Source organism: Oncorhynchus masou, chromosome 12 (assembly GCF_036934945.1).
Source record: "Oncorhynchus masou masou isolate Uvic2021 chromosome 12, UVic_Omas_1.1, whole genome shotgun sequence".
Classification (NCBI taxonomy): domain Eukaryota; kingdom Metazoa; phylum Chordata; class Actinopteri; order Salmoniformes; family Salmonidae; genus Oncorhynchus; species Oncorhynchus masou.
The window spans coordinates 16,172,766-16,244,854 of NC_088223.1; the positions used below are offsets into that span (position 1 = coordinate 16,172,766).

Genomic DNA, 72,089 nt, shown 5'->3' on the forward strand with positions numbered 1-72,089 from the left:
TAGGGCAATAACCTAAAATACAATACCAAATCTAAACTGGAGTTGCTTACCAAGAAGGCAGTGCACGTTCCTGAGTGGCCGAGTTACAGTTTTGCCTTAAATCTATATGAAAATCTATGGCAAGATCTGAAAGTGGTTGTATAGCAATGATCTGCTACCAGTTTGAGAGAGCTTGAAGAATTTTGAAAAGAATAATGGGAAAATGTTGCACATTACAGGTGTATAAATCTCTTATAGACTTACCCAGAAAGACTCACAGCTGTAATCGGCGCCGAAGGTGCTTCTACAAAGTGTTGACTGAGGGGTGTGAATACTTACGTAAATGAGATATTTCATTTTTTTAAATTAGGAAAACGTTATGTTTGGCATAAAAGCAACACAGCTCATCACCCTGACCACACCATCCCCGCTGTCAAACATGGTGGTGGCAGCATCATGGTTTGGGCCTGCTTTTCTTCAGCAGGGACAGGGAAGATGGTTCAAATTGATGGGAAGATGGATGGAGCCAAATACAGGACCATTCTGGAAGAAAACCTGATGGAGTCTGTAAAAGACCTGAGACTGGGACGGAGATTTGTCTTCCAACAAGACAATGATCCAAAACATAAAGCAAAATCTACAATGGAATGGTTCAAAAATAAACATATCCAGGTGTTAGAATGGCCAAGTCAAAGTCCAGACCTGAATCCAATCGAGAATCTGTGGAAAGAACTGAAAACTGCTGTTCACAAATGCTCTCCATCCAACCTCACTGAGCTCGAGCTGTTTTGCAAGGAGGAATGGGAAAAAATGTCAGTCTCTCGATGTGCAAAACTGATAGAGACATACCCCAAGCGACTTACAGCTGTAATCGCAGCAAAAGGTGGCGCTACAAAGTATTAACTTAAGGGGGCTGAATAATTTTGCACGCCCAATTTTTCAGTTTTTGATTTGTTAAAAAAGTTTGAAATATCCAATAAATGTCGTTCCACTTCATGATTGTGTCCCACTTGTTGTTGATTCTTCACAAAAAAATACAGTTTTATATCTTTATGTTTGAAGCCTGAAATGTGGCAAAAGGTCGCAAAGTTCAAGGGGGCCGAATACTTTCGCAAGGTACTCTACTTCCAATGTCTGATTTCCATAGAATGTTCCATTAACCACCAGCAGGGGGTGTATAGGAGCCATATTTGACCAAAAGGAGCCTACTGCTTTTTTTCTGAATCATTATCATGATCACCAGTACCACCATCCATCACCACCACCACATACCTCACACCCCACCACAGCGGATAGTTGGCCTTTGTTTCATTGATAACTTATAACAAGCCTATGTCTAATCATACAAACAACTTTTTGTCCCAAGTCCTATATGGTTACAGAGTAGGTTATAGAGTAGACCTACATTGCATGTGAAATTAAATAAAAGTGCACATTACAACTCACCGATTCATCATGATTTGAATGGTGCTCTCTGGTCCAATACTGTAGTAAAGATTCCCTTCCTTATTGTGCTCCTTTACACCCATGAATTTAAAAGTATTTGGGGGGTTGAACTATCGTTACTCCTAGTGGGAGTAAGTGTTGCCTGACACTGTTCTCTCCATCTGTGGTCATGGAGGAATGGAAAGGAAGTCAGTTATATGTTCTGTGACACAAACATAGCCGGATAAATACTACATTAATCCTTTACAACATTTACAGAATATGGTCATCGTTTTGCTGAAGTGGCATTTGTATAACGCTCTTTGTTTCAACTATGCCTCTAGGGGGCGTTATGGTTTCCCAAAAGATCACAGAACATGCATCGCCATTTGATCATCTGCTGTCAGTGTCTGGCTGGCCAAGCAAGAGAGGATGGCAGTTTTTTTACCTTCAAATCAAACATTTGATAATTCTACTTAGTTAGGGCCACTAGCTCTACCTCTACTAAAGAAAGTGTCATGCACTTGTTCAACATTTTATAGAAGTCTAACCATTTGTGTCTTTACATTTTTATTTTTCTAGGCATCAATATTTTTTATCGTATGAGAGAAAATACAAAACAAATGTAGTAATATATGTCATTATTGAGGGTGGGAGAAGGAGATGAAGGACTGTGTTCTGTCATGGAACACAATCTCCAGACAGGCAATAGGTTGGCAACAGCAGCACTATCTCGTGGACGCCTTATGTTTCATATAGGTAAGAAGAGGATTAAGTAACTATCATTCATAACTAAAGTCTTTATTGAAACATGTTTGAATTAATTGCTGAGTTCCCAAGAACAACACGACCTGTTGGTACATGGTTGTGAACATATGGTGTAGTGTTGAAAGCAGGTCAGTGGGCCAAACGTCATAAAGAAAATGTCACCGGAAGTACTGTCGAGGTCCCGCCCCTGACACTAAAGGGCAAAGTAGCATTCCAAAATAACGGTAATGTTCTTGTGATACACATTGTAAACCGTTTCAGACATTGCTAGATTAAATAAAAAATACTTTCAATCACATTGCTAAGTATAAATGTATGTTCATAAGGCTGTGTGTCTTGTTTGGGCCAGAAATCCAACGAGGGGGCGTAATTTTTTATTTAACTAAGAGCGGTGGGATGCTACAATTGGCTCACTACATGACAGAATACATTTTGAGCCAATCGGAGCCTGTTACGATGAGTTATGGGCCTAGTTGTGTAAATTATGCAAATCCTTCCCCAAGACTCCTCCACGCGGCCGGTAGGGAGTGAGAGAGCCATACACATTAAACCCAGGAGGGAACCGATCCGGAATATGTATTTTATATTATAATTAGATTAAAACAAGGCAGACAAATAAACAAGGGAGATTCCAGTGAATTATAGTTTCATCTATGATTAAGTTGTTAATTATATGTGATCGTGGTACAGTTGTTCGTTTAAGAGCATGTTTCTGTCAGGAAGTTATCAGAAGCCGGTAGTGCAGTAGCTAGCTAACGTTTTCGCCGGGGACGGGCGGACCTCTTTGTCTGACAGGGGAAAGGAACTCGTGCTCTTTTGTTTTGCATTGTCTTTGTTTAGTGGGCTAAAAGGAACTCTGGGACCAGCGTTTCTCTTTATTGACGTTCTCCCCCCCCAAAATAAAAAGATGCAAACCGTGAAGAAATACTTCACAGAGGGACTAATCCAGTTTACGATCTTACTCAGTATGATCGGAGTTCGCGTGGATGTCGACAGCTATTGGAACGGCTACTACTCACCGCTAGAGATTAACGATGGTCCCAACTCAGCCTTTATCCAGACACCGTTTCATAGTTTGAGGGACAATTGGGACGGGTACAGCGTGCACCCCAAATGTCCGGAGTTGGACTATTTCTTCGCCAGCCGTCGGCTTCTGGACGAGGTGAGGGCGCTTGGGTCGCCCGCCCTGTTCCCTACGCAGTTGAGCGCATGGCTCGTGCACCAAGTACCTGACAGATCGGAATTCGGAGAGCCACCGAACAGCACGAGTAGCAATAATGGTAACGCGGGGCTGTCGTCAGACAGCACCGGGGAAGAGACCAACGACTCTGACCTTCTCGCCGAGGACGAGAGCTGTTCTACTGTTAGCGATAGGTTGAGAGGCCGGCAGGAGGAGTGCCAGACTGCCACCCAACTAAGCACTGAGCCGGGGCCTTATCCCAGCACCGGAGCCTGCGAGATACCCAAAGAGGCGAGTACTGCAGCCAGCTAGCTAACTTTATCTGGTTTCAAACTTCATCTACCCTAACTAATGTGTCGCCCATGAAGTTATTGTGATGCAATGCGAACTAGGCCTTTAGTTGGAGCTGACAATGGGAATGACAAGTGTGATAGCCAGCTAAACAGCTAACGTCAGGCCAATAACGTTGCTAACTTGCTGTTATGACACCAACTGATAAGGTTCTATGCACATGGCATGCTGAACTTTTACATTCACTTTCACTTTGAACGTTATTTTTTTAAAGCTAGATTACCTTTAGATTGGTATCTCCTGACTAAGCACAACGTAATAAATAATCGACAGAGGTCTCCTCTCCAATAGGTCGATAGCGAGCTACCAGCGCAGCCCACCAAGCAATTGGGAAAGTACATGCAATTTAAGTGTTCCACCGCAAACAGCCACGAACAAATTTCACAAGTATCAGACACCGCAAGCTACTATCTAATCAACATTGACATTATCACACCCCTGATTAGCCACGATTGGCTTACATAGTCAAACCCATCTGCAAATTAATTTCCAATTACTTTTTTCCAATTTTCGTCTTTCTCTGGTGTTCATCTATCACTCCCTTGTGTGGCCAGTAATCATCTTGTGGGTTGACAGAAATACTTTCCCCAAACCCTTGTCAATTAAATGTTAACAGCAAAGTAGGCTAACCTGACATAAGTATATATTTGTTATTTTCAAACATTGACATGGAAATGAGCAGCAGCGCAGAACCATTGCTGGACTGGCACATTCATCACGTGCTAGATGCGCAATTAAAGGGCCAGGGCCCTGTTGCATAAAACAACAAGTTAATTTCCCCCTTATCTTTTCTTAACTTTAACGTTATGACATTTTTTCGGGAATAATTTGGTGAAGGACCCAAATGTTTGAGAAAGCCTGTTTCCAATCACTACAAATTAATCTCCAGGGTTGCAAGTTTTTATGGTTGAGGAGGAGTGAGACAGAACGGCTGCTGGATCAATGGATGTGATTCCCTGAGGCCAGTTAGTTGTTGAATCTGTTATTTCTTCGCACTTTACCCTTGTTCACCAGCTGTGGGCGAGGAGAATATGCAGAGAAGTAAGGGCCTTGTACCTACCCCCTCTTTGTAAAAGCATTTGTCCTCAAATACAGCAGGCCCAAGGCAACTCTCCTTTCCATGATTTGGATGACATCAATTTACTTAGATTTTCTTTTGTCTGGGAGTTTAATTTACTACTAACCTTGCTTTAGGTTTCACGTTTTCTGTTCAGAAGATCATGCACTCATACTTTCCAAAGAAGGTGCAGGAAGTTCTACATTCTTACAACAATGACAGTTGGATTTAGGCTACAGAACTTTGTTTCTTATAGTTAAAGAAGTTCTACTTTCACAATCTACAAGTCCAGACAGAGGTAGTCAGAAGAGGACTGGGATTCAGTTCAATGTTAGTCATCCCCTTTGCCTCTGACATTAACATATATGCAAACGCTCTACTCTTGCTGTATTCTCATCCAGCCCTGTGGTAAAACATGATGATCCCTGTTATGTCATTTGTGGGTTTGAATGACTTATTCTCTCCACCCATAGGGTTACACACTCTTTGGGCCTTGGGTGTGTGTTTTTGTAGGGACAAAGGCCCACACTCACTGTAGTGAAAAACCCTGCTGTGGCTTGGGAGTGTCCAATGTCATCTTCTCCCCCACAACTTCACTTGCAGCTGTTGGGAGATTTGTATTGTGTAACCTCGGGCTGTGGTGGTCATGACATTTTGTCAGCCGGTTGTTGTGATGCAAAAGCATGCTGATGTCACGGTAATTGACTGTTAATTAACATAAGCGTGTTTAGCATTTCCATGCATACAAGCTACTGATGCCCGCCTTCGGAACATTTACATTTAAAAAGTATAAATCCATTTAATATACTGTACATCACAATAAGTCCATAATTTATTTGAGTCGAGTCCTAAGAACAGAATGAGTTGGCCTGGCTATGCTACATGTCATAGGCTGGTTCATTTAGAAGACCAGATATGCATTAAGTCCCATTCCATTATTTTATATGATTTTACAGTATGAAGAATATAATTTAACCTTTGAATATAATTGACTAAAATAGAAAGGATATTTTTTCCCTTTCCAGAGCGAGTGTGCCTAGTGAAGTTGCCACGTTGAGTGTTAAAGTGATCATTTGAAACAGGTCCTATATGCTAGATTTAGAGTTGTTTGGCAACTTTAGTTGTGAATGATACAAACCTTAATGTCTTAGAAATGAAAACATATTCGGGCTGCATGTTGTGACTGTAGCCTATTGATGTGAGAAAGTAGTAAAAAAAGCTTGTTTAAATGTTCCTTCCCTCAGGCTGCGCAGCTGTTCTCTCAGCAAGTATTTTCCCACATCAGACTATTCAAAATTAAATCTTGTCTTTATATGTAAAATTAGTTTCAGTTTAAATGGACCATTATCCAATGGGCAGGAATAGCGAATGGGGGCAGCACACTTTCTTGCCAGTCCATTTTTCAACGATGCCTGGTAGACCACTTCATTTTTACAGCGGAGCTGTACTTAATATGAGCAGCTGAGAAATAAGCATAAGAACTTACGGTTGAAGTCAGAAGTTTACATACACCTTAGCCAAATACATACCAGTGGGTCAGAAGTTTACATACACCTTAGCCAAATACATACCAGTGGGTCAGAAGTTTACATACACCTTAGCCAAATACATACCAGTGGGTCAGAAGTTTACATACACCTTAGCCAAATACATACCAGTGGGTCAGAAGTTTACATACACCTTAGCCAAATACATACCAGTGGGTCAGAAGTTTACATACACCTTAGCCAAATACATACCAGTGGGTCAGAAGTTTACATACACCTTAGCCAAATACATACCAGTGGGTCAGAGGTTTACATACAGTGGGGCAAAAAAGTATTGAGTCAGCCACCAATTGTGCAAGTTCTCCCACTTAAAAAGATGAGGCCTGTAATTTTTATCATAGGTACACTTCAACTATGACAGACAAAATGAGGAGAAAAAAAATCCAGAAAATCACACTAGGATTTTAAATGTATTTATGGTGGAAAATAAGTATTTGGTCACCTACAAACAAGCAAGATTTCTGGCTCTCACAGACCTGTAACTTCTTCTTTAAGAGGCTCCTCTGTCCTCCACTCGTTACCTGTATTAATGGCACCTGTTTGAACTTGTTATCAGTATAAAACACACCTGTCCACAACCTCAAACAGTCACACTCCAAACTCCACTATGGCCAAGACCAAAGAGCTGTCAAAGGACACCAGAAACAAAATTGTAGACATGCACCAGGCTGGGAAGACTGAATCTGCAATAGGTAAGCAGCTTGGTTTGAAGAAATCAACCGTGGGAGCAATTATTAGTAAATGGAAGACATACAAGACCACTGATAATCTCCCTTGATCTGGGGCTCCACGCAAGATCTCACCCCGTGGGGTCAAAATGATCACAAGAACGGTGAGCAAAAATCCCAGAACCACACGGGGGGACCTAGTGAATGACCTGCAGAGAGCTGGGACCAAAGTAACAAAGCCTACCATTAGTGACACACTACGCCGCCAGGGACTCAAATCCTGCAGTGCCAGACGTGTCCCCCTGCTTAAGCCAGTACATGTCCAGGCCTGTCTGAAGTTTGCTAGAGAGCATTTGGATGATCCAGAAGAAGATTGGGAGAATGTCATATGGTCAGATGAAACCAAAATATAACTTTTTGGTAAAAACTCAACTCGTCGTGTTTGGAGGACAGAATGCTGAGTTGCATCCAAAGAAGACCATTACCCACTGTGAAGCATGGGGGTGGAAACATCATGCTTTGGGGCTGTTTTTCTGCAAAGGGACCAGGACGACTGATCCGTGTAAAGGAAAGAATGAATGGGTCCATGTATCGTGAGATTTTGAGTGAAAACCTCCTTCCATCAGCAAGGGCTTTGAAGATGAAACGTGGCTGGGTCTTTCAGCATGACAATGATCCCAAACACACCGCCCGGGCAACGAAGGAGTGGCTTTTCAAGGTACTGGAGTGGCCTAGCCAGTCTCCAGATCTCAACCACATAGAACATCTTTGGAGGGAGTTGAAAGTCCGTGTTGGCCAGCAACAGCCCCAAAACATCACTGCTCTAGAGGAGATCTGCATGGAGGAATGGGCCAAAATACCAGCAACAGTGTGTGTGAATCTTGTGAAGACTTACAGAAAACGTTTGACCTCTGTCATTGCCAACAAAGGGTATATAACAAAGTATTGAGATAAACTTTTGCTATTGACCAAATACTTATATTCCACCATAATTTGCAAATAAATTCATTAAAAATCTTACAATGTGATTTTATTTAATTTTTGTCTGTCATAGTTGAAGTGTACCTGTGATTAAAATTACAGGCCTCACTCATCAGAACTTGCACAATTTGTGGCTGACTAAATACTTTTTTGCCCCACTGTATACTCAATTAGTATTTGCTAGCATTGCCTTTAAATTGTTTAACTTGGGTCAAACTTTTCAGGTAGCCTTCCACAAGCTTCCCACAATAAGTTGGGTGAATTTTGGACCATTCCTCCTGACATAGCTGGAGTAACTGAGTCAGGTTTGTAGGCCTCCTTGCTCACACATGATTTTTCAGTTCTGCCCACACAATTTCTATGGGATTGAGGTCAGGGCTTTGATAGCCACTCCAATACCTTTACTTTGTTGTTCTTAAGCCTTTGCTACAGCATTGGAAGTATGCTTGGGGTCATTGTCCATTTGGAAGACCCATTTGCAACTAATCTTTAACTTCCTGACTGATGTCTGTTTCAATATATCCATATAATTTTCCTCCGTCATGATGCCATCTATTTTGTGAAGTGCACCAGTCCCTCCTGTAGCAAAGCACCCACAAAACATGATTCTGCCACCCTCGTACTTCAAGGTTGGGATGGTGTTCTTCGGTTTGCAAGCATCCCCCTTTTTTCCTCCAAACATAGCGATGGTCATTATGGCCAAACAGTTTATTTTTTTGTTTCATCAGACCAGAGGACATTTCTCCAAAAAGTACGATCTCTGTCCCCATGTGCAGTTGCAAACCGTAGTCTGGCTTTTTTTGGTTGTTTTGGAGCAGGGGCTTCTTCTTTGCTGCGCAGTCTTTCAGGTTGTGTCGCTATAGGACTCGTTTTACTGTGAATATAGATACTTTTGTACCTGTTTCCTCCAGCATCTTCACAAGGTCCTTTACTGTTGTTCTGGGATTGATTTGCACTTTCCGCAGCAATGTACGTTCATCTCTAGGAGACAAAACGATGAACCAGACTTGTGGAGGTCTACACATTTCTTTCTGAGGTCTTGGCTCATTTCTTTTACTACAGTATCAACCACTATTTGAGCCGCATGCTCTCGCTGCGTGACAGGTGATATTCTCCCCAAACTCTATATGCCATGGGCTCTTCAACCCTGTTCATCTGCTTTTTCCCCGTGCTTATTTTGGGAAAACAAGTGAAATCTGGTCAGTAACATTGATAGTAACATGTTTTCGCAACAAAACATATTTCACTAAACTGTTGACAGCCCCTCTGCATGCTGGAGAAGGTCATAAAGGAGAGGCAGCAGGAGATATTCTCTATAGCTAAAGGTAATGTGTCACCAATTAATTATGAAAATATAAACAATTCCCTGTTACTAGGCTATTCAAAATCAAATACAAATGTACTATAATTGTAGGCTACCTGTAAACCACCCTGCACAATCAATGAACCAAATGGTGTTTTCAATGAATCATCACCTTCGAAAGCGCTGTCCATTTGGCTGTGTTAGGCTTTGAAACAACATCCACAGCGACCATGTTTTACACTGTTTAGACCTGCTGTTGAACTTCCTTCAAATTGATCATCACAGTGAGGTGAGTTTTGAAATCAGGATACTGTTTTGATAAGTGTTCTTTGGATTGCATTTGCACTGTCAGTGGTTAGAGGGACAATGGAGCCCTGAGTACCAGGCTATTAGGACCTGATCATCAATAGCATGTTTACTGCGGTCATGACTCATGATGGCCAGTGTGGCTGTAATACGGTCACCTCAACAGCCCTAGTAACACCCCAGTTTTATATAGACCTATGCATAGGCTACATAACACACAGCGAGCGTTGTAACAAAAGTTCATGTTTGAGGAGCATGACAGGGATATTCCACTCAATCATCACCTTAGAAAGCACTATCCATTTACATTTTTCCCCCTCATCAATCTATGCATAATACCCCATAATGACAAAGCAAAAACAGGTTTTTAGAATTTTTTGCAAATGTATTTACATAACTATTCAGACCTTTGCTGTGAGACTCGAAATTGAGCTCAGGTGCATCCTGTTTCCATTGATCATCTTTGACATGTTTCAACAACTTGGAGTCCACCTGTGGTAAATTCAATTGATTGCACATGTTTTGGAAAGGCACACACCTGTCTGTATAAGGTCCTACAGTTGACAGTGCATGTCAGAGCGCGTGTGTGTTACCAAGCAAGGACCAATTGCGCTCTGAGATGGCTGATGTTGGTGGGATTTGGAGTATGATGGAGGCAACAGGGGGAAAGAAACTCAGATCCACAAAGTCCCTTCCACCAGGTGGCTGATGAGATATGTTGGCACAACTGCCATATTGCATCTCCATCCCAAAGCCCTTGCTTGGAAGTGTACTTTTCCAGACTGCCAAGAACCTTGCCCTCATCCAGGCCAAGGTGGAGAGACATAGTGGTGACGACACCATAGGCCTGGTTGATCTCTGCATCTGACAGGATGCTCTTGTCCAGCATATTTGGGGTCCAACATGTACGCTGCGGTGTGTTTGGGCTTCAGGCAGAAGTCTTTGCGCTTTTTGATGTATTTCAGAACTGTAGTTTCTTCTGCTTGGAGTAACAGTGAAGTGGGCAGGGCAGTACGGTTATCTTCTCTTACTTCTGCAAGCAGAGTCTGAACATCAGACAGGATGGCATTATTACCACCAATCCGTGCAATGGCTACTACTATTGGTTTCAGGCTGCTTACTACTCTCTCCCAAAATACATCATCTTGGAGGATCCTCTTGGTGGGGGCTGTGATATGGCCATTTTTTTGAGACTCCTTCCCCTCCAGGAGACTGTCAAACATGATGACAACACCACCCCAGCGGGTGTTGCTGGGCAGCTTCAATGTGGTGTTCTTATTCTTCAGACTTTGCTTGGTGAGGTAGATTGCTGCTATAACTTGATGACCCTTCACATACCTTACCATTTCCTTGACTCTCTCTTGTAGAGTGTATCCATTGTTTTCAGTGACATGATGTCCTTGAGCAGATTCAATGCATGAGCAGCACAGCCAATGGGGCTCCTCCACTTTAGACCAAGCAGCCTTCATGTTCGCAGCATTGTCTGCCACCAGTGCAAATACCTTCTGTGGTCCAAGGTCATTGATGACTGCCATCAGCGTATTTGCAATATAGAGACCGGTGTGTCTGTTGCCCATTGTGTCTGTGCGCTTGTAGAATACTGGTTGGGGGGTGGATATGATGCAGTTAATAATTCCTTGCCCACAAACATTCAACCACCCATCAGAGATGATTGCAATCATCTGCTTTCTCTGATTTGCTTGACCTTCAACTCTGCATCCAGCAAATGAGTAGATAAAGCATGTCTGGTGTAAGGGGTGTATGCTGGGCGAAGTACATTCAGAAATCTCTTCCAATACACATTGCCTGTGAGCATCAGAGGTGAACCAGTTGCATACACGCTCGAGCAAGACATTCATAAGCATTTCTCTGACTACGTTCCACCATTGAGTCAAAACAAACTTCTGATTCCAGGAGGACCATGAGCTGTTGCTATCGATAAGGTGTCTGGTTCATCATTTTCACCTCAAATAGAAGTAGAAGGACTTCTGTCAGAGTTTGCTTGTTGTGAGTGTTGAGGGAACTTTGTGCACTTGGCCAGATGATTCTGCATCTTTGTTGAATTCTTCACATATGATTTGGCACAGTATTTGCAAATGTACACAGCTTTTCCTTCTACATTAGCTGCAGTGAAATGTCTCCACACATCACATAGTGTATGTGGCATTTTCCTGTAAAGATTAGGGGGGGAACAAGTACTGTTAACCAGTTGGATATAGGGGGTGCTATTTTAATTTTTGGATGAAAAACGTTCCCGTTTTAAACAAGATATTTTGTTACGAAAAGATGCTCGACTATGCATATAATTGACAGCTTTGGAAAGAAAACACCTTCTCACGTTTCCAAAACTGTGAGCCTGTGAGTGCCACAGAACTGATGTTACAGGCGAAACCCAGATAAAAATCCAATCAGGAAGTGCCGCATTTTTTGAAACCGCCTCATGCCAATGACTCCTTTATATGGCTGTGAATGAGCTACGAATGAGCTAACGTTTTCCACGCATTCCCCAAGGTGTCTACAGCATTGTGACATCTTTTTAGGCATTTCCATTGGAGAATAGCTGTAAGGGACCATATTTGGCGAGTGGTCACATGGTGTCTCCCGGAGAAAATCTCACGTCAAATACTGAGGTAGCCATTTTTCCAATCACTTATTATGAGAAAACGATTGCCTCGACGGATATATTATATATTTATTAATTAAATATATGTATTTATTTATTTATTAAATATATATATTAAATATATATATTAAATATACATTTATTTATTAAATATATATTAAATATATATGTATTTATTAAATATTAAATATTTATTATATATATATTTTATATATATATATATATATATATATATATATATTTAATATAATTAAAAACACCTTGAGGGTGGATCCTAAACAACGTTTGCTGTGTTTCTGTCGATATTATGGAGCAACCTTTGAAAAAGTTTGCTGTTATAGTTGAAGTATTTTTCGGTCGATTTCTCAGCCAAAACTGATGAACAAACAGGACCTTTTTCACCTACAAAAATATTTTTTCGAAAAAAGGAACATTTGCTATCTAACTGGGAGTCTCCTGAGTGAAAACATCTGAAGTTCTTCAAAGGTAAATTATTTAATTTGGTTGCTTTTCTTATTTTCGTGAAAATGTTTCCTGCTGCCAGCAGAGCCTAGCATTGCATTATTCCATGATAAACTTACACAAATGCTTGTCTAGCGTTGGCTCTAACTCATATTTTGAAAATCTGAGATTACAGTGTTGTTAACAAAAGGCTAAGCTTGTGTGTGTATATATTTATTTCATTTCATTTGGAAAAGTTGCGTTATGGTAATGCACTTGAGGCTATGATTACGCTCCCGTAATCATAGGGATTGCTAGTCGCAAGAAGTTAAGCAGTTAGATTAAACAACTCCGTTTGTAAGATAAATGTTTTTAAATTAAACATGTATGGAAACAGGTGAATTAACACTCAGTTAGCAGGCTGAAGCAAGCTAAAACTAACTAGCAGAAATTGTTATCAAATTACAAATGATTTAAACACACTTTGCTGTAGGCTACTATTTACTAGTTAACAAAAAATCATGTATGTCATAAAATATATTCACCCCAACCAGTATTGTAATCAAATCTTACCGGAAAGCATGTAGTCCTTGGCTCAGACAGTGACTTTAGAGTTGTGTGCTCAATAGCATCTCATTAGTGTGCAAGATCTTGAGAATCAACTGTACATGTGATGGAAGAATGCACTGTGCATGCAGAGGGTTGCAATTCCATTGAATTTGGTTTAGTTTAATCAAAATATGCCACAATCTAGAATTGCCTTATGTGTATCCCACAAAAAAAGGTTCACTGTTATAAGCAAATGTTTTTTATGATTTTAAGCAAAATTCGCAAAATAAATTTTACGGAAAGTTTCTGACCCTAGTTGGTATAGAGGAAAAGATGAATGGAGGGAAGTACAGAGAGATCCTTGATGAAAACCTGCTCCAGAATGCTCCGGACCTCAGGCTGGGGCGGAGGTTCACCTTCCAACAGGACAAGGACACTAAACACACAGCCAAGACAACTCAGGAGTGGCTTCGGGACAAGTCTCAATGTCCTTGAGTGGCCCAGCTAGACACCCCCATCCAACCTGACAGAGCTTGAGAGGATCTGCAGAGAAGAATGGGAGAAACTCCCCAAATATTGATATGCCACGCTTGTAGCGTCATACCCAAGAAGACACTAGGTTGTAATCGCTGCCAAAGGTGCTTCAAAAAAGTACTGAGTAAAGGGTCTGAATACTTTTGTAAATGTGATATTTCTATACCAGTTTTTGTTTTGTCATTATGGGGTATTGTGTGTAGATTGAGGGGGGGGGGACAATTTCATCCATTTTAGAATAAGGTTGTAATGTAACAAAATGTGGGAGAAGTCAAGTTTCCCGACTGCATTGTCGGTAGGAGCTACCAAATGTCATATCCAAGCGAATGTGAACAAGAGACATTGTTCAAATTAACAAAAATTTGACACATGCTTGTCTGAAGGAAGAACGGTACTGGCTCTGAAGCAGAGTATGTGAGTAGAGCTGGAGCGGAGCGTGCCCAATTTGACTGGCGCGTGGAGCAAGTTTCCCAACGGCTGGAGCTCCAGTACCAATCTCGTACATTATAGTCTACTTCTGTACTGCCATAGCCACTTGATCTAGCTGTCATAGAGTTCAGTAAATATTTTCATAAGGAAAATGATAAAACACACAGGTGCAAAATCAAGGTGACTTACAAAGATGAGGACCAAGAGCAAGAGAGGGAGTGCTGTGATGTAGTGTCCACAACTAATGAATCATTGTGGACTCTGAAAAGACGCCTATCCTGAAAGCATGATGGTGTACTTACTACATCCTAAAAGAAAGGAACGAATAGATAATAACTAAGTGTGTCTTTGTAGCAAAGTATTTATAAACCAAAAAAATCTGTTCTCTTAAATGTTTCGTTCATTTTTGTTCTATTATCTATAATCGAGATCGACCGATTAATCGGAATGGCCGATTTTAATTAGGGCCGATTTCAAGTTTTCGTAACAATCGGAAATCGGTATTTTTGGACACCGATTTGGCCGATTTAAGAAGAAAAAAAACAAACATTTATTATAATAATAATTGTAAAAACCTTTTTTTAAATCATATTTTTTTTACACCTTTTTATTTAACTGGGCAAGTCAGAACACATTCTTATTTTCAATGACGGCCTAGGAACAGTGGGTTGACTGCCTTGTTCAGGGGCATAACGACAGTTTTGTACCTTGTCAGCTCGGGGGATTGAACTTGCAACCTTTCGATTACTAGTCCAACGCTCTAACCACTAGGCTACCCTGCCGCCCCAGCTCTGAGACTTGGAGTGGTTGATCCCCTTGCTCTGCATGGGTAACGCCGCTTCGAGGGTGGCTGTTGTCATTGTGTTCCTGGTTCGAGCCCAGGGAGGAGTGAGGAGAGGGACGGAAGCTATACTGTTACACTGGCAATACTAAAGTGCCTATAAGAACATCCAATAGTCAAAGATTAATGAAATACAAATGGTATAGAGGGAAATAGTCAAAAATCCTCATTGAACAGGTTTCATATATTTGAGGCTAAATTGATTTTATTGATGTATTATATTAAGTTAAAATAAGTGTTCATTCAGTATTGTTGTAATTGTCATTATTACAAATACATTTAAAAAAAATTGTCCGATCGGCGTTGAAAAATCATAATCGATAAAAATATATACACTGCTAAAAAAATAAAGGGAACACTAAAATAACACATCCTAGATCTGAATGAAATATTCTTATTAAATACTTTTTTCTTTACATAATTGAATGTGCTGACAACAAAATCACACAAATTATCAACGGAATCAAATTTATCAACCCATGGAGGTCTGGATTTGGAGTCACACTCAAAATTAAAGTGGAAAACCACACTACAGGCTGATCCAACTTTGATGTAATGTCCTTCTTGAAACTCCCCATCCCGGATCCGGGTTTGTGACTAAAGCCTCAGGCTCATTAGCATAACGCAACGTTAACGATTTCTGAAAATCGCAAATAAAATGAAAATGATGCGTCTGCTCTCAAGCTTAGCCTTTTCTTAACAACACTGTCATCTCAGATTTTCAAAATATGCTTTTGAACCATAGAAATTGACTAATTTGTGTAAGAGTATGCAAAGCTAGCATAGCATTTTGAGTAGCATTTAGCACGCAACATTTTCACAAAAACCAGATAACCAAATAAATAAAATCATTTACCTTTGAAGAGCTTCTGATGTTTTCAATGAGGAGACTCTCAGTTACATACCAAATGCGCAGTTTTTCCTGAAAGCGTCTGTGTGTAGGAGAAATCGTTCCGTTTTCTACATTGCGTCTGGCTACCGAAACGAACCGAAAATTCAGTCACCTACAACGTAAAACTTTTTCCGGATTAACTACATAATATCGACCGAAACATGGCAAACGTTGTTTGGAATCAATCCTCAAGGTGTTTTTTCACATATCTCTTCATTGATATGCAGTTCGTGGAAGCTTGCTTTCCTCTCTGTATCGCATGGAAAAATACTGGCAGGTGACTTTTGCGCACCAATTTCGGCGCAGGACACCGGGCGGACACCTGGTAAATGTGGTCTCTTATGGTCAATCTTCCAATGATCTGCCTACAAATACGTCACAATGCTGCAGACACCTTGAGGAAACGACAGAAAGGGTTGACTCACTCCTCTCGCATTCACAGCCATATAAGGAGACAATGGAAAACAGAGCCTCAAAAATCCTTGTCATTTCCTGGATGCCATCTCATCTTGGTTTTGCCTGAAGCTCACGTTCTAGGGCACGCACAGAGAATATCTTGGTATTTCTGGACACGTCAGAGTGTTTTCTTTCGAATGGTATCAATTATATGCATAGTCGAGCATCTTTTTGTGACAAAATATCTTGTTTAAAACGGGAACGTTTTTCATCCAAAAATGAAATAGCGCCCCCATAGATGTAAGAGGTTAAAAAAGGTGAAAATGAGACTCAGTAGTGTGTGTGGCTTCCACGTGCCTGTATGAACTCCCTACAACGCCTGGGCATGCTCCTGATGAGGTGGCGGATGGTCTCCTGAGGTATCTCCTCCCAGACCTGGACTAAATCATCCGCCAAATCCTGGACAGTCTGCAGTGCAACATGGCGTTGGTGAATGGAGTGAGACATGATGTCCCAGATGTGCTCAATTGGATTCAGGTCTGGGGAACGGGCGGGCCAGTCCATTGCATCAATGCCTTCCTCTTGCAGGAACTACTGACATACTCCAGCCACATAAGGTCTAGCATTGTCTTGCATTAGGAGGAACTCAGGGCCAACCGCACCAGCATATGGTCTCACAAGGGGTCTGAGGATCTCATCTCGGTACCTAATGGCAGTCAGGCTACCTCTGGCGAGCAAATGGAGGGCTGTGCGGCCCCCCAAAGAAATGCCACCCCACACCATGCTGATCCACCGCCAAACCGGTCATGCTGGAGGATGTTGCAAGCAGCAGAACGTTCTCCACGGCGTCTCCAGACTCTGTCACGTGCTCAGTGTGAACCTGCTTTCATGTGTGAAGAGCACAGGGCGCCAGTGGCGAATTTGCCAATCTTGGTGTTCTCTGGCAAATGCCAAACGTCCTGCATGGTGTTGGGCTGTAAGCACAACTCCCACCTGTGGATGTCGGGCCCTCATACCACCATCATGGAGTCCTGTTTCTGACCGTTTGAGCAGACACATGCACGTTTGTGGCCTGCTGGAGGTCATTTTGCAGGGCTCTGGCAGTGCTCCTCCTGCTCCTCCTTGCACAAAGGCGGAGGTAGCGGTCCTGTTGCTGGGTTGTTGCCCTCCTACGGCCTCCTCCACGTCTCCTGATGTACTGGCCTGTCTCCTGGTAGCGCCTCCATGCTCTGGACACTACGCTGACAGACACAGCAAACCTTCTTGCCACAGCTCGCATTGATGTGCCATCCTGGATGAGCTGCACTACCTGAGCCACTTGTGTGGGTTGTAGACTCCGTCTCATGCTACCACTAGAGTGAAAGCACCACCAGCATTCAAAAGTGACCAAAACATCAGCCAGAAAGCATAGGAACTGAGAAGTGGTCTGTGGTCACCACCTGCAGAACCACTCCTTTATTGGGGGTGTCTTGCTAATTGCCTATCATTTCCACCAGTTGTCTATTCCATTTGCACAACAGCATGTGAAATTTATTGTCAATCAGTGTTGCTTCCTAAGTGGACAGTTTGATTTCACAGAAGTGTGATTGACTTGGAGTTACATTGTGTTGTTTAAGTGTTCCCTTTATTTTTTTGAGCAGTGTATAAAAATCTCTGCCCAGCCTGGCAAGAATGGCCAAGTGTGTGTTTAGCATCCCCAGTGGCTCTGCCTGTGTGGAGAGGATATTCTCCGCTCTGGCCGGCTCTCCAGGCCCCATCCCATGATCCTGAAAGGCCAGACTGGCCAGAAAATGAATTCAGAGGCACTGTCATTTTTAGAATTTAATTTGTATTTAATTCCAAGTAAGCCACAGCCTATATGCAAAATGTATAGACTATAATGATTAATACAACAATATGTCCCTACAAGGCTATTGCGTCGCACTTGCAAATGCTTCACAAGGTATTTCTTTGTAGGCTGTAGCCTGGAAATAATAGAAATAATATAGCCTAAATAACTCATTTGTTTTCCTTCTCCTGACCTATTTGGAGTGTTTATATGCTGTTTAATATGACATGTAGCCTATTTGAAATTATGTGCGACTTTCACATTCACCTTTTTGTTTATTCAAATACTTTTCATTCAAATCACATGGTTTGGTTTCAATACTTCATAACCAAATGGTAGGTTCAGGTAGACACAAATAGATGTTTGTTGGTTAAATTGTGATTTTGATGAATGGAGCGAATTTGGAGCTGCTGGTTGTTTTTTTTGTTTTTTTGTCTTGTGAGGTTTTTAGCTGAGCGGTTGGAAAGGGGTAAGCACTGCTCCATGAGCCATGAGGGATTTCCAACTGCTCAATTCCACTCGCATACTCTGCTCTGAAACAGCACATGTCTGGAGTTGCTAGGGCAACGGGCCTCAAACACGGCAGAACACTTACACAATATTATCAATTCACTAACATACTTAGATAACTAGGAAGGTCAACTTCTTCATTTTTCAGGCAGGAAAAGAAATATCTTCCTGCATTTTGTAAACGCAGATCTAAAATACTTCTTATTGTAATTTCTGCTCTGCATTTTCTCATTGTAGCCAGCCTACTTTTCTCTGGTAAAATGCTAGATTTAAGCAAAACCCTAGGAAATGTAGCTGGCTACATTCTTTCTATGCTAAACATTGGAAATATTATGGCCATGCATCATTTTTACTTAGCTTTTTCATTGTAGCTCATTTACTTGTGTGGCTGCCGGCCAAAAAGCATTGCACATATGCTATCATCTGATGAAAATGAAGCCATCTTCGGAATATGTTGCACTAATGTATTTTCTGTTAAGGAAAACTGTAGTTGCACGTCACTGATAAAACGCGACCCCTGTCAGTACACAGCTGTACTCACCTGCTCCCGCTTTCTCCCATTGTGCTATTTACAAACACTCACGACTGGCTCAAATGTTCTGGGGAACTACTGTAAGCTTCATAATTTGACCGGTTATCTCCTAATGTGTTGTACAGTTGACTGCAGGCAGTAGCTACAAATAATATTTATTGAAAAAGGTCAAATAAATAGTTTTAAACAGTATTGAAAACCATCCCTGGCTATTTCCAAATACCCCGGTATACATTGTACCATCGAAGCCTAGCATCAACCTTGTAAATGACCGCAGTTGTCAACAGACTGATAACAGTTGTGGTTAACAGCACTCTAGTAACAGTTAGGTGGGGCCTGAGTCATTTAACTCCGCTACTGGGGTTCATTGTAACAGAAAACGGTGTCTTCTGTTATCCGTGGCGATTTGAACATGTCAATCTTGGCAAACAATCAAACAACCCATCTGTTTTTAGATGCATGCCAGAGAAGCCACGACACTCTAAACATTACATGAACTGTAACAGCGATAAACTCTGCCCACAAACTTTTAGTCTCCACCAAGCTGTCCTGAGAGTGGAGCTTATGTCTGACTTGCTTAAATAAATGTGGTTTCTGCTGACTCCTTGTGGATTTGTGTAACTCGATAAGAACCGCCTTGAATAATAATGAATGTCGACGTGAGTTTTGAACCATACACAAACATTACATTTATGTTCGGTAAATTCATGTTTGTTCTTATATAATTAACACTTAGCTCGAAGTATAAGCAAGTGCAAGCAAAGAAGCTGCGATGAGGTAGACCCTGACTCTGTGGTTAGCCTACTACCATTTGAAGTATTTTATTAGGCCTATGTGGTCTTTAAAGGAAGGACAATCCACTTTTATAGACAATATACAGACACACTGACAGCACATTTCAAACAAAACAACCATCTCAATATGAACTAGAATTACATGGGTCTATTACTGAACTGTGTTGAGCAAAAATATTTGAATGGGAAGAGACTGTCACTGGAAAACATGGTTAGGAGAACTACAATATGCTGTTGGGTCTGTAACTTACTGACATTATATTCTAAACTCAGCGAAAAAAGAAACGTCCTCTCACTGTGTTTATTTTCAGCAAACTTAACATGTAAGTATTTGTATGAACATAAGATTCAACAACTGATACATAAACTGAACAAGTTCCACAGACTAACAGAAATTGAATAATATGTCCCTGAACAAAGGGGGGTCAAAGTCTCTAAAGTAACAGACAGTATCTGGTGTGGCCACCAGATGCATTAAGTACTGCAGTGCATCTCCTCCTCATGGACTGCACCATATTTGCCAGGTCTTGCTGTGGGATGTTACCCCACTCTTCCACCAAGGCACCTGCAAGTTCCCGGACATTTCTAGCCCTCACCCTCCGATCCAACAGGTCCCATACATGCTCAATGGGATTGAGATCCAAGCTCTTTGCTGGCCATGGCAGAACACTGACATTCCTGTCTTGCAGGAAATCACGCACAGAATGAGCAGTATGGCTGGTGGCATTGTTATGCTGGAGGATCATGTCAGGATGAGCCTGCAGGAAGGGTACCACATGAGGGAGGAGGATGTCTTCCCTGTAACGCAGTGTTGAGATTGCCTGCAGTGACAACAAGCTCAGTCCGATGGTGTGACACACAGCCCCAGACCATGACGGACCCTCCACGTCAATTGATCCCGCTCCAGAGTACAGGCCTCAGTGTAACGCTCATTCCTTTGGCGATAAACACGTATCTGACCATCACCTCTGAGACAAAATCACGACTCGTCAGAGAAGAGCACTTTTTGCCAGTCCTGTCTGGTCCAGCGACAGTGGGTTTGTGCCCATAGACAATATTGCCGGTGATGTCTGGTGAGGACGTGACTGACAACAGGCCTACAAGCCCTCGGTCTAGCCTCTCTCAGCCTATTGCGGACAGTCTGAGCACTGATGGAGGAATTGTGGGTTCCTGGTGTAACTCGGACAGTTGTTGTTGCCATCCTGTACCTGTCCCGCAGGTGTGATGTTCGGATGTACCGATCCTGTGCAGGTCTTACATGTGATCTGCCACTGTGAGGACAATCAGCTGTCCGTCCTGTCTCACTGTAGTGCTGTCTTAGGCATCTAACAGTACGGACATTGCAATTTATTGGCCTGCAGTCCTCATGCCTCCTTGCAGCATGCCTAAGGCACGTTCACGCAGATGAGCAGGGACCCTGGGCATTTTTCTTTTGGTGTTTTTACAGAGTCAGTAGAAAGGCCTCTTTAGTTAGTTTTCATAACTGTGACCTTAATTGCCTACCGTCTGTAAGCTGTTAGCGTCTCACCTACCCTAGAGGGGTTAAGACACTAACGTCCCACCAGGCCAACATCCGGTGAAACTGCAGAGAGCGAACATTCTAAATACACCATTTGTTATAGTAAACATTCTTGTAAATACATGTATCTTACATCATTTAAAAGATGATGTCTTATTAATCCAGCCGCTCTGTCAGATTTCAAAAAGCCGTTACTACGAAAGCAAACATGCTATTTTCTGAGGACGGCACCACACACACACACACACACACACACACACACACACACACACACACACACACACACAATTATTACTAGCATTTTCCAACCAAGCATTAGCGTCATGAAAGTCAGAAATAACAATAAAATAAATCGCTTACCATTGAAGATCTTCCTCTGGTGTCAATGCCAGGTGTCCTAACTACACAGTGAATGTTAATTTTGTTTGATAAAAATACATTTTTATAGCCTGACACGAAACATTTGTTAACCGCTTGCGTCATGATTTCCGTCTCATTCAACTTTGGACAATGCGTTTGTGGTAATTACACACAATAAACAAACGTTTATCCAGTCATGGTTGGTTTCATTGCAATCCTCTGGTTGTTTCTAGTACAACCATACTTGATGGTTTTTTCCCGGGACGTATTGAACAATACAAACCGATTTGAAGACACCAATCAATGACATCATTGTGCACCAATGGTAGGACCGGTCTACCGTTGATTGACTGTATTTTGGCCCAATGACCACTGATCATCTTGAAATCTAGCTTGGAAGATAGCCAATGAGCTGAGGTAAACGGCAATATGTAATGGTTATACGTTTGAAGACCAGGCCTTTGTCGTAAACTCTGGCGTAAAAGAGGTTAATTCGCCATTGCAAATCCTACTTGACGGAGTACATATTCAACAGCATTTTCAACAAGTTTATATATTTAAGTAAAGCTCAAACAAAGTCTAGGTATACAGATTTAACCCAAATGATAGAGGAAATAGATTCAGCGAGACCGAGTTGCTTCAGGACGATGATTCTTTCAGCGACGCTAGTTTTGACTCCCAGGTGGAGGACATGTTTCTGCATGGCGAGGATGCCATGCTGGATTGGTAAATTCTAATGCTAATGTCATTGTTTGAAATGAATCATATCAAATATTATTCATTTGAGTTTTTTTTTTTTTTCTTATTTTATTTGCAATATATAAAAATATAATCTGTAATGAAATGTGTAAAGTACACATTGGCTATACTGTGTGTGTGATATATTTTTAAAATGTATTTTACATAAACATGGAGTGGAACAGCCCTTCACCACTTCACCATAGTGATTATGTTCCCTGTACTCTCTACATATCTGTTTTATTTTACGTGTTGATACAAGGCTCATATGTGAAAGTATTGTTACTGATTTAAAAACAATCTTTCACAGTGGCAGTGATTATGATTATGAGCCACCAATGTCTAGGTGTCCATCTCCCTCTGAAGCTGGTTCATCCAGCCGGACCCCTGCTGTCTCCGGCTCCACACCTACCTGGCCTTCTAGAGATGTGAAGTCAGTGACCAAGATGCGGAGGTGGAGAAGAGAGAAACCTGGAGACAGAGAGCCAGAGGGTCATTGGCACTCTGTGTTTAGAAGATGACGTGGAACCAAATCCACCAGTTTTTAGACCCAAAAGGCAGCCAGGACCTCAACTAGACATGACTGCAAAGTACAGCCCCCTTCAACTTTTTCAACTGTTTTTCACCTCGTCAGTTGAATCCCTGGTTGTGGAACACCAATAAGTACGGGGCTAAGAAGCAGGCAGGAAAGGAAGAGGCATGTCTGACATGGAAATGGTCTTTTCTGCTACTTTTCAATGGTCATTTACATGGGGCTGGTGAAGTTAAACTCTTAAGGGGCTACTGGAAAACGTCAGCTCTCTATCAACTGCCTTTCCCCATGACAGTCAGAAACGTTTTACAAGACATGACAATCTCATGGGCGCTTCACATCAGTGACCCAGAAGTTGATGGGGAAAATGACAAGAAGAGAGGCACAACAAGGTTTGGTAGGCTGCGCAAAATCAAACCTCTCTACCCCAACCTTGTTGAGGCCTGCAAAACCTATTTTCAGCCCACTCAGAACCTGTCAATCGATGAGAAGATGGTAGCCTCAAAGGCCAGAATCAGACTCAAACAATACATGAGAAACAAACCAACCAAGTGGGGTCACAACCTGTTTGTTTTGGCTGATTCTGTGTGTGCCTACACTTGCAATTGTTTTGTTTGAGGGGAAAAACAGTTTTGCTCCCGGTATTGGACTGAGTTATGATTCCGTTATGGAGTTATTGGATTTCCAACTGCTGGGGAAGGGCTACAAACTGTTTGTGGACAACTTCTACACAAGCCCTACCCTGTTTACAGAGCTGAGGAAGCGGGATGTGTGGGCTTGTGGCACCAATCGGACCAGCAGAGTGAGCTTTCCAAAGACCAAGGTGAACGACATGCCTAAACGGGCTGAGCGGGGTACCATGCGATGGATCCGTGAAGAAGGCCTGCTCTTTGTGAAGTGAATGGATACCAGAGAGGTGGTCATGTGCTCCAGTATCCACAAGTCCTTCAGTGGGGATCACGTCGTCAGGCGTGGTGAAGGACGGTGCCGGGGCATGGACCACAAAAAATATCCCCATTCCAGCTGCTGTGAAGGACTACAACAAGAGCATGGGAGGTGTGGACCTGTCAGATGCGCTGATAGACTACTACAATGTTCTCCACAAGACCATGAAAGGGTACAAGACATTTTTCTATAATTTCATTGACATTGCTGTGGTGAATGCCTTCATCCTCCAGAAGGAAATGGCCAAGAGCTGTGGACAGCCCCCTATCTCACAGCTATCCTTCAGGGAGCTGCTCATCCAGGAGCTTGCTAGCTACAGCAAGTGCACTGTAGCACCTTCTGTCCCCTCTACCGCTGTCCCTTCTGCTCCAACCAGTGGTGTTCACCTGCCCAGATTCATCTCTGCAGGCATGAATGTGCCTCAGGGCAAAAAGGGCACAGTAGGGAGACGTCGTTGTGCCCTTTGTCACAGGAAATGCCCCATCACCTGCACCACCTGTTCAGTAAGCCTTTGCTTTACAGCAGAAAGAGACTGCTATGGGCCATAGTACCAGCAGCACAATATTATGTAGAGGACTGAGGATCTTCACAATATTGTAAATATGTAAATAGTTACCCTTGTTAATTGTTTGTTTGTATTATTATTATTATACATTTTATTTTTTTAATATATATATTTATTTATTTTTTAAATGTGGGGGGGGGGGTGTTAGCATTTATGTATTTTGTATATAGTTCTTTCATTCAAAATGTATCACTATCAATTCGACCACTTGGGTACATTTGTGTGGGACACCTGGGTGACTTCATGCTCAATGTCATGAGCTCGCTCATTGTTGAAGTTATCTGTCCAAAACTTTGCTCAGCTATTGTTGCCATCTTATGTTCTTATTCAAACCACCCTCAGCATCCTATCTGTATGTTTGGCTGTTCATGGTCATTTGAAAGATGATGCAGCAACAATAAAAAACAGAAAACGTATGTTTATTTCCTTGTATTTTCTTCTGCCAGATCTATTGTGTTATATTCTCCTACATTCAATTCATATTTCCACAAAATTCAGAGTGTTTCCTTTCAAATGATACCAAGAATATGCATATCCTTGCCTCTGGGCCTGAGCTACAGGCAGTTAGATTAGGGTATGTCTTTAGGCGGAAATTGAGAAGAGGGGGTACCCCAAAGAAGTTAACGACCATTCCACAGGTGCATGTTCCTTAATTGTTTATGGTTCATTGAACAAGCATGGGAAACAGTGTTTAAACCCTTTACAATGAAGATCTGTGAAGTTATTTGGATTTTTACAAATTATCTTTGAAAGACAGGGTCCTGAAAAGGGGAGGATTATTTGAATTTTAGCCACCAGGAAATGGCACAGTGTTTTTGCACAGTGCATCTTTACTGTTTTGTATGCTCAGTGTATGTTCTTGTCAATCAGTGGAATAACGACAACGTTACAATGGAAATGTCACACAAAAAAATGAAGAAGTGCAAAATATTTGGACATTTTGTAACTAAACCTCCCTTGGCTGCACTGCTTTGTAACATATTTTGCTTAGTTGTTTCGGTGGGCTGGCCCTCGTCTGCTCGGTAATCAAAGTGTTCCCATAGTTTGCTTCTACAGCCAGTTTTGTCAACAAGCTGCAGGTGTGGAGTTAGAAGAAACCATGCTGTCGGCATTTTCTCTCTCGCTTGCTTCTCAAAAGTGTCTCGCACTGTGTCAACTGCATGTACAAGTGCAGCCTGCCTCGCTACTGCCCCCTTGAGGAGATGAATTCTGTCAGACTCGATCCTCTCAGTCCGTGTATGACGTAAGACACATTTAACAGAAGTACCGAAAGTAACCAATTCTAGTACCAAACTGTTTTTCATGTTCTAGTATCGGAATTGTACAGAAGTTTCGGTATATACCGTGCAACACTAATGGCTAACAAATGTCTTTCTTTGTCCTGGTCTCTTTCTCCCACCATCATCTGTCCTCTTTCTTCAATTTTCCTCTGTACTCATTATCCACCCCACATCTTTCTCTCTACTTCTCACTCACTGCTTGTTCCTTTCCATCTTTCTTTTCTTGTTATCAGGAGGTTGAGGTACTGAATGGGCAGATCGATGGTGATGAAGCCAGAGAGGAACTGGTTTCCCTGACTCAGCTGGCTCTCAGTTCAGCACTAGAACAAGAGGTACATACAGCGACGAGACAGAATTCAAATAAATGTGTCTTGGAATGTAGGCTAGCTAGAGAACAGGTAGGCATGTCTTCATTTATCATACTATTAGCTCAGTCTGTGATGACCCTCATGTTGTGTGTGTGTGTGTGCAGTATGTCCTGTGCTTGCCTTGTCCCATGTTTTCATTGTGTGCCTGTTGCATGTTTTTCATCACAGATTTTACTGTGTTTGTTGACTGTGTGTTGTTGATTCCAGGGTTTGTTCACTAGTGGAGCTTCTCTCGCTTGTCCTGAGGACCCCCGTCCCCCTGCCATCGACATCCACCAGCACTGGAGCCACTTCCTGTCTCTACCCGTCTCTGAATTTGACGTAAGTGGTTACCTTGATGATGATGAGGATGTCATTGTGATATTTGGCAATAGAGAAGGCGATTTGAAATGTGTTAGTTAGGTAATATGGTTCCCTTTGTCAGTCCGTTTTCGGTACATACTACGGGGGAGTCGCATTCTTACGACTCCGTTTTGAAGGATCTACAATTATGCCTGACAAGGCCAATGAAATTCAGCTCACGTCTCGCTGGAAGCCCCGCCTTCTTCCACAGACGATAAGCGTGAGGCTCGGATTCATTTCTTGAATTATTCTGCTCTTCACCTCGTGTGAACAGGAATGATTCACGCTACTAAAACAAACAATTGGAAAACGAGATTGTCTTGCGTTGCGCCAACTAAACTGTCCCGTAGTAGAGCGTGCTCACGCCCTGAGAGTTGTGTGCAGAATGTTGTGGTTGTTATCATATGTTTTCTAATCACAAACAATGAGTTATTCATTAATTTCCTGGCGCACTGAGTAAGATGGCTAAGAAAACAACTAAGACAACGATGGCTACGCTGGGATCTGGGTGGAGATCATGGCCCAGTTATAGCATTTCTCTGGAAGATACTTACGCTCTATGTGTAGATTGTCTCGGCTTAGAGCACGCTCAGGCAGCCCTCGCTCTAAAACAGTCCATGTGTGCATTGTCACACACTGCGCACAAACTCTCCGGGAACACATGTAGCCTTCTTGAGGAAGCTTGCAACTTTCCTTTCTTGGATGCCGGTACCTCGGCTGTGACCGACGAGCAGGAAGCAGAAAGGGATAGGGTGGTCAGAGCATATGCTGTGGCTGCCTGGGTTATGCGGTGGCTGCCTGGGTTATGCGGTGGCTGCCTGGGTTATGCTGTGGCTGCCTGGGTTATGCGGTGGCTGCCTGGGTTATGCGGTGGCTGCCTGGGTTATGCGGTGGCTGCCTGGGTTATGCTGTGGCTGCCTGGGTTATGCTGTGGCTGCCTGGGTTATGCGGTGGCTGCCTGGGTTATGCGGTGGCTGCCTGGGTTATGCGGTGGCTGCCTGGGTTATGCGGTGGCTGCCTGGGTTATGCGGTGGCTGCCTGGGTTATGCGGTGGCTGCCTGGGTTATGCGGTGGCTGCCTGGGTTATGCTGTGGCTGCCTGGGTTATGCGGTGGCTGCCTGGGTTATGCTGTGGCTGCCTGGGTTATGCTGTGGCTGCCTGGGTTATGCTGTGGCTGCCTGGGTTATGCTGTGGCTGCCTGGGTTATGCGGTGGCTGCCTGGGTTATGCGGTGGCTGCCTGGGTTATGCGGTGGCTGCCTGGGTTATGCTGTGGCTGCCTGGGTTATGCGGTGGCTGCCTGGGTTATGCGGTGGCTCTCAGAGATGAGCTAGCTACTGTATTACTATCTATTCCTGCCTCCCCGTAGTAGAGTTGCTGGGGCAGCTCTCTTGTTTAGTGTATATATAGCGTTAAGTCACTTTGACATTCTAAATGGACCATGCAGCAGTCAGGCTAGTGAGCCTAGCTTATGCTAAAAAGTCTCCTGGCTAGTGTCAGCTAGCATGCTTAACTTCTGGTGAGTAACTTAATTGCTCTCCTCCAGCGTTATGGCAACCACATTCCTATTTTCAGTTCCTGGAGTGAAGGAAATGGGGTTTGCGTGCACCTCAGATGAAGAAGCAGCCCCCCGAAGCGAGGGGCTTTGGCACGGGTCTGAGTGACCAGTGTGCCCCTCCATAAAAACATTACTGTGACAACCGTGCCCCCACGATTGGCAAACTGGGTACTACGTAAGCAATTGCCAGAGCCCCCTGATCACTTAAAGGGGCCAGACTTCATGCAGGCTATACAGTCTCACGGAAGCACAATATATGTTGGAAGCTTGTCCATGTTTAATGCTGTCCCCTCTGTTACCCCGTGTTCCACGGTGTTCACAGGGTTCAAGGTCAATATCAATCTCCCCACCATGAGTGATGAGTTGGGTCACCATCCACAGTGGTTAGTTGGGAGAGTTTACGGTAAGTGTTTGTGAGTGATGAGCGGAGCGTGCCCAATTTGACTGGCGCGTGGAGCGAGTTTCCCAAAGGCTGGAGCTCTAGTACCGATCTCGGGCTTGCCCGGCCCAGCATGCATTATAGTCTACTTGTGTGCTGCTATAGCTCCTTGATTTTAACTACTGTCATGGATTCACTAAATATTTGTATAATGAAACAGATTTTTTAAAAAGGTGCAAAATCAAGGTGACTTACAAAGATGAGGACCAAGAGCAAGAGAGGGAGTGCTGTGATGTAGTGTCCACAACTAATGAATCATTGTGGACTCTGAAAAGACGCCTATCCTGAAAGCATGATGGTGTACTTACTAGTACGTGCACATGCTAACAGAAAGGAACGAGGTGAGTAGATAGCGGTGTGTTTCATTGTAGCTGTAGTATTTATGAACTAAACATCAGATCTCTTAAGTTATTATCTATTCAATAGCCTACAATTGATTTTGGCCCAATAGACCTGATATATATATTACCTCTTTCAATGAGCTTTCCATTTTGATAGGCAAAATAACCCTATCAAAATTACCCTAAAAACCTTTAGGCCTACCTATAGAACATTATTTTTTTAAACAACTCTGCATCCCTGCCCAGCCTGATGGGTGGCCTGAAGGCTGTTTAGCATCCCCAGTGGGATGCAAGCGCTGAAAGGATATTCTCACAGCCTATATGCGCAATTTATTGACTATAATGATTTATTACAACAAAATGTTTAAATGCTGACCTCTTTGTAATATGCCAGCCTAATCAAATCAAATGTATTTGTCACATGCACATGGTTAGCAGATGTTAATGCGAGTGTAGCGAAATGCTTGTGCTTCTAGTTCCGACAATGCAGTAATAACCAACAAGTAATCCAGCTAACAATTCCAAAACTACTACCTTGTAGACACAAGTGTAAGGGGATAAAGAATATGTACATAAAGATATATGAATGAGTGATGGTACAGAGCGGCATAGGCAAGATACAGTAGATGGTATCGAGTACAGTATATACATATTTTATCTATTTATTTATTTATTTCACCTTTATTTAACCAGGTAGGCAAGTTGAGAACAAGTTCTCATTTACAATTGCGACCTGGCCAAGATAAAGCAAAGCGGTTCGACACGTACAACGACACAGAGTTACACATGGAGTAAAACAAACATACAGTCAATAATACAGTATAAACAAGTCTATATACGATGTGAGCAAATGAGGTGAGATAAGGGAGGTAAAGGCAAAAAAAGGCCATGGTGGCAAAGTAAATACAATATAGCAAGTAAAACACTGGAATGGTAGATTTGCAATGGAAGAATGTGCAAAGTAGAAATAAAAATAATTGGGGTACAAAGGCGCAAAATAAATACATAAATTAAATACAGTAGGGAAAGAGGTAGTTGTTTGGGCTAAAATATAGGTGGGCTATGTACAGGTGCAGTAATCTGTGAGCTGCTCTGACAGTTGGTGCTTAAAGCTAGTGAGGGAGATAAGTGTTTCCAGTTTCAGTGCTTTTTGTAGTTCGTTCCAGTCATTGGCAGCAGAGAACTGGAAGGAGAGGCGGCCAAAGAAATAATTGGTTTTGAGGGTGACGAGAGAGATATACCTGCTGAAGCGTGTGCTACAGGTGGGAGATGCTATGGTGACCAGCGAGCTGAGATAAGGGGGGACTTTACCTAGCAGGGTCTTGTAGATGACATGGAGCCAGCGGGTTGGCGATGAGTATGAAGCGAGGGCCAGCCAACGAGAGCGTACAGGTCGCAATGGTGGGTAGTATATGGGGCTTTGGTGACAACGGATTGCACTGTGATAGACTGCATCCAATTTGTTGAGTAGGGTATTGGAGGCTATTTATTTAAATGACATCGCCAAAGTCTAGGATTGGTTGGATGGTCAGTTTTACAAGGGAATGTTTGGCAGCATGAGTGAAGGATGCTTTGTTGCGAAATAGGAAGCCAATTCTAGATTTACCTTTGGATTGGAGATATTTGATATGGGTCTGGAAGGAGAGTTTACAGTCTAACCATACACCTAAGTATTTGTAGTTGTCCACGTATTCTAAGTCAGAGACGTCCAGAGTAGTGATGTTGGACAGGCGGGCAGGTGCGGGTAGCGATCGGTTGAAGAGCATGCATTTAGTTTCTTGTATTTAAGAGCAATTGGAGGCCACGGAAGGAGAGTTATGGCATTGAAGCTTGCCTGGAGGGTTGTTAACACAGTGTCCAAAGAAGGGCCAGAAGTATACAGAATGGTGTCGTCTGTGTAGAGGTGGATCAGAGACTCACCAGCAGCAAGAGCGACCTCATTGATGTATACGGAGAAGAGAGTCGGTCCAAGAATTGAACCCTGTGGCACCCCCATAGAGACTGCCAGAGGTCCGGACAGCAGACCCTCCGATTTGACACACTGAACTCTATCAGAGAAGTAGTTGGTGAACCAGGCGAGGCAATCATTTGAGAAACCAAGGCTGTCGAGTCTGCCGATGAGGATGTGGTGATTGACAGAGTCAAAAGCCTTGGCCAGATCAATGAACACGGCTGCACAGTAATGTTTCTTCTCGATGGCGGTTAAGATACCGTTTAGGACCTTGAGCGTGGCTGAGGTGCGCCTATGACCAGCTCTGAAACCAGATTGCATAGCAGAGAAGGTATGGTGAGATTGGAAAAGGTCAGGTAATCTGTTTGTTGACTTGGCTTTCGAAGACCTTAGAAAGGCATGGTAGGATAGATATAGGTCTGTAGCAGTTTGGGTCAAGAGTGCCCCCCCCCCCTTTGAAGAGGGGATGACCGCAGCTGCTTTCCAATCTTTGGGAATCTCAGATGACACGAGATGTTGAACAGGCTAGTAATAGGGGTGGCAACAATTTCGGCAGATAATTTTAGAAAGAAAGGGTCCAGATTGTCTAGCCCGGCTGATGGGTATGTCAACAAAGTGGCATAGTTAAAGTGGCTAGTGAAACATGTATTACTTAAAGATGCAGTAGATGTTATTGAGTACAGTTTATACGTATACATATGAGATGAATGATGTAGGGTATGTAAACATTATATTAGGTAGCATTGTTTCAAGTGGCTAGTGATATGTTTTACATCATTTCCCATCAATTCCCATTATTAAAGTGGCTGGAGTTGAGTCAGTGTGTTGGCAGCAGCCACTCAATGTTAGTGGTGGCTGTTTAACAGTCTGATGGCCTTGAGATAGAAGCTGTTTTTCAGTCTCTCGGTCCCAGCTTTGATGCACCTGTACTGACCTCACCTTCTGGATGATAGCGGGATGAACAGGCAGTGGCTCGGGTGGTTGTCCTTGTTAATTTTTATGGCCTTCCTGTGACATCAGGTGGTGTAGGTGTCCTGGAGGGCAGGTAGTTTGCCCCCGGTGATGCGTTGTGCAGACCTCACTACCCTCTGGAGAGCCTTACGGCTGTGGGCGGAGCAGTTGCCGTACCAGGCGGTGATACAGCCCGCCAGGATGCTCTCGATTGTGCATCTGTAGATGTTTGAGTGCTTTTGGTGACAAGCCAAATTTCTTCAGCCTCCTAAGGTTGAAGAGGCGCTGCTGCGCCTTCTTCACGATGCTGTCTGTGTGGGTGGAACAATTCAGTTTGTCTGTGATGTGTACGCCGAGGAACTTAACGTACTACCCTCTCCACTACTGTTCCATCGATGTGGATAGGGGGGTGTTCCCTCTGCTGTTTCCTAAAGTCCACAATCATCGCCTTAGTTTTGTTGACGTTGATTGTGAGTTTATTTTCCTGACACCACACTCCGAGGGCCCTCACCTCCTCCCCGTAGGCCGTCTCGTCGTTGTTGGTAATCAAGCCTACCACTGTCGTGTCGTCCACAAACTTGATGATTGAGTTGGAGGCGTGCGTGGCCACGCAGTCGTGGGTGAACAGGGAGTACAGGAGAGGGTTCAGAACGCACCCTTGTGGGGCCACAGTGTTGAGGATCAGCGTGGTGGAGATGTTGTTGCCTACCCTCATCACCTGGGGGCGGCCCGTCAGGAAGTCCAGTACCCAGTTGCACAGGGCGGGGTCGAGACCCAGGGTCTCAAGCTTGATGACGAGCTTGGAGGGTACTATGGTGTTAAATGCCGAGCTGTAGTCGATGAACAGCATTCTCACATGGGTATCCCTCTTGTCCAGATGGGTTAGGGCAGTGTGGTTGAGATTGCATCGTCTGTGGACCTATTTGGGCGGTAAGCAAATTGGAGTGGGTCTAGGGTGTCAGGTAGGGTGGAGGTGATATGGTCCTTGACTAGTCTCTCAAAACACTTCATGATGACGGAAGTGAGTGCTACGGGGCGGTAGTTGTTTAGCTCAGTTACCTTAGCTTTCTTGGGAACAGGAACAATGGTGGCCCTCTTGAAGCATGTGGGAACAGCAGACTGGGATAAGGATTGATTGAATATGTCCGTAAACACACCATCCAGCTGGTCTGCGCATGCTCTGGGGGCTCGGCTGGGGATGCCGTCTGGGCCTGCAGCCTTGCGAGGGTTAACACGTTTAAATGTTTTCCTCACGTCGGCTGCAGTGACGGAGAGTCCGCATGTTTTGGTTGCGGGCCGTGTCAGTGGCACTGTATTGTCCTCAAAGCGAACTCGCAGATGCTTCCCAATGTATTTCTTTGTAGGCTACAACGTTGACATAATTTAAATCATATAGCCTAAATAATTAAATGTTCGTTCCTTCAGCTACCTGTCTGGCTCCTGAACAGTTTAGTGTCTATATTCCATAAAATACGACATGTAGCCTATTTCAAATGGTGAGCGCTTCTTCTAGTTTGTTTATAATACTTTTCATTCAAATCATATGATTTGTTTTCAATGCTTAACCAAATGGAAGGTCCAGATAGTCACACAAATAGATGGGTGTTTGTTAAATTGTGATCTATTTTTTAATTAATGGAGCGAATTTGTAGCGGCACTATTTTCATTTGGAAAGGACGTGGAGCGCCAAGCTCCGCTCCATGAGCGAGATTTCCCACTGCTCAACTCTGCTCACATGCTCTGACCAATGGCTCGCATGCGAAGTGTTGCCCTGGATCATGTGACCAGTGACGTCAGGGTACAGGTTACAATTTGTTGTGCATACCCCAGGCTTCTGCAGTATCATCACATCGACTGTTCCCCAGGCCTCAGCAACAGTTTTAAGGGAGTTCCGGCTCTGCTTAACCAAATTTCAGCGGGGTCACTGTGTTTTCGCCAGTGCCTATGCCTACTGGGGATGATGCCTTCTGTGATGGAAGTCATTCAGTTTTAGCTAAAATAATAATATAATAATATATCCCATTTAGCAGACGCTTTTGTCCAAAGCGACTTACAAGTCGGCTGGGGCCACTACTTTTACATATGGGTGGCCCTAGCGGGAATCGAACCCACGACGCTTGGCGTTGCAAGCGCCATGCTCTACCGACTGAGCCACACAGGACCCCCTAGGGATGTTTTTTTTGCATTGTATGCATCTCAATCCACCGTTGGCGTGCTTCCCCATCTGCAGTGAAAGTGGCAGAGCTGGAGCCGGGTTTGTCAGACCATGAGACATTCTGAAAATTGGTCTGCTCGTGAAAACATCTGGAGCATCTGAAAGGTTTGACCTATAAACCCTCACGAACATGATGGTGTTCTCTGTTTTGCTCATCCACCAGTGTCACGGTACTTGTCTGAAGGTAACCAGTACCGGTTTAAAAAAACGGAAGTATTAAGGTAGTTTTGTGCCTACCCAGAAAAAGGGGTTAAATATGTGTAAAAATATATATTAATATACGTACACACACAGTTGAAGTCGGAAGTTTACATACACTTAGGTTGGACTCATTAAAACGTGTTTTTCAACCACTCCACAAATTTCTTGTCCTTTACCGACTTCCCAAAACTATAGTTTATTGACATCTACTTTGTCCATGACCCAAGTCATTTTTCCAACAGTTGTTTACAGACAGATTATTTCATTTATCATTCACTGTATCACAATTCCAGTGGGTCAGAAGTTTACATACACTAAGTTGACTGTGCCTTTAAACAGCTTGGAAAATTCCAGAAAATTATGTCATGGCTTTAGAAGCTTCTGCCACTTTATATAATGTTTTCATACCCTACATTACTCATCTCATATGTATATACTGTACTCTATACCATCTACTGCATCTTGCCTATGCCATTCGAGCATCACTGATTCATATATTTTTATGTACATATTCATATTCATTCCTTTACACTTGCGTGTGTATAAGGTAGTTGTTGTGAAATTGTTAGGTTATATTACTTGTTAGATATTACTGCATGGTCGGAACTAGAAGCACAGGCATTTCGCTACACTCGCATTACCATCTGTAGTAACAATAGTAGGCAAGTATAAACCCCATAGGACCACGCAGCCGTCATACTGCTCAGGAAGAAGGCGCAAACTGTCTCCTAGAGATTAACATACTTTGGTGGGAAAAGTGCAAATCAATCCCAGAACAACAGCGAAGGACCTTGTGAAGTTGCTGGAGGAAATGGGTACAAAAGTATCTATATCCACAGTAAAACGAATCCTATATCGACATAACCTGCAGCTCAGCAAGGGAGAAGCCACTGCTCCAAAACCGCCATAGAAAAAACAAGACTACGGTTTGCAACTGCACATGGGGACAAAGATCATACTTTTTGGAGAAATGTCCTCTGGTCTGAGGAGAAAAAAAATAGAACTGTTTGGAGGAAAAAGGGGGATGCTTGCAAACTGAAGAACACCATCCCAAACGTGAAGCCCGGGGGTGGCAGCATCATGTTGTGGGGGTGCTTTGCTGCAGGAGGGACTGGTGCACTTCACAAAATAGATGCATTATGAGGATGGAAAATTCTGTAAATATATTGAAGCAACATCTCAAGACATCAGTTAAAGCTTGGTCACAAATGGGTCTTACAAATGGACAATGACCCCAAGTATACTTTCAAAGTTGTGGCAAAATGGCTTAAGGACAACAAAGTCAAGGTATTGGAGTGGCCATCACAAAGCTCTGACCTCAATCCCATAGAAAATTTGTGGGCAGAACTGAAAAAGCATGTGTGGGCCAGGAGACCTACATACCTGACTCAGTTACACCAGTTCTGTTTTAGGAATGGGCCAAAATTCACCCAAATTATCTTGTGGAAGGCTACCTGAAACGTTTGACTCAAGTTAAACAATTTAAAGACAATGCTACCAAATACTAATTGAGTGTATGTAAACTTCTGACCCACTGGGAATGTGATGAAATAAATAAAAGCTGAAATAAATCACTCTCAACTATTATTCTGACATTTCATTTTCTTAAAATAAAGTGGTGATCCTAACTGACCTAAGACAAGGACTTTTTACTAGGATTAAATGTCAGGAATTGTGAGAAACTGAGTTTAAATGTATTTGGCTAAGGTGTACGTAAACTTCCGACTTCAACTGTGTTTTGTGTATATATATTACACACACACACGTACGTGTATTTATGCAGTACCAGTCAAAAGTTTGTACGCACCTACTCATTCAAGGGTTTTTATTTATTTTTAATATTTTGTACATTGTAGGATAATAGTGACATCTCAACTGAAATAACACATGGAATTATGTAGTAACCCAAAGTGTTAAACACATCCAAATATATTTTATTTTAGATTCTTCAAAGTAGCCAACATTTGCCTTGATGACAGCTTTGCGTACTCTTGGCATTCTCTCAACCAGCTTCACTTGGATTGCTTTTCCAACATATGCTGAGCACTTGTTGTCTGCTTTTCCTTCACTCTACGGTCCAAACCATCTCAATTGGGTTGAGGTCAGGTCATCTGATGCAGCACTCCATCACTCTCCTTCTTGTCCAAATAGCCCTTACACAGCCTGGGGGTGTGTCGTGTCATTGTCCTGTTGAAAAACAAATTATAGTCCCACTAAGCGCAAACCAGATGGGATGGTGTATCGCTGCAGAATGCTGTGGTAGCCATGCTGGTTAAGTGTGCCTTGAATTTAAATAAATCAGCGACAATGCCACCAGCAAAGCACCATCACACCACTTCCTCCATGCTTCACGGAGGGAACCATACATGCAGAGATCTGTTGACCTACTATGCCTTTCACAAAGATACAGTGGGTGGAACCAAAAATCTCAAAGGACAGATTTCCACCTGTCTAATGTCCATTGCTTGTGTTTCTTGGCCCAAGCGAGTGTCTTTTTTTTTATTGGTGTCCTTTAGTAGTGGTTTCTTGGCAGCAAATCGACCATTGAAGGCCTGATTCACACAGTCTCCTCTGAATAGTTGATGTTGATGCGTCTGTTAATTGAACTCTGAAGCATTTATTTGGGCTGCAATTTCTGAGGCTGGTAAGTCTAATGAACTTATCCTCGGCAGCAGAGGTAACTCTGGGTCTTCATTTCCTGTGGTGGTCTTCATGAGAGCCAGTTTAATCATATCGCTTGATGGTTTTTGCGACTGGACTTGAAGAAACTTTCAAGGTTCTTGAAATGTTCTGGATTGACTGACATTCATGTCTTTTTAAATTAATGATGGACTGTTGTTTCTCTTTGCTTATTTGAGCTCCTCTTGCCATAATATGGACTTGGTCTTTTACCAAATAGGTCTGTCTTCTGTATACCACCCCTACCTTGTCACAACACAACTGATTAGCTCAAACACAATAATAAGGGAAGAAATTCCACAAAATAACTTATGTGCAAAGCTGTCATCAAGGCAAAGGGAGGCTACTTTGAAGAATCTCTATTTTGATTTCTTTAACGCTATTAGGTTACTATACAATTCCATGTGTTATTTCATAGTTTTGATGTCTTCACTATTACTCTATAATGTCAAAAATAGTCAAAATAAAAAAGACTTGATTTAGTAGGTGTGTTCAGACTTGTGACCGGTACTGTATATAAACTCAGGAAGTATATATATTTCCTGAGTTGTTTTGTTGTATCTCCTAGATATAGGACAGATAATTCAACCTTGTTTCTGTTTGCAGTGTGTGTTATTCTATTTGTTTCTTTGGGCTTTGGTCATACCATTACGACTATCTTAAAACAATTCCAGATGTCACATTAGCACCCCCCCCCCCAACGTCTTAGACTCTAAGGAATTAAGCACAATCCATACAGAATTTTTTTTTTTTTTATCTACTCCAACTATAAAAAATATTGGCAGATATGTTATCGGTTAATATTCCACTCTAAAATCAGAATAGGTATCGGATCCAAAAAATATGGGTCGGACTCTAGACGAGATTGCACGTTGAGGGCCCCTCAGACCCTCCTTTCCACGTTTCCGCCAGTGGTTCTAATTCAGCCCACGTTGGAGGTGGTGTGCAGCTAGGGCTTACCATTGAGTCTTGTGGCTCCCCATTGGCCCAGGCAGCCTTGGTTCGCAGAGATCATTCGCCTTTTAGGCAGGGATCTGTGGAAACTCCTGTTGTCCTTGGCACACGAGCAGGTTCGGCAATTGAGGCCAGAGATTTGGTTTCCCATTGGTTTGGCCCCTGAGAGGGCTGATCTGATGGTTAGAGGTTTACCTCTAAAAGTTATTTCTACCATTGTCTGCAAGGGCTGTATGTGTAGAAGTGGAAAGCGTTTGAGCTCTCGTCCCAATATAAAGGACTTTTCAGTGCTCTGTGAGGGACATAATTATGTTCCTACAGGAGCTTTTCAAGCATTCTCCACTTAGACCGCTGCGCCACTCGGGAGCCCAAGGCACGGCATCTCAGTGCAAGAGGCGTCACTGCGGTCCCTGGTTCGCATCCAGGCTGGATCACATCCGGCCGTGATTGGGAGTCCCATAGGGCGGCATACAATTGGACCAGCGTTAAAAAATGTCATGTAAAAGCGGTCTCAGCATGTCATGTGGGAATTGACGGAACCACAGCAGGGGCTCATCCCCTGGTGGTGCATTTTGTGAAAGGTGTACGTCATCTTAGACCGGTCTCTAAACCTTGGCAATGGTTTTGGAGGCACTGTGTGAGGCCCCCTTTTGGAGGCTCTGGAGTCAGTGGATCACCATACACTTTTGGGTGGATTTATTGCTTGGCTGTTACTGCTCCCTGTATATAGTCACTGCTCTCAATATTATCACTATTACTACTGTTCCCTAAAGGAGGGAAACAAGGCACAACACCTATTTGTCTCCGTACCGCCTGTTCCTGGGCACGGTGAAGAGCGGTATTAAATCAAAGGAATGATTCTGAACCTCACGCTTATCACCTGTGGAAGGCCGGGCCTCCAGCGAGGTCTGATTTTTATTGGCCTTGTCAGGTGGATCTACAGTCCCTTCAACTGAAGTCGTGAGATTCCCCCATAGTATGTTGTACCTAATTTTCCTCCTTCAGGGAACTGTAGTTATAGTCATTACTGTTTCATACCCAAATATGTTAGGTTTTACCTAGGAGTTGCTGTGATTTACCTGGGAGTTGCTGTGATTTACCTGGGAGTTGCTGTGATTTACCTGGGAGTTGCTGTGATTTACCTGGGAGTTGCTGTGATTTACCTGGGAGTTGCTGTGATTTACCTGGGAGCTGCTGTGATTTACCTGGGACCTGCTGTGATTTACCTGGGAGATGGTGTGACTTACCTGTGTAATACTGTGTTCTGCTCTTTGTATTTCAGGCCCGTCAGGGTGTGTATGTCTGCGCTTTTATAATATGTGTGTGTGTGTTGTATTATTCAGGATTTAGACCCACTGGTTCCTCAGCAGCTGTCTGACCTCGACGCCGACATCTCCAGCGCCATCAGCCAGGACGTCAGTCTCCGTGATGCCATGGTAACAGGTTCCACCTATGATATGATCCCACCAAGGGGTGGAGTCAGGACCCTGGTCGCCCGGCAACCAAGAGGGCCCCTTTTCCAACTAGAGTCCACAAACTCCTCTGACTCGTCACCAGGGACGACCACGGGGCTGGCCGCACTACCGTTCATCACGGTGGTCAACGGAACGAGTAACGGGACGTTGTCCCATGGTGCACTAGGTGGCTGTCTGGATGAGGCAGTGTTTGACCAGATCAACCTACTGGGGCTGGAGGGCTGCCTGGACAATATGGATGCCCAGCTGCTGGGGAATCCACAGGGCATCGACCCTCTGGTCCTGGAGGACCTTGACTCAGACTCCGGCCTCTCTCTGGAGAGCAGCTCTCGAGGGCCGACTTCCCCAGGTGAGTTGGAAGACTTCTGGAGCTGCTTTAGAAAGGTGCAATGTTCAGACAGGGGACATGATGATCCTCTGATTTGGAAGAGAAGGAATCTCCTCAACCTTAGCCTATAGATTACACACATACATTACCAGTCAAAAGTTTGGACTCATACCAGGGTTTTTCTTTATTTTTACTATTTTCTACATTGTAGAATAATAGTGTAGAAATTAAACTGTGAAATAACACATGTGGAATCATGTAGTAACCAAAAAAGTGTTAAACAAATTCAAATATATTTTAGATTCCTCAAAGTAGCCACCCTTTGCCTTGATATGACAGCTTTGCACATTCTAGGCATTTTCTCAAACAGCTTCATGAGGTAGTCACCTGGAATGCATTTCAATTAACAGGTGTGCCTTGTTCACAGTTAATTTGTGGAATTTCTTTCCTCAATGTGTTTGAGCCAATCAGTTGTGTTGTGACAAGGTAGAGGTGGTATACAGAAGATGGCCCTATTTGGTAAAAGACCAAGTCCATATTATGGCAAATAAGCTCAAATAAGCAAAGAGAAATTACAGTCCGTCATTAATTTAAGACATGAAGGTCAGTCAATCTGGAAAATTTCAAGAACTGAAAGTTTCTTCAAGCGCAGTTGTAAAATCCATCAAGCGCTATGATGAAACTGGCTCTCATGAGGACCGCCACAGGAAATGAAGACCCTGAGTTACCTCTGCTGCAGAGGATAAGTTCATTAGAGTTACCAGCCTCAGAAATTGCAGCCAAAAATAAATGCTTCAGAGTTCAAGTAACAAACATCTCAACATAAACTGTTCAGAGGAGACTGCGTAAATCAGGCCTTCATGGTCGAAATGCTGCAAAGAAACCACTACTAAAGGACACAATAAGAAGAAGAGACTTGCTTGGGCCAAGAAATATGAGCGATGGACACTTAGACAGGTGGAAATTTGTGCTTTTGGTCTGAGTCCAAATTTGAGATTTTTGGTTCCAACCGCAGTGTTTTTGTGAGACGCAGAATAGCTGAACAGATGATGGCTCCCGAGTGGCGCAGCGGTCTAATGCGGTGCATCTCAGTACTAGAGGCATCACTACAGACCCTGGTTCGATTCCAGGCTGTATCACAACTGGCCGTGATTGGCAGTCCCATAGGACGGCACACAATTGGCCCAGCATTATCAGGTTTAGGGTTTGGCCGGGGTAAGCCTCCATTGTAAATAAGAATTTGTTCTTTCCTGACTTGCCAAGTTAAATAAAGATTTAAACTAAAATATTTGCATGTGTAGTTCCCACAGTGAAGCATGGAGGATGAGGTGTGGGGTTGCTTTGCTGGTGGCGCTGTTGCTGATTTATTTAGAATTCAAGGCACACTTAACTAGCATGGCCTCCACAGCATTCTACAGTGATACGCCATCCCATCTGGTTTGCACTTAGTCCCGCTATCATTTGTTTTTCAACAGGACAATGACCCAAACATGCCTCCTAGCTGTCTATGGGATATTTGACCAATAAGGGAGAGATGGAGTACTGTATAAGATGACCTAGCCTACAAAATCACCCTACCTCAACCAAATTGAGATGGTTTGGGAGGAGTTGGACCGCAGAGTGAAGGAAAAGCAGCCAACAAGTGCTCAGCATATGTGGGAACTCCTTCAAGACTGTTGGAAAAATATTCCAGGTGGAGCTGGATGAGAGAATGCCAAGCGTGTGAAGAACTGCTATCAAGGTTCCTTCAATTTTCACCTAAAATGACACCCAAATCTAATTGCCTGTAGCTCAGGACCTGAAGCAAGGATATGTGTATTCTTGATTCATTTGAAAGGAAAAGCAGCCAACAAGTGTTCCGCATATGTGGGTACTCCTTCAAGACTGTTGGAAGAGCTAGTTGAGAGAATGCCAAGGGTGTGCAAAGCTGTCATCAAGACAAATGGTAGCCACATTGAAGAATGTCATATTTTGATTTGTTTTACACTTTTTTTGGTTACTACATGATTCCTTATGTGTTATTTCATAGTTTGTCTTCACTATTATTCTACAATGTAGAAAATAGTGTCAACTTTTGACTGGTACTGTATATCTGCAGCATTCTCAACATTGCACACTTCTGAATAGCTAGTTGAGCATACTACATCTCCATTCTAAAGTAGCTTACATATTCCTATGTACATTTGACTCCCAGGTGCATCGGAGGTGTCGTCAGCGTCTTCCAGTTCGTTCTGTGAGGACGAGGGCGGAGCTACGGGCTACAGCAGCGAGGCGGACTCCCTCCCCTCCAAGGACATTGCCGACTACGACACAACATGGTCACCTGTGGACCTCAGTGAGAGTGTGTGGCACGACCACAGCTACTCCACCCCAGCCTTCTCCCACCCATCAGCCACCACATTCCCCCACAAAACCATCAAACAGGAGCCTTTCAGTGACGAAGACGATGACCGGGAGGATTACGAAGATCAAGAGCTTAGCCGCGACGAACTCCGCGCCCGGGCGTTACAAGTCCCGCTCTCGGCAACGGAGATCGTCAGCATGCCTGTGGAGGAATTCCTGGAACTGCTGGAGGGGCGTGGCCTATCTGCAGCCCAGGTCACCCTCCTGAGGGATATCCGGAGGCGAGGGAAGAACAAGCTGGCGGCACAAAACTGCCGTAAGCGCAAGCTGGATGCCATCACAGGGCTCCAGGAGGAGGTGGAGAGTCTGCAGGCCCAGAGGAACCGGCTGCTCAGGGAGAGGCAGCACACGGCCAAGGCTCTGGGAGCTGCAGGCCATCGCATGGAGCACCTCTCCAGGGATGTCCTTTCCAGGCTGAGGGACGACTCCGGAAGACCCCTGACCCCAGAGAGATACACCCTGCAGTGTGGGGCCAATGGGAGGGTGGTGGTGCAGCAGATCAGGCGACCTGGTGTTGCCTCAACGACAGCTGGAGGTAAAACGGACAAGAGGAAGAAGGAGAAGAAGCCTTGATGCTGGGACTTGAAGTTAAGGATGTGCTATTGTTTTCTCTGAACTTATGGGCCAGATTCTGGTCATGTGACTGTTTCCGGATATTTCTCTTCCTTCTTGTCTGGACTCTGACCTTGGGAGCCTAAAAGGACAGAAACGCAGAAAAAATGTAAACCCAAAAACGTGCATGTAAATACAAATGTTACAACGTGTGATGGAGATTTTTTTTCTGGAAAAAGTAACGTAGCTCAAACACTGGACTCTAATGGTTTCTTGCTATATAAATGAAAGGGTTTTATCATTTTAAAGCAGTTCTTATACTGGAGAATTATAATATTTCCGACTAAAATAAATTATAGGCTAGTTAAAAAGAAAGGGAATTTCAATTATATAGCTTAAAGGCTTAATGCAGACCTTTTTTTCATATCAAATCATTTCTGCGTGACAAAGTACCTTACTGTAATAGTTTTCCATTAAAATGCTGGCAAGAATTTTGCTTGGACTGTCTGGGTGTGGTCTGAGTGGGGGGGGGGAACTGAACTAGCTGTTATTAGCAGAGCGGTTTGGGAACTCAATATGTTGGTCTTAACTAATTTAACACCTGGTGATATCACCAGGCAAGTTGAAACTCCACCCATGCAAAACCTGCTGATGTAGAAGGTCCTGTGGAGATTTTCAACCAGCATCTATGAGAAAATAACACTGATCACATTTTTTCACCCTTTTATAGTGTTGTTTCATCAGCTGTTGTACAATATGATACACAACACAGAAAAAACAGTGTTGACTGCACTGGGCCTTTAACCTCAACTGAAAATTGATAGTAGTTTTTTGGCATCTATTGATAAAGATTTCTAACGTTCTGAAAAGTTCTAAAGACCAATGTTCCTCCATAGATCCTAGTTCTGGAGTTTTAAGTTTAAATTCTTTCAAAACTGAATCTAACTGGTGATATGTTAGACATGTCATTTGAAATATGACATTTGAGACATTACATGTAAAAAATAAAGTGATGCATAGATGTACATATTGCTTTATGTATGATCACTCTTTATACGTTTTTATTCCATTTGTATTTTTAAGCACTGTATGTTTCCTCCCTCTGATATTTTGAAACAGGGCTTTGAGTTTGATGGTTTTCATTCTACCTCACAACTACAATGGATTTATATGGATGGTTTGGGCTGATTTTGGGAGGCCATTTTTTTTATTCCATGGGGAGATGGTTTGTTGGGGAACACAAGTGCACTCAAGTCACTGCAAATGCTTCACTGTAGGTCAAGGTTGGTGATACAACTGACCTAACCCTCCTTAACTTCTTGAAACAATGCCTTCACCCACTGTTGTGTTCCGAAGTAAAGTGTGTGTGTGTGTGTGTGTGTGTGTGTGTGTGTGTGTGTGTGTGTGTGTGTGTGTGTGTGTGTGTGTGTGTGTATTATTGGAGAAATGCTCACAGAGATTGAAGAAAATGTGTACTGAGAGATAAAACCAGAAAAAAGTATACTGTGCAGAGTTATACAAGAAAGTCAGAGGAAGGCTGTATATTACCTACATCAAGCAAGTGAAAACGTGGTCTTTATTTCAATAAATATTGAACATTTTCTTTATGTCTCAGAAGTTAGTTTTGCCTTGGACAAAACCAATCCGATTCCCAGGTTGAACAGATCTATTCATTTTCTAATTGTATTTTTTTTATTTTTTGGCACTTTTTTTTTTATTTTTGTGTGTTTTCTGATTGCCATGTGTGTTTGAGTAAATGAGGCTGAATTAATTTTTACAAATCCATTAGTTTTTTTTCTTCTTGTTTTATATATAAACACGGCTTTGCTCGACTGGGATTGATTTGTGTTAAAGCTGTACAGAGCAGGATGTTAAACTGAGTTATGTGACTTATCTCCTTTTTCTAAGAGCACTAATGATGTTCTTGGTGATATGGTTCTTTCCTAAGAAAAACAATTAAATGTTTAACAAAACGAAGTTGTCCATCTTTGGTCTGAACACTTCTATGTGGAATCCTATCGACAGCATATTTAGCCCACCTCAAGACTCACTCTCAATATACACACATGCTACTCTACTGGAGCAGGGCCTGGTTTCGTGGTTCTATTGAAGAACTTAACCTTAAAGGAAAACTGCACCCAAAAACTATCTTTTGGTATTTGGTTCATTACTCCAATGCTGACATGGTCCCAAAATGTTTTGCTTGTCAGCAATCAAGTTTAAAAGATATGTAACTTTCAAAATATAGAAATCAACTCTGTATGATACATATTGCATCATATGATGGAAATGCATCATACAGGGATGATTTTGAAAGTTACAAACACTACATGATAAAGTACGTGGACAATTTACTCGTCAAAAGTCTCATTCCAAAATCATGGGCAATCTTGGGGACCTCTTTACCACTTTATCAGCCTCCACTCTTCTGGGAATGCTTTCCAGTAGATGTTGGAACATTGATTCCACTCAACCACAGTCAGCGTTTCAATTCCTCCCAAAGGTGTTCAATGGGATTGAGGTCAGGGCTCTGTGCAGGCCAGTCAAGTTCTTCCACACAGATCTCGACAAACCACTTCTGTACAGACCTCGCTTTGTGCACGGGGGCATTTTCATGCTGAAACAAGAAAGGGCCTTACCAAGACTGTTGCCACAAAGTTGGAAGCAGAATCGTCTAGAATGTCATTGAATGCTGTTGCGTTAAGATTTCCCTTCACTGGAACTAAGGGCCCTAACCTTAGAAAACAGCCCCAGACCATTATTCCACCTCCAATAAACTTTACAGTTGGCACTTCCATATTGGCAGGTAGCGTTCTTCTGGCATCCGCCAAACCCAGATTCGTCCGTCAGACTGCCAGATGGTGAAAAGTGATTTATCACTCCACAGAACACGTTTCACTGCTCCAGAGTCCAATGGCGGTGAGCTTTACACCACTCCAGTCGACACGTGCCATTGCGCTTGGTGGTCTTAGGCTTGTGTGCGGCTGCTCGGCCCTGGAAACCCATTAAACTTCCAACTAACATTTCTTGTGTTGACGTTGCTACCAGCGGCAGTTTGGAACTCGGTAGTGAGTGTTGCAACCGAGGACAGACAATTTTTACACACTATGCACTTCAGCACTTGGCGGTCCCATTCTGTAAGCTTCTGTGGCCTACTCTTTTTAATTTAACCTTATTTAACTAGGCAAGTCAGTGAAGAACAAATCCTTTTTTTACAATGACGGCTTACCCCGGCCAAACCCAGCCCAGACGACTCTGGGCCAATTGTGCGCCTCCCTATGGGACTCCTGATCACGGTTGGTTGTGATACAGCCTGGAATCGAACCAGGGTCTGTAGTGACGCCTCTAGCACTGAGATGCACTGCCTTAGACCGCTGCACCACTCTGGAAATTTGACAAACTGACTTGTTGGAAAGGTGGTATCCAATGACGGTGCCACATTGAAAGTCACTGAGCTCTTCAGTAAGACCATTCTACTGCCAAATGTTAGTCTATGGTGATTTCATGGCTGAATGCTTGATTTTATACACCTGTCAGCAACGGTGTGGCTATATATACTTTTGTGTATATATACATTTCAATCAGAAAGTATTTAGGTCCCTTCCCTTTTTCCACATTTTGTTATGTTACAGCCTTATTTTAAAATTGAGTAAAAATAATTAATGAAATCCATCTACACACACCCCATAATGGCAAAGCGAAAAACAGGTTTTTAGAAGAAAAAAATAAATAACTTAAGTATAAGTATTCATACCCTTTGCTATGAAACTTGAAATTGAGCTCAGGTGTATCCTGTTTCCATTGATCATCCTTGAGATGTTTCTTCAATTTGATTGGGGTATTGTGTGTATGACTAAATATTATTTTTATTTACTCGATTTACTAAATTTTAGATTTTTTTTTCCAATGTATATATTTAACTAGTAAGGCTGTATTGTAACAAAATGTGGAAATGATAAAGGGGTCTGAATACTTTCTGAAAGCACTGTAGTGTAGTTTGAAAACTTGATTGCTGACAAGTAAAACGTTTTGGGACTATGTCAACAATGGAGTAATGAAATGAATACCAAAAGTTTTTTTAAGATGCTTTTGGGAAACCAGGTCCAGAACAAATTGTATTGTTGTGAAATTGTTAGATATTACTTGTTAGATATTACTGCATTGTTGGAGCTAGAAACCCAAGCATTTCGCTACACAATAACATCTGCTAAACATGTGTATGTGATTAATAACATTTGATTGATTTAGATTATTTGACTTAAAGATTAAACGATTACGTTGTATCGCATTACGTTTCCCGAGGGTGCATTTTACATACTGTGGTTTTAAAGCTCCTTTCTGGGGTTTGGATTCATCCATGAACATTTATTTTGAAACCACATAAGGAAGTTTAGTTACCCTTGCGGCACCCGTAGAAAAGGGAGGTTTATTTTTGGCGCGCGCGCAGCAGCATCTTATATTCTGCACCGCACGCGGGTAAGGACGAAGCCGCTTGTTCTTTTTCCGTCGTACATTCTGCATCAGCTTTTTCTTGATTTTCAAGGTGAGTCCCTCAAGATCCAACGTCAAATGATTGTGTAAATTATAGGCTGTACACTTATAATTGATGTGATGCATATGTGTCTTCTTTATTTTTGCTTTAGCGCACGGTCATGCTAGCCACCAGTAGCCAACTTGCTACAGTTTAGCTAGCTACACTGACAAAGTGATTCCATTGTGTTTGCTAGGAAGCTTATGTAACTTGTTAGCTAGCTGCCATTTTAGGAAAGGAAGGTTTAATTCTCACTGACCAATCAACCAGGTAACTTAGTGTAACTATATTCACGTTGCAGGTTTTGGGCCTTGCAATCACCATTTGTCCGGCCTTTGTTAACCTAACGTCTGATAAGCCCCTGGAAGCTTGTAGGGAACATGGATACATTCCACTTAACTAGCAATCTACCACAACTGGATAACAAACGTTTATTTAGCTAGCGAATGTTGGCACACTACCTAGTTGGCTAAGCTCCCGCCGGTTGTTTCGTATCAAATCAAATTTCGTCACATGCGCTGGTGTCGAATTACGGTTAAATTCTTGCTTACGAGCCCTTCCCTACAATGCAAAATCGGAATGGTAACACGAGGAATAAAATACAATAATATATTATTGTATATACAGGGGTACCAGATCAATGTGCAGAGGTACTAGGTTGAGGTGTGTGTGTATATATGTGAAGGCATGGTAAAGTAACTAGGCATCTGGATAGATCGTAATGAGTAAATTTAAGAGTTTAGACAATAGCTACAATATGGCTTAGAAAGTAACGTTTATTTTCTAGTGAAAGTTAGTTTAACATCCATATTAAATTGAGTAGCTACTTAACTTTGCTAGCAAAATCAATACAGGCATCAGACTAGGCCTGTAAAAATGGCTTTGGGGGAGGGGGGCTCAACGGATTGTGCATAACGTTAATTTCTGTGCGCTTGAGCGTCTATAGTTTCATATAGCTAGCAAACGTTAGCGATAATAAAATGACAACCTGTGCGCCCTTTGTTTAGCTAATAGTTAGTTTGTTAGCGAGGATATTGGTGAAGTGCAAGGCGCACGAGCTCTGTGATTCCCTCCACTTTCAGCATTTTGATCGAACGATCTCATGTTGCTTGGCAACTACCGACTTGAAGAGACCGTGTTCAAAGCTCAATAAGGAGGATAACAGAACGATGGGAAATGCAATATTTGGGACAGAGGTATTTTTAAAAAAGTAACTGTCCAGTGTTTCCAGATTTCTATGAAATATTACCAGTAATTATTTGCGGTACGAGTGAAGTTGTTTTTTTCTCCAAAATATGGTAATTACGTAACCATGTTAAGAAGCAGCTTTTCTGTGTTGGAATGGTTTGTGAGTACCCCGACAGCATAGTGTGGACCGGTACTGGTCATTTAAAATATTAATGTAAGTGCACAGCTTATTGGACATCCTCTGGTGAAATGGCAAACATTTTTTAAACGTTTTAGGTAGTTTTTCTCAAATTTATGCACGTTTGGTTGGGGGGAGGGTCAATATGTAGGCCAGTAAAAGTTTGGGCACCTACTCAAGGGTTCTTAATTTATACTATGTTCTATATTGTAGAGTAATAGTGAAGACGTCAACTAAGAAATTACACATACGGAAACATGTAGTAACAAAGTGTTAAACAAATAAATATAGTTGAGATTATGTAGCCACCTTTTGGTCTTGACCGCTTTGCACAGACTTGGAATTCTCTCAACCAGCTTTAAAGAAACGTGTTAATCCCACCATAGTGTCCGATTTCAAAAAGGCTTTACTGCGAAAGCACACCATATGATTGTTAGGTCAGCACCTAGTCACAGAAAAACACAATTTTTCCAGCCAAAGACCGGAGTCACAAAAAGCAGAAATAGAGAGAATTAATCACCAACCTTTGATCTTCAGATGACACTCATAGGACTTCATGTTACACAATGTATGTTTTGTTCGTGAAGTTCATATTTGTATCCAAAAGTCTGTTTACATTGGCGTGTTATGTTCAGTAATGTTTTGCTACCAAAACATCCAGTGATGTTGCAGAGCTACATCAATTTAAAGAAATATGCATCATAAATGTTGATAAATGTTATACATGGAATTAAATATATACTTCTCAATGCAACCGCCGTGTCATATTTCAAAAAATCTTTACGGAAAAAGCACACCGTGCAATGTTGTGAAGTCAACAGAAGTCAGAAATAGCATTATAAATATTCACTTACCTTTGCTCAGAATGCACTCCCAGGAATCCCAGTTCCACAGTAAATGTTTTTGTTCAATAAAGTCCATTTTATGTCCAAATACCTCCCTTTTGTTTGCGTGTTTAGTTCAAATCCAAGTTCATGAGGCACGAGCACTAGGTCCAGACTAAGTCAAAAAAGTTCTGTTACAGTTCGTAGAAACATGTCAAACAATCTTTAGGATGTTTTTAACATATCTTCAATAATGTTTAAGTCGGAGAATTCCTTTGGAAATGCAATGGAAAGCAACGAACTCGCACAGGTGCGCGAGAGACTGAGCTCGTGGAATAAAATATAAAACATGCATTACCTTTGACAAGCTGCTTTGTTGGCACTCCAATATGTCCCATAACCATCACAATTGCTCCTTTTTTTTAGATTAATTCCGTCCATGTATACCCAAAATGTCCATTTATAAAGCACGTTTGATCAGGGGGAAAAAACAGCTTGAACAAAACACACACCGTCACTATAAAACGTTTCAAAAGTTGCCTATAAACTTTGCCAAAATATTTCAAACTACTTTTGTAATACAACTTTAAGTATTTTTAAACGTTAATAATCAATCAAATTGTAGACAGGGCAATCTGTATTCAATAGAGCAAGTAAACAAACCATGCACCTTTTTTCATCTTGCGTAACTCAACAGTGTAACGTTGTTCCAGGATGTGCTTCTTCTTCATTGCACCAATGATTAACTTCAACCAGATTCCAAAGACTGGTGACATGCCGTGGAAGTCGTAGGAACTGTAAAATGGTCGCTATCAAATATCCCTTGGCAAAGACAACTAAGGGAACGGTCAGAGGCAAAACAACAACAAAAAATCTGACCAGTTATTCCTCGGGGTTTTGCCTGCTACATAAGTTCTGTTATAGTCACAGGCATGATTAAAACCGTTTTAGAAACTTCAGAGTTTTCTATCCACACCTGCTAATCATACACATATATATTACTGGCATGAGTAACAGGAAGTTGAAATTGTGCACGCTATTTATCCAAAAGTGAAAATGCTGCCCCCTAACCCTAAGAAGTTATTCACCTCTCGTGACTCCCAAACCCGCATGCAGGGGTGTAATCATCGCCTGAAACTAATTAGCATAACGCAGCGAACATAAATATCCCTAGAAAATATTCATATTCATGAAAATCACAAATGAAATATATTGAGACACAGCTTAGCCTTCTGTTAACCTCTTGAAACTCTGGGGGCGCAATTTCATTTTTGGATGAAAAACGTTCCCGTTTTAAACAAGATATTTTGTCACAAAAAGATGCTCGACACTGCATATAATTGATAGCTTTGGAATGAAAACACTCTGAATTTTCCAGAACTACAAAGATATTGTCTGTGGGTGCCCTAGAACGGGAGCTACAGGCAAAACCAAGATGAAACGGCAACCAGGAAACCAGCAGGATTTGAGGCTCCGTTTTCCATTGTCTCCTTATATGGCTGTGAATGCGAGAGGAATGAGCCTGCCCTTTCTGTCGTTTCCCCAAGGTGTCTGCAGCATTGTGACGTATTTGTAGGCATATCATTGGAAGATTGACCATAAGAGACTACATTTTCCAGGTGTCCGCCCGGTGTCCTCTGTCAAAATTGGTGCGTCTTTTTCAGCTGCTGGTATTTTTCCATGCGATTCTGAGGGGAAAGCAGGCTTCCACGAACTGCATATCAATGAAGAGATATGTGAAAAAACACCTTGAGGATTGATTCTAAACAACGTTTGCCATGTTTCGGTCAATATTATGGAGTTAATTCAGAAAAAGTTTGACGTTTTGGTGACTGAATTTTTGGTTTGCATGGTCAACTCGTGGCAGTGGTGACTTTCCTGTCTCATTTGACCCTTCACATTAGTCATCAGAAAAAGTTCTATTGACTGTTGACATCTAGTGGAAGGCGTAGGAAGTGAAAACTCATCCATATCTCGCTGTAATTTCAATGAGAGCTTGGTTGAAAATCTGCCACCCCCAGAAAAAATACAAACAGGAAGTGCCTGCAATATGAGTTCTGTTATACTCACAGACATCATTCAAACAGTTTTAGAAACGTCAATGTTTTCTATCCAATACTAATAATAGTATGCATATATTATCAACTGAGACTGAGGAGCTGGCCGTTTACAATGGGCCCCTTTTCATCCAAGCTACTCAATACTGCCCCTACAGCCATAAAAAGTTAAGTTCCTTGCTCAGACCATATGAAACCTGGTGGTTCCTTTTAACATGAATCTTCAATATTCCCTGGTAAGAAGTTTTAGGTTATTATAGGACTATTTCTCTATACCATTTGTATTTCATATACCTTTGACTATTGGATGTTCTTATAGGCACTTTAGTATTGCGAGTGTAAGAGTATAGCTTCCGTCCCTTCGCCCCTACCTGGGCTCGAACCAGGAGCACATCGACAGCCACCATCGAAGCATTGGTACCCATCGCTCCACAAAAGCCATGGGCCTTGCAGAGCAAGGGGAACAACTACTCCAAGTCTCAGAGCGAGTGAAGTTTGAAACGCTATTAGCGCGCACCCTACTAAAGAGCTAGCCTTTTCACATCGGTTACACCAGCCTAATCCCGAGAGTTGATAGGCTTGAAGTCATAGACGATGCTTGAAGCATTCCGAAGAGCTGCTGGCAAACGCACGAAAGTGCTGTTTGAATGAATGTTTACGAGCCTGCTGCTGCCATATCTAATCAGACTTAATTATAACACACAGAAATACGAGCCATAGGTCATTAATATGGTCAAATACGGAAACTATCATTTCGAAAATAAACCGTTTATTCTTTCAGTGAAATTACGAAACTGTTCCGTATTTTATCCAACGGGTGGCATTCATAAGTCTAGATATTCCTGTTACATTGCACAACCTTCAATGTTCTGTCATAATTGCATAAAAGTCTGGCAAATTAGTTCCCAACGAGCCACAATTTCCCTAGTTTAATATTGCCTGCAACATGAATTTCTTAAATATGCATGATTAAAAATATATACTTCTGTGTTTTGATTTTAAGGCGTTTATGGTTAGGTACATTCGTGCAACGATTATGCTTTTTTTCGCAAATGCGCTTGTTAAATCACTAGTTTGGCGAATTAGGCTGTGATTCAATGATAAATGAACAGGCACCGCATCGATTACATGCAATGCAGGATAAAACTAGTAATGTCATCAACCATGTGTAGTTAACTAGTGATTATGTTAAGATTGTTTTTTATAAGATTAATGCTAGCTAGCACTTTACCTTGACTCCTTGCTGCACTCGCATAACAGGTAGTCAGCCTGCCACGCAGTCTCCTCGTGGAGTGCAATGTAATCGGCCATGATCGGTGTCAAAAGTCGATCCCCGATTGTTATGAATAATTCATCGGCCATTCCGATCAATCGGTCAACCTCTAATACAAAGAGCCCTATTTGGTTGAAGACCAAGTCCATATTTTGTCAAGAACTGCTAAAATAAGCAAAGAAACAGGGTTGTAAAAAAACACCAAAATAAATCACGCGGTACAGAGGAACTCTGCCTAGAAGGCCAGCATCCCGCAGTCACCTCTGCACTGTTGATGTTGAGACTGGTATCTTGCGGGTACTATTTAATGAAGCTGCCAGTTGAGGACTTGTGGGGCATCTGTTTCTCAAACTAGACACTAATGTACTTGTCCCTTTGCTCAGTTGTGCACCGGGGCCTCAAACTCTTTCTATTCTGGTTTGAGCACGTATGCACTGTTCTGTGAAGGGTGTAGTGCACTGCGTTGTATGAGATCTTCAATTTCTTGCATTGAATAACCTTAATTTCTCAGAACAAGAATAGACTGACGAGTTTCAGAAGAAAGACCTTTGTTTCTGGCCATTTTGAGCCTGTAATCGAACTCACAAACGCTGATGCTCCAGACACTCAACTCGTTTAAAGAAGGACAGTTTTATTGCTTCTTTAATCAGACAACAGTTTTCAGCTGAGCTAACATAATTGCAAAGGGGTTTTCTAATGATCAATTAGCCTTTTTTAAATTATTAACTTGGGTTCGGTAACGCAACATGCCATTGGAACACAGGAGTGATGGTTGCTGACAATGGGCCTCTGTATGCCTATGTACATATTCCATTAAAAAATCTGCCGTTTCCAGCTACAATAGTCATTTACAACATTAACGGTGTCTATACTGTATTTCTGATCAATCTTTTTTTAGTGGACAAAAAATGTGATTTCTTTCAAAAACATGGACATTTCTACATGACCCCAAACTTTTGAACGTAGTGTATTATCCAGTTGGATAAACACTCAACAGCCGACACACTCTTGCCTCATTTTGTATCACATTCCTATGATAAACAGTTTTAACTCAGAGGTTTTCACTGGCCAGTTTGTGCGTACAGCAAACTACAAGTGTTTTAATTATTGTATTGATATTCTGGACCAGGGTGTCCCAAACTCAGTCCTGGGGGTGGCCCCTGAGTGCACATTTTGGTTTTTGCTCCAACACTACACAGCTGACTAAAATAAAAGCTTGAATGAGTTGGCTATTTGAATCAGCTGTGTAGTGCTAGAGGGAAAAACAAAGCATGCATGGGGACGGACGGACGAGGGTTGAGTTTAGGAAACCCTGTTCTGGACAATAACCTGTGTAAACATTGTGTCAGGTGGTCTCATGTTATTAAAACCCAAATTCGTCTCTTTAAAAAGATGAAAACCTCCTCCCCTCTTGTTTCGCAGCCTAACATGGGTAAAAAGCAGAATGGCAAAGGGAAGAAGGAGGTGCTGGAGGCGGAGCCGCCAGAGGAGTATGTTGTGGAGAAGGTGATGGACCAGCGCATCGTCAATGGGAAGGTGGAATTTTTCCTCAAGTGGAAAGGATTTACAGAGTGAGTGCACAGTTCCGGGGACCCAGGTCTGGAAGTGCTTCTGTGATATGGGGTCATGCTTGTCTGTGGCATGCTTATCTTGCAGAACCTAGCTTGTTTAAATAATCTGAGTTGTGAATTGAACTTGACTGCCATTTTAGTTACAGGTATAGCTCACTTGAAAAATGTTAATACTCTGCTGCATTTCTAGAGCATGTGTTACTCTTCTTACCAGCATGCTGATGGTCATTTGTAGAAATATCCACTAACTACTCTTTCCTTTCAGAGCGGATAACACTTGGGAGCCAGAGGATAACCTGGACTGTCCCGAGCTGATCTCGGCCTTCCTGGAAGCCCAGAAGAATGTGGTAGAAAAGCCTGACTCCAACAAGAGGAAGTCCTCAACAGATGAGCCAGAGACTGAGGAAAACAAAGCCAAGAAGAAGAAGGATGTGGTGAGTGTTTAAAATCATTGTAGGGGGGTGTTGTCAGCTAGTCTGTGTGCAATGGTTATTGTATCAGTATGTTCCGATTTGCCAGATAGGTTGCATGGAAGCTGTAGTTTATTTGTGTACTGTGTGTTTCAGAGTGACAAGCCACGGGGCTTTGCCAGGAGCCTGGACCCAGAGAGGATCATCGGTGCAACTGACAGTAGTGGAGAACTTATGTTCTTGATGAAGTGGTGAGTCTCATTGTAAAACAACCTCCTAGCTTGTGCTGTTCCTCTTTAATATCAACCCCTTTTCAGTGTTGCACAGCCCAAGCCATTCCCCATGTAATTTATCTTCCCTGTTTATAACAATATTCACCTTCTACAATAACTGCCTTTGGGAACTTCACATTCTATTTAGATCATGTGCCCCTGTACTTCATTATGCTGAATAGTGCTACTAGCTGAATAGTTCAACCTTATTATTCTGCTCAGTAGCCACTAGTAAAGACCAACCACTGTCCCTTGGCTCTTCAGGAAAGACTCGGACGAGGCAGACCTTGTCCCGGCCCGGGAGGCCAACACTCGCTGCCCTCAGGTGGTCATCTCCTTCTACGAGGAGAGGCTGACCTGGCACTCCTGTCCTGAGGATGAGGCGCAGTAGCACCCCTTCCTTGCCCAGCTGATGTCCCCTGTGGGCCCCCTGACCTTGACCTCTCCATCTTGTCCCTGATCCTGTCTCTCAGGACTATTCTCCGTGTCTCTTCTCTCGCCCCTCTGTATTTTTTTTTTTTTTTTTTTTTTTGACTTTTACAATATGTTTAGCCATAGTGTTTAGTGCAGAGCAGTCAGGTGAAAGCCTGTGCTTTGGTACATATTTTAGTGATAGGACAACATTGTTTACTGGGAAAGGGACTGAGGAGGATGTGGAGAAATGGGTAGGATGTGGAAATAAGGGGATGGGTGATTTGTCTCTTTTCATGGACCTATTCCTCATCCGAAACTGTCAGGGACTAGTTCCTCAGTCGATATATAGTTGTTTGAAAATTAACACCGTGGATCATATGAAATGTTGATTTATTTCTCCCCCACCCATATAATCACTTGTCAGACATGTATTTTCAAGGTGGTGCATGGCTGTTCTGTTCACTGTCTTGCCCCCTCTTCTCCCTCCCATGAAACTAGTCCCCCCCCCCCCCCCCCATGGTTGCATACTTGAATCCCTTGAACAGTATGTCTTTTGCTGTATATTCACTTTGTAAATATTTTTTCAAGAAGCTGTTCAATAAAGGTTTATATGCTTCATTTTACCACCCCCTCTGCCTGGGCTGAGTTTTGTTACAAAGCAATGACCTAATACTAGTGTAGTTGTAACTGTAATGGCTCATGACTAGTAAACAGACTACAACTCTGCCAGTAGATAATTGTTCTGGGGTTAAAGTTCTGTCAATGTGCTAGATTTCCATTCTGATTCTGGAGAAGTTTTTGAAATCGGTGTAGATCAGCAATATAAGTTTCCAGAGGGAAGCTAGGAGGCTGGTTTTTACATACTCTTAGGTTGGAGTCAAACTCTCCACTAAAATTCACAATTCCAGTGGGTCAGAAGTTAACATGCACTCAGTTGACTGTGCCTTTTAAACGGCTTGGAAAGTTCCAGAAAATGATGTCATGGCTTTAGAAGCTTCCGATAGGCTAATTAACATTGAGTCCATTTGAGGTGTACCTGTGAATGTATTTTGAGGCCTACCTTCAAACTCAGTGCCCCTTTGCGTGACATGGAAAACCAAAATAAATCAGCCAAGACCTTGGGGGGGTGGGGGGGGGTGTAGACCACAAGTCTGGTTCATTCTTGGGAGCAATTTCCAGATGCCTGAAGGTACCACGTTCATCTGTACAAACAATAGTACTAAAGTATAAACACCATGGGACCACACATCTGTCATACCGCTCCAGAAGGAGAAGCCTTCTGTATCCTAGAGATGAATGTACTTTGGTGCGAAAAGTACAAATCAATCCTAGAACGACAGCAAAGGACCTGAAGATGCTGGAGGAAACGGGTACAAAAATATATCCACAGTAAAACGAGTCTTATACTGACAACATGAAAGGCTGCTCAGCAAGGAAGAAGCCACTGCTCCAAAAGCATTAAAAAATCCAGACTACTGCATATGGGGACAAATATTGTACTTTTTGGTTAAATGTCCTCTGGTCTGATGAAACAAAAATAGAACTGTTTGGTCATAATGACCATTATGTTTGGAGGAAAGGGGGAGGCTTGCAAGCCGAATAACACCATCCCAACCATGAAGTACGGGGGTGGCAGCATCATGTTGTGGGGGTCATTTGCTGCAGGAGGGACTGGTGCACTTCACAAAATGGATGGCATTGGAGAAAAATTGTGGATATATTGAAGCAACATCTGAAGACATCAGTCAGGAAGTTAAAGCTTGGTCGCAAATGGGTCTTTCAAATGGACAGCGACCCCAAGCATACTTCCAAAGATGTGGCAAAATGGCTTAAGGACAACAAAGTCAAGGTATTGGAGTGGCCATCACAAAGCCCTGACCTCAACCCTATAGAAAATTTGTCAGCAAGGAGGCCTACAAACCTGACTCAGTTACACCAGCTCTGTCAGGAGGAATGGGCCAAAATTCAGCTTGTGCAAGACTCCCTGAAATGTTTGACCCAAGTTAAACAATTTAAAGGCAATACACTCAATTAGTATTTGGTAGCATGTAAACTTCTGACCCACTGGGAATGTGAAAGAAATCAAATCTGAAATAAATAATTCTCTCATTTTATTCTGACATTTCACATTCTTAAAATAGTGATTTTACCTGATCTAAAACAAGGAATTTTTACTAGGATTAAATGTCAGGAATTGTGAAAAACTGAGTTGAAATGGATTTGGCTAAGGTGTATGTAAACTTCCGGACTTTAACTGAAAATATATATATTTAGCCCTATTGGGGCGAGAGAAATTTCACTGGCGGAGTTAAGGAAATGATCACAAATCACATCTGTAATTTTAATCCTGTCCGACTGCCATGTCAGTAATTTTTAATTGGCAGTAAGCTTATTATCCCAGTCCTTAATAACATGTTTTTCGGCAAACTCCCAGGTCCTCTGATAATACTTATCCGTGCAAATGACAGAACAACCTTTCCAGTGCCATACATTTCTTTGAAAAGAGAAAACTGTTGATATTGTGCCAACGACTTGATAAATTGCCAAATACTGTCATTTAATTGTCTGCACAGGTTACAGTTCATGGGTCTTGTTGATTTGCATTATTTTGACTTTCTCCAAACTGACAGCCAATGTTATGCTCTCCCTAGACATTTTAAATATCTTCACGCCTGGAAGAGCCTCCAGGCTTCCGTCATAACAGTCCATTTTGAGTGAGGGGGAACAAAAAAAAATATTTGCGCAGTTTGGTAAAACTAACCCCGGCCAAATAGTCCACTGGGAAAACGGGCATGCTTGGGTAATAAATACATAACCAAACTTTGTGCGAATAGGGCTTTAGGCCAATACAGACAGGCGTGTGTCTGTTCTACAAAATTATTTGTCATTTTCTGTTATGCTGTGTGCACTGAACTGACATGCATTACTGAGATATGGTTAAAGAAGAGTGTTTTGAGTACTAATGTTAACCTTTCTGGTTATAACCTTTTTCGGCAAGATGGATCTTCCAAAGATGGGGGAGTGGCCATCTTTACCAAGGATCACCTTCAGTGCTCGATTGTCTCCAAATCTGTCCCCAAACTATTTGATTTGCTGGTTTTAAGCATTAAACTTTCAAATAGCTCTTTGACCGTTTCTGGGTGCCAACGTCCTCCATCAGCACCGGCCTGTACCCTACCTGCCCTAAACTCTCTCCAGGCCCCTTACACTAAGTATGAATTTAGCCTGCTAGGTGACCTAAACTGGGAAATGCTTAGGTTAAACCACCTGACCAGGTCCTAAAACAATGGGACTCCCTAAATCTTTCTCAGATTATTACCAACCCCACAAGGCATGACTCCAAACACCCAGAAAAGGCCTCTTTGTTATCCTCACATATAATCCTTATACAGTTGAAGTCGGAAGTTTACATACACCTTAGCCAAATACATTTAAACTCAGTTTTTCACAATTCCTGACATTTAATCCTAGTAAAACTTCCCTGTCTTAGGTCAGTTAGGATCACCACTTTATTTTAAGAATATGAAATGTCAGAATAATAGTAGAGAGAATGATTTATTTCAGCTTTTATTTCTTTCATCACATTCCCAGTGGGTCAGAAGTTTTCATGCACTCAAAAAGTACGATCTTTGTCCCCATGTGCAGTAGGAAACCGTAATCTGGATTTTTTTTATGGCGCTTTTGGAGCAGTGGCTTCTTCCTTGCTGAGCAGCCTTTCAGGTTATGTTAATATAGGACTTGTTTAACTGTGGATATAGATACTTTTGTACCTGTTTCCTCCAGCATCTTCAGGTCCTTTGCTGTCATTCTGGGATTGATTTGTACTTTTCACACCAAAGTACGTTCATCTCCAGGACACAGAAGGCTTCTCCTTCCGGAGTGGTATGACGGCTGGGTGGTCCCATGGTGTTTGCACTTGCGTACTATTGTTTGTACAGATGAACGTGGTTTGGAAATTGCTCCCAAGGATGAACCAGACTGAATTGTGATACAGTGACTTAAAGGTGAAATAATCGGTCTGTAAACAATTGTTTGGAAATGTATTTGTGTCATGCACAAAGTAGATGTCCTAACCGACTTGCCAAAACTATAGTTTGTTAACAAGAAATTTGTGGAGTGGTTGAAAAACGAGTTTTAATGACAGAAGTGTATGTAAACTTCAGACTTCAACTGTTAGTATCAGTCTGGTGTTTTCTGTAATGAACGTGGTTTGGAAATTGCTCCCAAGGATGAACCAGACTTGTGGAGGTCTACAAAAAAAATTCTGAGGTCTTGGCTGATTTCTTTTGATTTTCCCATGATGTCAAGCAAAGAGGCAGTGAGTTTGAAGGTTGGCCTTGAAATACATCCACAGGTACACATCAGATTGACTCAAATGATGTCAAATAGCCTGTCAGAAGCTTCTAAAGCCATGACATCATTTTCTGGAATTTTCCAAGCTGTTTAAAGGCACAGTCAACTTAGTGTATGTAAACTTCTGACCCACTGGAATTGTGATACAGTGAATGATAAGTTAAATAATCTGTCTGTAAACAATTGTTGAAACATGACTTGTGTCATGCACAAAGTAGATGTCCTAACCGACTTGCCAAAACTATGGTTTGTAACAAGAAATTTGTGGAGTGGTTGAAAAACGAGTTTTAATGACTTCAACCTAAGTGTATGTAAACTTACAACTTCAATTGTTAGTATCAATCTGGTGTTTTCTGTAATGACCTCACTGATCATTGTTTTACAGCCTGTATTCGTATTGGCTGCACAGTGAAACGACCTGTCCTGATTTGTCATAGTCGCTCGCTAAAAAACTTGAATGAGCATGTCTTCATGAACTGGCCTCTGTAAAATGGTTGAATAAGCTTGATCCCCCCCCTGTCGAAGACGCTTGTAACTTCTTTTTTGATATTTTCAGTGGTATTGTTAACCCGCCCCCATAAAGAAAATGAGAATTAAAAACAGATTCGACCGCGATCTTGCAGAGTTACTCCACCTCAATAATTGCATTTGGCGAAAGGCTCAGCACACGCATACTCAGGCAGACTGGCTCTCGTTTAGGCAAATGAGAAATAAGTGCACTCAGGCTATCCGGAGGGCCAAATTGGTTACTTTAAGCAGCAGTTCTCTCTCTGTGGGTCCAAACCCAAGAAGTTCTGGAAAACGTTTAAAGACCTGGAGATGAAATCCTCCTCACAGCTGCTCATGTCCCTTAATGTTGATGTGGTTGTTACTGACAAGAAGCACATGGCTGAGCTCTTTAATCACTTCATTAAGTCAGGACTCCTATTTGACTCAGCCATGCCTCCTTACCCATCCAACATTTCCTCATCTCTCACCCCTCTAATGCAACTATCCCCAATGCTTCTCCCTCTTTTTTCCCTGCCCCGCTACAAAGTTTCTCCCTGCAGACAGTCACTGAGTCCGAGGTGCTAAAGGAGCTCCTGAAACTTGACCCCAAAAAAACATCTGGGTCAGATGGTTTAGACCAGGGGTGTCAAAGTCAAATGGACGGAGGGCCAAATAAAAAATTTAGCTACAAGCCGAGGGCCGGACTGTTCGAATGTTCATTGAAAAATTTTTAAATGACGTATATAGTCTAGTGAACCTAATTGAACCTACTGAAAACCTAACAAATATATTCCAATATGATCAGATAAATAAAGCAATATTTTCTTATGGCTCTGTCAGTAATCTTTAATTTTCAACAGACACAAAAGACAAATTTCCTTTATATAAAAATCCCCATAACATGAACATTAAATGAAAGAAACCGGGTTTCAAGGCACCATCAGTAGCCTATATTTTCTATTTTAGCAAAAGTGGGCTAAATTTACTTCAAAGAAAAAAACAATAATAGCAATTTTCTATCATCCACTCAACTGAAATATTTTTAAAATATAATTGGATTGAAATACAATAAAATAAAGTGCAAAAATCTATTAATCAAAAACAACACTTTGTTTAAGGAGAAGTAACATGCAGTGAAAACAAATATTAAACTTTAACTTTTAAACTTGAACTGAGTAAAAACTCTAAATATGTGATTGCACAGTAATGTTCACTTGTTTGAGGTTGAGGGTGATACTTGGTGGTGTCCCATCTTTTCCACAAGTTCATCAATGTTCGGGGTAAGGCTCTGAGCTGAGGAAATCCTCAGAATTGAGTGGAGGTGTTCAGCAGTAAGTCGACTTCTGTGTGATGTTTTGTTCAGGTTCATCAAAGAAAAAGTTGTTCACACAGGTATGTGCTGCCAAACATAGACAACGTTTGAGCAGCCTGGATGCGCAGCTGGGGCATTGTGTCGGGGAGGAAACGGGCGAACTCCGCAGCACCCACTGCCGCCCCCTCCGTAAATGGCCGGGCTGATTTAGCGATCTCTTCTGCCAAAATAAAACTGGCCTTGACAGCAGCCTGGCCTTGTGATTTGGCTTTTTTGAACAGAGCCTGTCGAGATTTGAGGCCTCGTTTTAATTCCTCTGCCTTTTGTAGCCTTTGTTCCATGTCCATATTCTTGTTTTTGTCCGCGTGTTTCGTTTCATAATGTCGTCTCAGATTATACTCTTTCAGTACCGCCACACTTTCTCCACACAGAAGACACACAGGTTTTCCAGCTACCTCCGTGAACATATACTCCGACTCCCACCTTGTTTGAAACCCCCGGTTCTCAGTGTCCACCTTCCGTTTTGCCATTTTTGATGGGTATCTGAAAGTTAATTTTACTGTGATGCTGACGACTGCTGTGCCAATAAATATTGAAATGAAGCAGCCTACTGCTCGGTGCGTCACCGTTGCATTGTGGGAAATGTAGTATTGGTGCGTGTAAAAGATCTGCGGGCTGCCGGCTTGCTGCGGTCTGCGGGCCGGTTCTAATAATAAATCAAGATCATCCCAGGGGCCGTAAAAAACCTTCTCGCGGGCCGGATGTGGCCCGCGGGCCTTGACTCTGACATATGTGGTTTAGACCCTTTCTTCTTTAAGGTTGCTGCTCCTATCATCACCAAGCCTGTCTCTCCTTTCTGGGGTTGTTCCCATTGTTTGAAAGGCAGCCAAGGTTGGTCCTTTATTTAGAGGGAAGATCAAGCTGATCCTAACTGTTATAGGCCTATTTCTATTTTGCCCTGTTTATTATTTAAGTGTTGGAAAAACTTGTCGATAATCAACTGGCTGGCTTTCTTGATGCCTATAGTGTACTCTCTGGTATGCAATCTGGTTTCCACTCAGGTTATGGATGTGTCACTGCAACCTTAAAGGTCCTCAATGATGTCACCATTGCCCTTGATTCTAAGCAATGTTGCGAATCACCGCTAACTAAGCTAGCGTTTCACATCCGTTACATTGACTTGGCCAAAGCTTTTGATGCAGTAGACCATTGCATTATTGTGGGCTGGCTAAGGAGTATTGGTGTCTTTGGCCTGGTTAGCTAACTACCTCTCTCAAAGAGTGCAGTGTATAATGTCAGAAAATCTGCTGTCTCAGCCACTGCCTGTCACCAAGGGAGTACCCCAAGGCTTCTCAATGTACATCAACAACATAGCTCAGGCAGTAGGAAGCTCTCTCATCCATTTATATGCAGATTATACAGTCTTACACTCAGCTGGGCTCTCCCCCGAATTTTGTGTTAAATGCTCTACAACAAAGCTTTTTTAGTGTCCAACAAGCTTTCTTTACCCTTAACCTTGTTCTGAACACCTTCAAACCAAGATCAAGTGGTTTGGTAAGAAGAATGGCCCTCTCCACACCGGTGTGATTACTACCTCTGAGGGTTTAGAGCTTGAAGTAGTCACCTCATGCAAGTACTTTGGAGTATGGCTAGACGGTGCACTGTCCTTCTCTCAGCACATATCAAAGCTGCAGCCTAAAGTTAAATCTAGACTTGGTTTCCTCTATTGTAATCTAGCCTCTTTCACCCCAGTTGCCAAACTAACCCTGATTCAGATGACCATCCATGCTGACCAGCCATGCTAGATTACGGAGACATAATTTTGAGATCGGCAGGTAAGAGTGCTCTCGAGCGGCTAGATGTTCTTTACCATTCGGCCTTCAGATTTTCCCTCAATGCTCCTTATAGGACACATCACTGCACTCTATACTCCTCTGTAAACTGGTCATCTCTGTAAACCCGTCGCAAGAACCACTGGTTGATGCTTATTTATAAAACCCTCTTAGGCCTCACTCCCCCTATCTTAGATATCTACTGCAGCCCTCATCTTCCACATTCAACACCCGTTCTGTCATTCATATTCTGTTAAAGGTGTTACAGGTTCCCAAAGCACACATATCCCTGGGTCGCTCCTCTTTTCAGTTCGCTGCAGCTAGTGACTGGAACAAGCTGCAACAAACACTCAAACTGGACAGTTTTATCTCAATCATGGACACTTACCGACAGTTGTGGCCGCTTTGCAAGATGTATTGTTGTTTCTACCTTCTTGCCCTTTGTGCTGTTGTCTTTGCCCAATAATGTTTGTACTATGTTTTGTGCTGCTACCATGTTGTGTTGCTGCCTTGCTGTGTTGTTATCTTAGATCTCTCTTTATGTAGTGCAGTGTTGTGTTGTCTCCCTTGTCGTGACGTGCGTTTTGTCTTAAATTTATATATATACAGTGGGGCAAAAAAGTATTTAGTCAGCCACCAATTGTGCAAGTTATCCCACTTAAAAAGATGAGAGGCCTGTAATTTTCATCATAGGTACACTTCAACTATGACAGACAAAATGAGAAAAAAAATCCAGAAAATCACATTGTAGGATTTTTAATGAATTTATTTGCAAATTATGGTGGAAAATAAGTATTTGGTCAATACCAAAAGTTTATCTCAATACTGTGTTATATACCCTTTGTTATACCCTTACGTTTTCTTTAAACCCTTACGTTTTCCTTAAGTCTTCACAAGGTTTTCACACACTGTTGCTGGTATTTTGGCCCATTCCTCCATGCAGATCTCCTCTAGAGCAGTGATGTTTTGGGGCTGTTGCTGGTCAACACAGACCTTCAACTCCCTCCAAAGATTTTCTATGGGGTTGAGATCTGGAGACTGGCTAGGCCACTCCAGGACCTTGAAATGCTTCTTACGAAGCCACTCCTTCGTTGCCCGGGTGGTGTGTTTGGGATCATTGTCATGCTGAAAGACCCAGCCACGTTTCATCTTCAATGCCCTTGCTGATGAAAGAGGTTTTCACTCAAAATCTCATGATACATGGCCCTATTCATTCTTTCCTTTACACGGATCTGTCGTCCTGGTCCCTTTGCAAAAAAACAGCCCCAAAGCATGATGTTTCCACCCCCATGCTTCACAGTAGGTATGGTGTTCTTTGGATGCAACTCAGCATTCTTTGTCCTCCAAACACGACGAGTTGAGTTTTTACCAAAAAGTTATATTTTGTTTTCATCTGACCATATGACATTCTCCCAATCTTCTTCTGGATCACCCAAATGCTCTCTAGCAAACTTCAGACGGGCCTGGACATGTACTGGCTTAAGCAGGGGGACACGTCTGGCACTGCAGGATTTGAGTCCCTGGTGGCGTAGTGTGTTACTGATGGTAGGCTTTGTTACTTTGGTCCCAGCTCTCTGCAGGTCATTCACTAGGTCCCCCCATGTGGTTCTGGGATTTTTGCTCACCGTTCTTGTGATCATTTTGACCCCACGGGGTGAGATTTTGCGTGAAGCCCCAGATCGAGGGAGATTATCAGTGGTCTTGTATGTCTTCCATTTCCTAATAATTACTCCCACAGTTGATTTCTTCAAACCAAGCGGCTTACCTATTGCAGATTCAGTCTTCCCAGCCTGGTGCAGGTCTACAATTTTGTTTCTGGTGTCCTTTGACAGCTCTTTGGTCTTGGCCATAGTGGAGTTTGGAGTGTGACTGTTTGAGGTTGTGGACAGGTGTCTTTTATACTGATAACAAGTTCAAACAGGTGCCATTAATACAGGTAACGAGCGGAGGACAGAGGAGCCTCTTAAAGAAGAAGTTACAGGTCTGTGAGAGCCAGAAATCTTGCTTGTTTGTAGGTGACCAAATACTTATTTTCCACCATAATTTGCTAATAAATTCATTAAAAATCCTACATTGTGTCTTTCTGGATTTTTTTTCTCATTTTGTCTGTCATAGTTGAAGTGTACCTATGATGAAAATTACAGGCGTCTCTCATCTTTTTAAGTGGGAGAACTTGCACAATTGGTGGCTGACTAAATACTTTTTGCCCCACTGTATATATATATTATTATTTTTTATGACCCAGGCTCTCCCGCACGAGGCCTTTTGTCTTTTGGTAGCCCGTCATTGTAAATAAAAATGTGTTCTTAACTGACTTGCCTAGTTATATAAAGGTTAATTAAAAATAAAATACATGTGTTGGTGACACTCGGCTGTTCAGATGAAAGGAAATTAAATAGTCTATAATGTGCACCAGAGCAGCGCTCAACTTCAGACGGAGGTGTTTAGGCTACTTTAGCTGCTGGCAAAATAATTCAAAGCCTGTACTTTACCACTCAGGATGTAACTTCCAAGTGTTATTAAAACAAACTCGGACAACCCCATAGTGGAATCATTTACATAGTCGGCTTGTTTGTTCTATGTGAGATAAATATTCCTCTCGGACGCATTCAAGTTGCAAGAGCCATTGGAGGTTAACAGTTAACGCACAACAATTCATAATGCAGTCGCGGGAAAACACGTTTGAAAGCAGTTTCGCCTTTGTTAAAGAGGGGACTCCCAGTTTTACATTGCTAATACTTTTATTTCTCTACTCTTTCAGTTGTGCGTATGGCATCGTTTTACAACCTGAGTTTCCAGAGCAACAGAGCTCTTAAAGTGGCAACATCGTCTTCAAAGGGCAATGACATACTTTTTCGTAGAAACAAATTCAAATGTTTGGAGTGAATAATACACTGAACAAAAATATAAACGCAACATGTAAAGTGTCCCATGTTTCATGAACAAACAACAACAACAAAAATCGCAGAAATGTTCCATATGCACAAAAATATTATTTTTCTCACATTTTGTGCACAAATTAGTTTACATCCCTGTTAGTGGGCATTTCTCCTTTGCCAAGATAATCCACCCCTCTGACACGTGTGGAATATTAAGAAGCTGATTAAACAGCATTATCATTACACAGGTGCACCTTGTAATGGGGACAATGAAAGGTCATTTAAAAAAGTGCAGTTTTGTCACACAACACAATCTCACAGATGTCTCAAGTTTTGAGGGAACGCCAATTGGCAAGCTGACTGAGAGATGTCCACCAGAGCTGTTGCCAGAGAATTTAATGTTAATTTCTCTACCATAAACTTCCTCCAACGTCATTTTAGAGAATTAGGCAGTATGTCCAACCGTCCTCACAACCACAGACTACATGTAACCATGACAGACCATGACCTCCACATCTGGCTTCTTCACCTGCGGAGATCGTCTGAGGATGGGGGGAGGGGGGGGGGGCCTTCTACATAAAAATTCTCCCAGGGAGGACCCCGGACCAACTAAGCAAGGGGACTGGAATTGGTCAAACTCGCAGTTTAATACATATACAACATGAACCGTTTTCCCTAAAAGCATGATAGTCATGACTGTCTTACATAAAAGGGGAGGTTATCTTGACCCCAGACAATCAATTTGAGATCGACTTAAATTTCTGTCATAGGATTTTGTTGCTGTTGCTTTAACCCGTCATTGTCTGACCAATTGTCCCTGACAGAAAGGAGGCAGAGAATTGCTTATCTGTTTAGTGCATTGTAAAATTCTACCAGTAGGTGATGGCAGTCAGTCATTGTCACCAGGGAAGCTGATTTAGAAAATAGTGACCTCAAGTCTTTATTGTTGGATGGTGTTTACATAAAAATAGATGAGTCTGAATAGCAAAATTACAGAACACCTGAAATGATGAATTACTGAGGTGACTTGTTGAAAGACTATTGACCTACCCAGACAATAGACTTATACATGTTGGTCCCTAATAGGGATGGTGTGCCAAATATCTCCAGTGTTTCCTATACCCCCATTTTCCATGGAATAAAAGCAGGTAATGAATTGTATCTATAATGTAGCCTACATGTGACAAAGGTGGCTTAGTGACATCCTGGAAACTCAGCTATTTGACTGTTGACTATAGTTGGTGATCCTGTTACGTGATGTACCTCTCTGGAATGGGGAAATACGGTTGCTATTTTGTTTCTTCAGTTTGGCAAGGGCCAACATACCTTCGGCTCGTAGAGGCTGAGGACATTCCAGAATGTTTATCAAAACAATGTCTAATGATAAAAACAATTGGCTCTCTTGTTTATAACATTTCCATTTAACAGCAAATGTTTTAATCTCTCTTTTCATTGTTCTGTGGGGAATGTTACTGTCCTGTTTTGATTGTTTGCTATCACATTCAAAACACATGCAGCACACGCTGGCTATCAGTCTTTTGACAGCAGCCACCATTTGGGGAAACGGTTTTACATTTAAGCAATAAGGCCCAAGTATATACAGTGCCTTGCGAAAGTATTCGGCCCCCTTGAACTTTGTGACCTTTTGCCACATTTCAGGCTTCAAACATAAAGATATAAAACTGTATTTTTTTGTGAAGAATCAACAACAAGTGGGACACAATCATGAAGTGGAACGACATTTATTGGATATTTCAAACTTTAACAAATCAAAAACTGAAAAATTGGGCGTGCAAAATTATTACTTTTAAATTAATACTTTGTAGCGCCACCTTTTGCTGCGATTCCAGCTGTAAGTCGCTAGGGGTATGTCTCTATCAGTTTTGCACATCGAGAGACTGAAATTTTTTCACATTCCTCCTTGCAAAACAGCTCGAGCTCAGTGAGGTTGGATGGAGAGCATTTGTGAACAGCAGTTTTCAGTTCTTTCCACAGATTCTCGATTGGATTCAGGTCTGGACTTTGACTTGGCCATTCTAACACCTGGATATGTTTATTTTTGAACCATTCCATTGTAGATTTTGCTTTATGTTTTGGATCATTGTCTTGTTGGAAGACAAATCTTCGTCCCAGTCTCAGGTCTTTTGCAGACTCCATCAGGTTTTCTTCCAGAATGGTCCTGTATTTGGCTCCATCCATCTTCCCATCAATTTTAACCATCTTCCCTGTCCCTGCTGAAGAAAAGCAGGCCCAAACCATGATGCTGCCACCACAATGTTTGACAGTGGGGATGGTGTGTTCATTGTGATGAGCTGTGTTGCTTTTACGCCAAACATAACGTTTTGCATTGTTGCCAAAAAGTTCAATTTTGGTTTCATCTGACCAGAGCACCTTCTTCCACATGTTTGGTGTGTCTCCCAGGTGGCTTGTGGCAAACTTTAAACGACACCTTTAATGGATATCTTTAAGAAATGGCTTTCTTCTTGCCACTTCCATAAAGGCCAGATTTGTGCGACTGATTGCTGTCCTATGGACAGAGTCTCCCACCTCAGCTGTAGATCTCTGCAGTTCATCCAGAGTGATCATGGGCCTCTTGGCTGCATCTCTGATCAGTCTTCTCCTTGTATGAGCTGAAAGTTTAGAGGGACGGCCAGGTCTTGGTAGATTTGCAGTGGTCTGATACTCCTTCCATTTCAATATTATTGCTTGCACAGGGCACCTTGGGATGTTTAAAGCTTGGGAAATCTTTTTGTATCCAAATCCGGCTTTAAACTTCTTCACAACAGTATCTCGGACCTGCCTGGTGTGTTCCTTGTTCTTCATGATGCTCTCTGCGCTTTTAACGGAACTCTGAGACTATCACAGTGCAGGTGCATTTATACGGAGACTTGATTAAACACAGGTGGATTGTATTTATCATCATTAGTCATTTAGGTCAACATTGGATCCTTCGGAGATCCTCACTGAACTTCTGGAGAGAGTTTGCTGCACTGAAAGTAAAGGGGCTGAATAATTTTGCACACCCAATTTTTCAGTTTTTGATTTGTTAAAAAAGTTTGAAATATCCAATAAATGTTGTTCCACTTCATGATTGTGTCCCACTTGTTGTTGATTCTTCACATAAAAATACAGTTTTATATCTTTATGTTTGAAGCCTGAAATGTGGCAAAAGGTCGCAAAGTTCAAGGGGGCCGAATACTTTCGCAAGGCACTGTATATACCACGTCTAAGGGCTGTTCTTATGCACGACGCAATGCCTGGACACAGCCCTTAGCCGTGGTATATTGGCCATATACCACAAACCCCGAGGTGCCTTATTGCTATCATAAACTGGTTACCAAAGTAATTAAAGCAGTAAAAATAACTGATTTGTCATACCCATGGTATATGGTCTGATATACCACAGCTGTCAGCCAATCAGCATTCAGGGCTCAAACCACCTAGTTTATAAATTGTAATAATAGCAGAAAACAGACCATAGTGTGAAATACAAGTGTGAAGTTATTTTGTTCCCTCACGTTCTCTCCCTTCTTGCCAACGGCTCCTTGTGGGCCCTTGATACCTCGACCACCCTGTAAGAAACATCATTATCTTCATCAATATCATCATCAGCACTGATATAACACGGCTGTCAGCCAATCCGCATTCAGGGCCTGAACCACCCAGTTTATAATACTGAATAGCTCACCTGCTCTAAGCACATGTTTTAGTCACATTTCTCAGATGTGCCAAACTTCTGACTATGCAGCATTTTCCAGCCAGGTTGACTCTCATTTTCCTGAAATAAACAGGATTACTGATTGCAACACTGGTTAATGCATTTCTAATTTGTTCAAACAAAGAAACATTCTGAAAATCTCCTCAATTACTAGAGTTTAGATGTAACACCAAGCTCCCAACTACAGATGTAGGATCAGCTTATCCTACCCTAATTCAATCCTAAAACATTATATAAAAATGGATGTGAAAATGTCAACCTTAGATCAATGGTTTGGGACAACCACTAACCTGTAGCTGATAGACGTTGAACTTTGACACTGTCCCCTAAATGATGAGGTTAACCTTTACCTGAGAAAAAACACCTTTAAATGACCCTTACCTGCCTCTATTTTTTCAGCTCATTTCCTGCAATTCTACACATTTTGCCATAGAGTGGAGGCAAATGTTTACCGTTTTTAAACTGATGAACAATGGTCTATCTAAAAGTTTAGATAGCTGGCCACAAGACTAATTTACATTTACTAATTTTACAAATGTATGTCGAGCTGACATGGGCTAATTGAGTGACAGCTGATGCACAACCAAGTTTCAAGTTTCAAAATTTCACTATTATTCTAACTCTCAGCGGTAAGTTGAGAGACCAAAAAAATGACAAAATAAATATATACATTATTAAATGTTTGTCAAATCTGTCTATGGATATACAAAAGCGGGGTCAGTTTCCCATATCTGTTCAGACCCACTCCATTCTGTGGTTCATTGAACCTCATTATTTTAACTATCGATACTAAAATAAAAATGTAAACATCATGGGCCCAGGAATGTTTAGTAAGGGTCATCATAAATAAGGCTTAACATCTGCTTTGTGCTGTTGTATTCACTTTTATTCTGCAGAATGCAATGCATTTGAGTCATTGAACACAGTAGAATAAACTGAATGAATCTGTAAAGGCCATGGAAGCTAGCCTACTTTTCACAGACTTTCTTAATAGTCTTCGGTGAGTGACAGCAGTCACTAATTCCCTGAAGGAGGAGATCAGACAATTCGTTGAACCCCAAAGTCAAATTAGATAGGGAAAGTCCCACAAGAATGAAAGACTGACAGAATTCCATTTCCATTTCTGACCCCACTGATCACTAATGTTGATAATGTCACTATGACCTGATCCCAAAGGTCAGGAACCAGTTGTCTCTCTGGGGGGTATGGATCATAGAGTTTACAAAGTTTGTTCGAGTGGTTACCTCCATCAAATTACATTTTTGTATTTTAGAGGAGGCAACACAGGGAGGCTTTTTTGCAGGAAAGACCATCATTATTTTGCTTAGGAGTCAGGATTTGGAAGGAGTAGAAAGCTGCCTTTATACACTGGTCCTTGGTCTGTGTTTACAGACAACTTCGGGACAGTTTGGACAAAATAAATGGGACACTTAGGGTTACGTCTCTGCTGCCCAGTTGGCATGGATAGCATGGCAGCTGTGGGAACAGAGGTCCCATGACTGGCATTAGGGGGCCAGAGATGGACTTTAGACCTCAATGATACAATACAAGGAGTTTTCATAGCAACGTCCTCTGGCCTCTGGGATGTTTCCACAACGACAGCTCGTCAAAACTGTGGCTTCCCTCAGGCAACTGGCAACTTGGGCTCCTGAGTGGCGCAGCGGTCTAAGGCACTACATCTCAGTGCTAAAGGCTTCACTACAGACCCTGGTTTGATTCCAGGCTGTATCACAACCGGCCGTGATTGGGAGTCCCATAGGGTTGCGCACAATTTGCTCAGTGTTGTCCGGGTTTGGCCGGGGTAAACCATCGCTGTAAATGAGAATTTATTCTTAACTGACTTTCCTAGTTAAATAAAGATAAAACAATAATTATTGCAAGCTCTGCTATTGCTAGAATTCAGGAATACTAGTAGTAGTCAGTTATCTACCCTACATACACAAACAAACAGCAATGGGATATATTAATGCCTCTTGGAAATAAGGACCTGTAAACACAGATATACAATAGGATGAAATATCAATATGAATATGTATTATCCTGGCTGTCTGCCCTGGCGTTGCCGTACATGTTGACTTGTTGTATGGGGAGGATGCAACTACAGATGATGACAAAATCATAAGGTAAGTGTTCACCACATTGAACCAACACACCTCTCTA

General features: G+C 42.3%; 2 protein-coding genes across 3 annotated transcripts; both read left to right on the forward strand.

The window, feature by feature from the left end:
* Positions 1-2,676: 2,676 nt before the first annotated feature.
* On the forward strand, positions 2,677-44,601 carry LOC135549588 (endoplasmic reticulum membrane sensor NFE2L1-like). The gene is made up of 5 exons (XM_064979683.1): positions 2,677-3,643; positions 26,107-26,205; positions 26,449-26,562; positions 39,214-39,694; positions 41,868-44,601. The coding sequence occupies exons 1-5, from the start codon at positions 3,080-3,082 to the stop codon at positions 42,647-42,649; spliced, it is 2,040 nt and encodes a 679-aa protein (XP_064835755.1). The 5' UTR covers positions 2,677-3,079; the 3' UTR covers positions 42,650-44,601.
* Positions 44,602-47,027: 2,426 nt separating this feature from the next.
* Positions 47,028-55,974, forward strand: LOC135549589 (chromobox protein homolog 3-like). Of its 2 annotated transcripts, none has more exons than XM_064979686.1 (5): positions 47,028-47,171; positions 54,102-54,250; positions 54,516-54,684; positions 54,817-54,911; positions 55,197-55,974. In XM_064979686.1, exons 2-5 carry the CDS (start codon positions 54,108-54,110, stop codon positions 55,321-55,323), a joined length of 534 nt encoding a protein of 177 aa, XP_064835758.1. In that variant the 5' UTR covers positions 47,028-47,171; positions 54,102-54,107; the 3' UTR covers positions 55,324-55,974. The 2 variants fall into 2 exon arrangements, with proteins under 2 accessions (XP_064835758.1, XP_064835756.1); XM_064979684.1 differs by having other exon boundaries at positions 47,067-47,171; positions 54,072-54,250.
* Positions 55,975-72,089: the final 16,115 nt, after the last annotated feature.

What these genes read in the sequence shown, in the direction of transcription:
- LOC135549588 (XM_064979683.1), top strand. Translation starts at nt 3,080, where the DNA reads ATGCAAACCGTGAAGAAATACTTCACAGAGGGACTAATCCAGTTTACG. An exon ending in TACCCGTCTCTGAATTTGAC is followed by an intron (nt 26,563 to 39,213) that starts GTAAGTGGTTAC and finishes TGTATTATTCAG; the next exon opens with GATTTAGACCCACTGGTTCC. An exon ending in TCGAGGGCCGACTTCCCCAG is followed by an intron (nt 39,695 to 41,867) that starts GTGAGTTGGAAG and finishes TTTGACTCCCAG; the next exon opens with GTGCATCGGAGGTGTCGTCA.
- LOC135549589 (XM_064979684.1), top strand. Translation starts at nt 54,072, where the DNA reads ATGAAAACCTCCTCCCCTCTTGTTTCGCAGCCTAACATGGGTAAAAAG. An exon ending in CCAAGAAGAAGAAGGATGTG is followed by an intron (nt 54,685 to 54,816) that starts GTGAGTGTTTAA and finishes TGTGTGTTTCAG; the next exon opens with AGTGACAAGCCACGGGGCTT. An exon ending in CTTATGTTCTTGATGAAGTG is followed by an intron (nt 54,912 to 55,196) that starts GTGAGTCTCATT and finishes TTGGCTCTTCAG; the next exon opens with GAAAGACTCGGACGAGGCAG.